The sequence below is a fragment of the Eublepharis macularius genome, chromosome 1, assembly GCF_028583425.1.
Source record: "Eublepharis macularius isolate TG4126 chromosome 1, MPM_Emac_v1.0, whole genome shotgun sequence".
NCBI classification, from domain to species: domain Eukaryota; kingdom Metazoa; phylum Chordata; class Lepidosauria; order Squamata; family Eublepharidae; genus Eublepharis; species Eublepharis macularius.
In genome coordinates, this window is record NC_072790.1 from 228529604 (window position 1) to 228590551 (window position 60948).

At 44.0% G+C, this 60948-nt stretch overlaps 2 protein-coding genes across 2 annotated transcripts; both read right to left on the reverse strand.

Moving 5' to 3' along the window:
• Window positions 1-26703: 26703 nt before the first annotated feature.
• On the reverse strand, window positions 26704-34063 carry LOC129325300 (cystatin-like). Its single transcript, XM_054972971.1, has 3 exons — window positions 33827-34063; window positions 31237-31365; window positions 26704-27272 (listed from the first exon to the last, which is right to left on the reverse strand). The coding sequence occupies exons 1-3, from the start codon at window positions 34061-34063 to the stop codon at window positions 27183-27185; spliced, it is 456 nt and encodes a 151-aa protein (XP_054828946.1). The 3' UTR covers window positions 26704-27182.
• A 2355-nt stretch (window positions 34064-36418) lies between these two features.
• Window positions 36419-57459, reverse strand: LOC129343517 (cystatin-like). The gene is made up of 3 exons (XM_054999772.1): window positions 57177-57459; window positions 53871-53999; window positions 36419-38047 (listed from the first exon to the last, which is right to left on the reverse strand). Exons 1-3 carry the CDS (start codon window positions 57414-57416, stop codon window positions 37958-37960), a joined length of 459 nt encoding a protein of 152 aa, XP_054855747.1. The 5' UTR covers window positions 57417-57459; the 3' UTR covers window positions 36419-37957.
• Window positions 57460-60948: the final 3489 nt, after the last annotated feature.

Sequence of the window (60948 nt, forward strand, 5' to 3'; positions counted from 1 at the left end):
AATAGAAAAATAGGTAAATACAGAGATAAAACCCACGGAGCTCCGGGTTACGCGTCTGGACTGGTCGCCATCTTCCTCCATTCAAAACGCCCCAATGTCACTTTTGGCAGCCTCGTGGGTTTCAAGCAGAGACTATTTCTCTGGGTTCCGTAGGAGGGGATCACTCTCCCTCCCTGTGGAATGTGCTCAAAGTTACATTCAGCACCCATTCCTCTGCTTTGTGGTTTCCTTTCAACCTTGAAAGGTTCTTCTGATCTAATTAACTCGCGGCTAGATTTTCCTCTCTCAGCAACAGTTTCTTCTCCCATTCTCTCTGTTGCTATATTTTGCATAAGCAGCTCTACAAAGAGGTTTCTGTATCAAGTCATACAACAAGTGTCTGGCAGGTACACTCTACCTTATAGCGAGCCTTACATTGATTCAGGGTTTTTTTCTGGGAAAAGAGGTGGCGGAACTCTCAAGAGGGAAATGAGGAAGAAACACATGGAATTCTTTGAAATAATATTATTTTCATGCTCTATTGCAGAGTATTTTCAAGAGGTGCCGGAACTCCGTTCCACCACGTTCCTGCTGAAAAAAAGCCCTGTGTTGATTAATCTCAACTCTCACAGTGATTAACATGTATAACATACACTCTTCTTTGGTCTTTTGTTTCAAGTCTCATCTTCTTGCAAGTTGCGTTACAACCACTACATTAACTCCTGAGAATAGTAGTAATGCATAACAGCAGTGAAAGGCACATAAAGGTACATAAAATCTCCTTCATTAAATCTACTCTCTACAAAGGTACAGCAGTTAGTTATTGCACAAATGAGGATGTCCATATTTTCATTTCTGAAATGTCAGAAGGTATACAAAACAGGTTCTGGCTGTCTCATTGCTGCTGATTTGAGAGTGCCTTTCTTCCCTGGTATCTTTCCTGAAATCTCTCACTGGGAAAGAGCAAATGACCCCAGACCATTCTGAGAAGAGGCTGCAGGAGGTTTGGCCTTAGGGTTGCCATCTTCCACGTGGGGCCAGGAATTCTCCTAGAATTACAACTGCTCTCCGGAGTACAGAGATCAGTTCCCCTGGAAGAAATGGCAGCTTTAGAGAATAGACTCTATGGCATCGTACTCCTATTGAACTCCCTCCTCATCCCCACCCCTTGTCGTCCCCAAGCTCCACTCCCAAATCTCCAGGAATTCCCCAAGCTGGAGTTAGCCACCCTGTACAGCCTGCCAGTCATTTTCATCTTCAGCTGTTCACTAGAAGCAATAGATTTTGTCTTGAAATTCACTAGGAGCAATAGTAAAGAGTCCAGTAGAACCTTTAAGACTAACCAACTTTATTGTAGCATAAGCTTTTGAGAACCACAGCTCTCTTCATCAGAAGCATGGAGGGTATGAAGAAACTGGCCAGGGACATATGGGTGGTGGGGGGAGGGGGGGAGGGTGCAGGGAGTGAGAACCATGTAAATGCAATGTTTCTAAACATCTGTCACCACCAGTGGCCAAACAGGAATCTTGAGACCTTGACTTCTATGGTCCTCCCATGAGACATTAGAGTGCAGTCTTGTATTATGAAAAGGCATATTTTCACATCTGTGCCTGGCTTTGTTGTCTCTTTCTTCTATTTTAACTGAATATATTTATTTTGCATTACCAAGATGTAAGGGGGAAGAGTAACAGAAGTCTCCAGATTCCTTGAAAGAGGCTTAGAGGAAGAGGGGTGAAGAATCCCCCTAATCCATTTCCATATGAACACTTTTCTTCTCCTTGCCTTCTTTGCCGCAGCAGTGTTTTCGGGAGCGTGCCCATGCTGTCATCCTCTGTTTATCTATGTACTCCCCCCACTTTGTTGCCATCTTTTCCCAAACTGTTTTTGGTGTAATCTTTTTGGCAAGGTCGCAGTTACAGTGCCGTTGGATGCCACGTATACCGTGAAGTGTTCATTTCTGCCGGTCCGCCTACATTGGCACCATTTTCCTTGCCTGAGCCCTCACAGATGCCAACCCTCCCCCCTCCCTCACATGCTGAAGGGCTTTTTATCATTTTCTGTTTAAAACCAGGAATTGCTAGATTGCTATAGTGCTATAACGTGATAGCTATTTATTGCTATGATCTACTAGTCCCCATCGTTCATTTTTTAAAAATGTACATTCTCTAGCCCTTTTTGTTGCAGAATTATAGCTTTTCTGGCCCATCTTCCCAAACCTCCAAATGGTAGTTAACTCCAAAGATCTTGCTATTTTAAATAACCATGAAGCCCACATTTCGCCTTAATATTGAATTTACTGAGGTGGATCCAATTAGCCTTTCTATTGAAAAAAATGGGGAGGAAGGATACCTTATGAATAAGGACCTAATAAATATTATGCAGGGGATCATGAGACCTATATGGACAAAAGTAATGTCAGAGTGGGGTTGTAGTAAGGAAGGGAGCTGAGTGAGATTGAATAGAAATTTGGGTGGATCCGTCCCACTAACAGGAGCAAAATTGGTGATAGTGAAAAATAGCCGTATTTCACAATTATGTGTGTATTTGAATAATTCTGTGCCATCTTTCTTTACTTTCTTTAAAGAGAAAACAGATCAGAAAGGAAGGGGGAAACTTAGAGCCAAGCTACGAATGACACTTGAACGGCAAGTGAACAGATTCACGTGTATTCCTCCCTGTTCACTTGCGCTCCACTTGAACAGTGCTGTGTGACATCATGCAGCAAGCAGGCCCCATTGGTGCGGTGGGCGGCTGGGATGGCGTGTGGAGGCTGCCCGCACTCCCAGTCGGGTGTGGCAGGTGGCTGGGGAGGTGCATGGGTCCCAGCCCTCCCGCTCCTTTGTTGCGCATGCCACCCTGGACACCTGCCATGCCTGGCCTGTGGGTGCTGTGCTCGGACGGGGGCGTGTGTTGGCAGCGGCGGTGGCAGCGTGGGTGGGAGGGCTGGCAGGCTGCAGCAGCTGCGGGCCAGGCATGGCAGCTGGCTGGGGCAGCATGTGAGTGGCTTCCCTTTCCTCCTGCTCAGCTGCCAGCACTGCTGCTGCCAGCTCTGCAGTATGCACTCCCACCCTCGGCACCCCTGCACTCGAGGCAAGGGCCGGACCTGCCTCAATGGGTGCGCCGGCCCTGACTGTTAGTAGGACAGACAGTGAAACCATTCAGATTAATCCAAATTGTTTACAGCAAAGTCTGGTAACTCTGAGGGCTTTTCCTGCATTTTGGAAACACAATAGTAGTTCGGGCTGCAACAGGCCTGGAAAAAAATGTCCTGCCCCTTTATAGAGGCTTAAATGGGTAGGTAAAGCTTTTTGTAGACTGGAGGTAAATTGTATCACTGGGTATTTGCTGTCGATCGAACTGATATTAAGATTCTGTTAAAGGAACAGGATCTTTTCCTCCAGATTTACTGGCAACCTTAGTTTTGGCATCAGTACCTGCTTCTGAATTAACCAGTTCTTGATTTTGTTCTCTCATTTTCTTTCTGGTCTTTGATATAAAATTGTGCAAGCTTGTGTTTTTAAGTTTTTCATCCTGTCTTTGTTTAATAATAATAATTTTATTTATGTCATTTATAGTCCGCCTTTCTCATTGAGATTCAAAGCAGATTACACGGTGTGAGATTAATACAGTTAATATCAGGAACATTTCCATAAACAATGCCACAGGGTAAATAGATATAAGCTGGGCTTTTTTTCTGGGAAAAGAAGTGGTGGAACTCAGTGGGTTGCCAGCACAGAGGGCAACTCTTGGTGGGAGGTAGTGCCCCTGGTACCACATGTGTGTGCGCAAAGTGCGTGCATGCTCCCAGGACCACACAATGACGTCACTTTGGGTCAGCTGGAACAGGGGGGGGAGTGTTTTAAAGTTTAAATCACGCTAGGTGAAAATGGTCACATGGCTGGTGGCCCCATCCCTGATCTCCAGACAGAGGGGAGTTTAGATTGCCCTCCGTTCCACCATGTTCCAGATGAAAAAAAGCCTTGGATATAAGTTCACAAAGACATAGCATTAGGAGGAATTCAATACAACATAGTGGTGAGGTCTATGGTTCCTAACTCATTAGAAGATCATCTGAGATCCCCTCCCTACAGTACACCCCTCCTATCTGAATAAATAAATAAATGATAATAATAATAATAAGGATGATGCTTGAGCAAGTTAATTTTATTTTTCTATTTCAAAGCAAGTAGATGTGACTAAGAGAAATAGGATGGCTAAGAAATCAGCAGGAGCTTGTGGGATATTTCCAGTGGGATATCAAACAGATGTGCCTCTAACAAATTGTGTCAAACGGTGCAATCCTAAGAAGAGTTGCTCCAGTCTAAGCCCATTGAAATCAATGGGCTTAGACTGGAGTAACTCTCCTTAGGATTGCTCAGAAAGTGGTAAAAGGAAGGGGGCAAACCAAGACGATGCTTTTCTAACCCCGCTTCCCCCCACCCACTTTGCCATCAGGCTCAATAGAAGCTGCTGTGTCTTCGATGTATCTTCTTACCCAGACGTAGTAGCCGGCAACGTTCATAGGTGATAACAGGGTTGTGCTGCCTCCTCACATCCGCAAAGATCGTGAACTTGCATTTCTGTATCTAAGATAGGGAGGGGGCAGGGGTAAAGGACAAAAGAAACAAAGAAGGTTGTGTGAGTTGTGTGAGAAGCTGCTGGGGTTTGCTAAGGACCAAGCTGTCCTCATTCTTTGGAGGGAACGGGGTTCTGACTGCATTACAGCATATTCTACGACTACGTTGAGTGAGCACAGCAGCTGAGTGATGCAGAAAATATCAGTTTTCATCATCCGAGAGCCAAAGTTGTCTCCTAAATTTGCAAATGATCATGGTTTGAAAGATTAAAGCAACCCCTGCCAACGAAGCCAGATTTTCCAGCAGACCAGGGGAATGATAGGTGTTTACGGCTGGGAAAAAAAGAAGAAGGAAAGTGGTCCTAGTACCAAGAAAGGGAACCCACAGGCCAGGCCTCCACAGAACTTTTAAAAAAAGAAATAGTTATTGTTGTATATGATGCATATTTTTTATTGTTGTATTTTTGTGAAGTGTCTTTCATGCATTCAAATGGATGGGTTTGCCTGGGCTATATTAGCAATGCTTGTTTTTTCTGTAGGTGATTCTTTGGAGGTTTAGCCTGTGAGTTTCTTCTTAACCCTAGGGCTGGCCCATCCACTAGAGGTGCAGAGGCGCCAAGCATCGTGTCCCGCTTCCAACCTGCTCAAAGGCAGGGTCTACCTGGAAAACACCAGCCCCGGGAGGCACCCCAGTAGCCAGGCATAAGAAGCCTGCTTATTCTCTCTCACCTACACCTCCCTCAGCCCCGCCTTGCAAGGGGGCAAGGAAGATGAGCCCGATTTCCAGCTCCCCCTCACTTCCTCACCTCCATGCAGGGGGAGCAAGGATGGCAGGCAGTGGCTTCCTCATGATATAGCAGGCCTTGCCTCACCACAGCCTCTTGCCTGGCCTCACCATCACGCATTGCCTCACTGCCTCATTTTGGTAGGGGCTGGGCTGGTAGAGGAGATGGGCAGCAGCTTTTTGCCCGGCCTCAATGCAAGGGAAGGGTGAAAAGTCGGGAGGAGGCAAACCTTTGCTGCCTAGGGCTCCCAGAAGTCCTCAGAGCATGATCCAGGTCCAGTCGCACCTTAAAGACCAACTAGATTCCCAAGCTATGAGCTTTCAAGAGTCAAAGCTCCCTTTGCCAGATACTCTTGAACTGGGCTTTTTTTCTGAGAAAAGAGGCTGTGGAACTCAGTGGGTTGCCCTCGGAGAAAATGGTCACGTGGCTGGTGGCCCCGCCCCCTGATCTCCAGGCAGAGGGGAGTTTAGATTGCCCTCCACGCCGCCAAGCGGTGTGGAGGGCAATCTCAACACTTCTGTCTGGAGATCAGGGGGCGGGGCCACCAGCCATGTGACCATTTTCAAGAGGTTCTGGAACTCTGTTCCACTGCGTTCCTGCTGAAAAAAAGCCCTGCTCCTGAATGCTTATACCTTGGAAACCTAGTTGGCCTTTAAGGTGTTTCTGGACCCAGATCTTCAACTGCAGACCAGCATAGCTACTCACTTGAAAAAAGTCGTCAGCTGGTTTAAACCTCTAAACAATGAGTTGCAAAATTGTTTTGGAGGGAGGGGTAAATATTTTCTGTAAGTTTCCAATAGATAGCCATGTTGGTCTGCAGTAGAAGAGCAAGATTTGGGTCCAGTAGGACCATAAAAACCAACTAGATTTGCAGGGCAAGAGCTTTCAAGAGTTAAAACGCCCTTCTTCAGAGACACAAGAATCTGAAGATGTATCTAAGAAAGGCGGCTTTGAGTTTCGAAAACTCATACCCTGGAAATCTAGTTGGTTCTTAAGGTACTACTGGACCCAAAACTTGTGCTTCCATTTTCTGTAAAACTGTGATTGGAGAAGACTTGGCTAAAGATCAAATTACAAGATACTTGAGAGATTTGTTATCGGAGTTGCTGCAGGAAGAAGTAGGAGGCTTTGTATTGGGGGTCTGAGAGGCTAGGACTACTTTTGCCTGCTCAATTTCCTTCCCAAACAGCCCACACACACTATTAATTACAGTATGGAAGAAGGACAAGTGTAATATGGGCACTGAAGTCCCCCTGCTTACATGTTTTGTAACAGGAAATATCAGGGGAGGTGAGACAAGCCTGGTTAGTGTAGTGGTTAAGGGTGGCAGGATTCTAATCTGGGGAACCAGGTTTGATTCCCCACTCCTCCGCTTGAAGCCAGCTGGGTGACTTTGGGTCAGTCAGCTCTTCCGGAGCTCTCTCAGCCCCACCCACCTCACAGGGTGTTTGTTGTGGAGATAATAATAACATACTTTGTAAACCGCTCTGAGTAGGTGTTAAATTGCCCTGAAAGGTGGTATATAAATCAAATGTTGTTGTTGTTGTTTGTGTGTTTGTGTGAGTATGTGAAATAAAGCAGGGGGAAATGATGGCTGACAAAGCAAAATGCACAGAAAACTGCCGTGTGGAAGCTGTGTGTGTGTGTTATGTGCCATCAAGTTGCTTCTGACGTATGGCAACCCTATGAATGAAAGACCTCCAAAACGTCCTATCATTAACTCAGGGCCAAGCTATAAGTGACAAATGACACTTGAACAGCAAATGTATTCCTCCCTGTTCACTTGCCCTCCACTCAATCCACTTGCTGTTCAAGTGTCATTCGTCACTTGTAGCTTGGCCCTGAGTTGCTCAGAATTTGCAAACTGGAGGATGTGGCTTCTTTTATTGAGTCAAGCCATCTCGTTTTAGGTCTTCCTCTTTTCCTACTGCTTTCCACTCTTCCTAGCATTATTGACTTTTCCAGAGGGTCTTGTCTTATCATAATGTGACCGAAGTAGGACAGCCTCAGTTTTGTCATTTTAGCTTCCAAGAAGAATTCAGGGTTGATTTGATCTAGGATCCACTTATTTGTCTTTTTGGCCATCTATGGTATTCCAGCTATATGACCAGTATGAATGGCTCTGTATTTGCTGCAGCAGCGGATACAAAACAGAGAACCCCTGCCGTGAGAATGCAGCCAAAGACATCAATTGTCTATTAAAAGAAAAACTGGGAGTTCCTCACCCGGGGACCGACTGCCCATTCCCAGTGGGTCATTGCCCTGGAAGGCTGCTGGAGCAAACAGAGCCAAGCCCTAGTACTTAGTGCTTAGTGCTGTAGGGGCTGCACAGCCTGGCTTGCTCCAGAGCCATTTTAACTCCCCAGGCCATGCATGTTCTCACCTCTGCTTCAGAACTGCTCAGTGGTTCACATTTTCTTGGATATCTATCAGCTCGATACAGGTGGTAAAAATAATGGAGGTCATCCTTCTCCTTTGCCTGTGGGTCATTGGAACAATTGGTTTTCACCAACGTCATTGTGAGGTATATCATTGTCCCGGTTGCTTTCTGGAAACAAAGAACAAGAGAGATTTTCAACTTGGGCTGCTGGCCATAGCCGATTGAGTCCTCCATGTCTTGTCCCCCCTTTCCCCGCTCTGCTCCTGCAGCCATTTTATGTTGTTCTCCATGAATCTTTCTCAAAATTTCAGGAGTGCCCACTGGCTCAAAGGTTATCAAAGGTTAACAGGCACATACAAGAAAGGGGGCAGAGGGAGAAAGACTTGAGAGGAAAATGGCCTCTAAAGTCCTGGCTTCCCTCAAAAATCATACTGGCATCGTCTTAGCAGAAAAATATGTTTTTCTAAGCCATTCTAAGGACTAAAACCAGGGGTGTTTGTTTAAGTAAATATTTTGTAGGAATCAGGGAGTAGGGGAGTTTTCAAAAGGTTAAGAAGCAGAATAAATCTGTACTGACCCACTATCCCTTCTTTTTAAGAGTCAGGGTAATTAGAACAAGAGGTACCATGATGGTGTGAGGGCCAAGTTGAGAAATGCCACTGGAGGCTACAAGGTTCCTAAATGGGATACGTCTTACCCAGGACTTTCACAGCATCTGCTTCCCTTACCTCGACCCTTAGGTTTGCGTTCTCAAATGGCCTGAAGTATACGTCACTGTTCTTATGATGGTGTTCCAGGGCAATTTGCTGAAGATGTTGTGGCCAATGAGTCCAAGGTAAGGACACCTCTTTCTTTCTCCATTCTCTTTCTGATGCTTCATTTTTTTCCAGTCTTTCATCTGATGTCAGCTCCCACTCTTCTGGCACTGACACTGGCTCTTCTGGTGCTGGTTCCAACTCTGTTGGCTCTGGTTCTTCTGGCACTGGCTCCTCTGGTTCTTCTGGCCCTGGCTGCTCCGGCTCTTCTGGCACTGACACCGGCTCTTCTGGTGCTGGTTCCAACTCTGTTGGCTCTGGTTCTTCTGGCACTGGCTCCTCTGGTTCTTCTGGCCCTGGCTGCTCCGGCTCTTCTGGCACTGACACCGGCTCTTCTGGTGCTGGTTCCAACTCTGTTGGCTCTGGTTCTTCTGGCACTGGCTCCTCTGGTTCTTCTGGCCCTGGCACTGGCTCCTCTGGTTCTTCTAAAGAAGGTAGCTCTGCAGCATCTGAGTCTCCGAAGACTGGCTGGCTCAGTAGCAGAGCCCACCCAAGGAGCAGCTGCCAGCACACCCGGGAACCCAGCATAGTGGCAGGGAAAGGGATTATGGCCCGGCTGGAGGTAGAACAACTGCTGATATAGGACCCCAGAGGCCACGCCCCCAGGTGACTTCCCTCACCTGCTGGAAGAATCCCAGCTCTTTCAAGACACTCCCACCTGGCAGTGACATCAGGAAGGAAGTCAAGTTCTGCAACCCAGCATGCGCTTGTGACTTGGAAGACAATCATTGTATGCTCCATTGCAATAAATACCTTTCCTATGGCCCAGATTTCTTTCAGCTAGGCATGTCCACAGCTTTCTGTGGACATACAGTCTTCAAAGATCTGGCACTCCAATCCCCTGTTATTCATCAAGATGGGGCTGAATCTAGAAGCCAGGTATCTATTTTTGGAAAGGAACGGAGCAAAAAAAAATCCCTGCCCTCTCCTGCTTAACACTGCTAGGAGTTTTATTCTCATCCTTCCTTAAGAGGAAAGGATTTGCCATCTCTCTCTTGCTTCAGCCTCCCACATTTAGGGTTGCCAGGTGGCCGGTTTTCCCCCAGACCGTCTGTTTTTTATTGTACTGTCCAGGGGAAATGCAGTTAAAATACAGGACATATAAACATCTGGTATTTTTGTATGAGAGGGAGGAGAGGCTGGCTACTGGCATGCAGGAGCTGGGAGCTGGTGGCAGTACCAGAAGACCTTCCTGTGCTGCCTCTGCCTCCTCCTCTCTGTTTCCAACCTTCCCAGCCACCTGTGCACTTGGGGAAGTGGCCAACCAGCCAGCCTGCTCATGCAGCTGCCTGCCCGCCAGCGATGACATCACTTGCAGAAGTGATGTCATTGTGCTGGAGTCGGGAGCGCATGCGCGAAGGCAAAGAGTGAGTGCAGGGGCCCCATTCATTTTGTGGGGAGGGCATCTGGCAACTCTACCAGCTTTTGGGACACCCTCTAAGGCCTGACTTAAAACTGATGCTGGTGGGACAAAATCACTTATTGCCCATACCCAGCCAAAACTGTCTTGCAGCCTCTGCAGCCCATGCAGCCTCTGCAGCCCAGGCATCATAAACAGGACAGCGATCTGTGGCTTGTGCTGGCATGCTCATGGAGCATGCAAAGCTGCTTTGCACAGGTTGCAGCCCAATTTAAATGAAATTCTGGGGCTGTGTAAAGACGGACAGGTTAGTTACATTCTTGTAGCCTTGACATGTCATGTCATTCAAATCAGACCCTGAGACCCAGTCTGCACATGCAGGTTGAGAGGGAAGTGAGTAGAGAGAATGGACTGTACCACTTCAGACTGCAAATGAGGACCGCCTGTTTGTTAACATTCTCACATATGAAAAATTCTGCAAGCAGAAAGCTAGCACGTTAGGGGCTGTAACTTTTACCCATCTTGTGATAAATTTGTACGTGCAAAGAGGATGTGCAAGATGCTAACTCCTACCTACAACATGAATTGGTATAGTTCTACTCTTTCCACCTCGGCATGCTCCAGAGTTTAGCTGTTCTGCCCACCCACAGCCAGGAGCTTTGACTTTTGAAAGCATATACCCTGAAAATCTTGATCTCTAAGGTGCCACTGGACTCAACCCCCAACCCACTGCAAGGTGCCAGTACTCAGTATCAGAGAGCACCGTCACAAAAAAAAAAGCCTTGGTTCTTGCTGTGAACATCACTTGGACCGGATTAAGACCTCCTGAGGCCCTAAGCAATGTCAAGTTTAAAATGTTGTATCATTACTACACAAAAAAGGCAAGTTCGTAATCTTTAGTATTTTATTTTTCTGTTTAGAGGTGTCATGTAATTTGAGGGCCTAATCTGTAGTTTACTTAGCTTGTGCATAAATCAAGCTCTGAACAGCCTCTTCTGTCCCTGGGCTTTAGGTGACCTCCCTCCCAAAGTAGCTGCAAAGGCCCTCAAGATAAGAGATTATAAATGACATGGGATATTAAACACTATCAAAAAAACAACAACCAAGGACAACAGAAGCCCTTATCTGCAGCTCGTCCAAGTGCAAAATATATCAACCACCTCCACGTAGTTTCAAGATGCTTTTAAACAGTGAACAAGAAGTTCCGATTCTGAAGAGGGCGATTCATGAGGGTTTTCATTGGCAAGAGCTGATGTGGGCGCATTGTTCAAGCATAGATCAGCACCACCCGGTTTACAAACATCCCTAGAGCCAAGCAAAAGTTCAGGTGATCTCAAAAGAGGGACCAGCTTTGGTTTATGCCCTAACAAACTGCGCCTTGTCATCTTTTGCTGTGGCGTGAGTCGTTGTAAAGGTTACCGAATCTGAAAGATAAAGAAACATCTCTTTTCAATTTTAAATCTTTGAGCTAGTCCTTCTCTTTCAACATTCATATTATTTCATCTCACTAGTGTGGGGAAGGTTCAATTTAATTTAAATATTCTTTCTGCAATTAGAACAAGTCAGTTTTTTTAAAATGGTTTTGGCTAAGCCAAATAAATGATTTCCACTTCCCTTTGGAGGAAGGGGGAGTAGTTTGAAGTGCGTTTTGGAAATCTTTTTTTGTGAGGTGTCAATAAATTCATTCTTATGAATAATGGTTGTTAAAACATATTCCAGGGATGCTTCCACGTGGAGGTTTTTGCTGCATTTGGAGTGTCTAACTACAGTCATTTTCGTCAAAGTTTCTATATTACATTGGCTGTTCTTCTGTGGTTTCCCTATCCTGACTTGAAATTGCGCTTGATATGTTCTTTTCTGCCAGAACACTTTACTTTTAAGTGTATTGCAGCACCATGGATGGAAATACACGCTACCAAGTACCTAGGGACGCTCAAGTGAACCTCATTTCACGTGTCTCCCCTCCAACTTTTCATGCACTTTGCTTACACAGTCACACTTCAATTTGCTCTGCGTGAATATGTCCTATATCAGTTCCTCTTCAACAGCTAAAAGTATCCCCGTTTCCCCCACATCCATTCATTGAAATGCAGATCTTGACACTTTTTCACACCTAAAAGAAATGCAAATTGGCAAGTCAAAGAAGCCTGCAGTACTTGGTGCTGAATTGGTGCTTTGTCCTCTGGATACACTTGCAGATGCAATCACACAAAGAGAGGTCCATGCAGCACGCACATGTGCCAAGCAAGAACAGCCTGCACATGAATTGAGAACTACACATAAAATCCTGCACTTGAGCATCCACAACGTGTATTTCCACTCCATGTGGAAGGCTCTGTGTGCGTAAAATTATTTCCTGCTCACTTTTGTCCCACTTGTGGGTGCCGTTTTCCTTGTGTGCCCAAGGGTGCCACTGAAGAATCATTTTTTAAAATTCGGCTACAGCAATATAGTGGCATAAAAAGATGGTGCCATTTTTAAAATACTATTACTTGGTGCAAATCTCTGCTTTTCTCTTTCCATTTTGAGAGCAGGACGATACAAGGCTACTAGCATTCAGAGTAAGGCTACTAGCATTCATAGGGTCTTCTGGAGGGAACAGGACACTCTGAATCTGTTTGCAATACGGGGGGAGCAAAATGTGCAGGATGGTCTATAGAGCTCCCATCAAAACACTGATGACTTTGAAAAGATCTTGAAGCCAATGCCTAGCTGTACACACAACCGGTCAGCAGTATACCAAAGTGAAAGCTGGAATATAAGTGGGTGGTTGCCCACAAGTTCCTCTACATTCTCTGTGGGGACGCCAGCGTCAAGCCAAAGCGGGTGGCATGCACTCTCCAATTCCGGAACAGTCTGCTGCCATCCAAGTACAGTACGAGAGAGAATCGTCCCAGGTGAGAACTTTTTTCTCTTTAACCTCAAAGGAGTCACTGGGGCAATTTCCTCTATATCCTGTTCAAAGAGAGGTGGAAAAAAGTTGAGCAACAGTTGTGGCTTTTCCATGCAGATTATTTGCCCTTAGGTTCTGTGCTCTTGGGAAGCAGTTTTTTTCACACTTCCCCACAGTGTTGTGGTGGGTTTCTCTCTGCTTTTGTCTAATCTTTCCCATACCTGTTTGGCGGCAATGTTTTGGGAATGAACACAGCAAAGCTGGGATGGCTGCAGGGCGGCCATTTTTCTTTCCCCAGTCCTCACAGTGGCCGTTCCTCAACATGCGCCACTGGGGCAGGGGGAACTTTTAATTTTTTTTAAATAGTAACTGACATGTTGATGAACTAATGTAATGGTATCTCAATGTGTTAATTGCAAATTTAAAAAATCCTCAAAAATGACCACAGCAGAGTCCTGGTAAGAGAAAATAAGGGGAAGCTGGCCAGGAAAACTGGTGTACTGTATCAGCAGCTGCAGCAACACGGGAAAGTATCAGCGTGTGGAAAAGGCCTCTCTGCAGGTAAAAGGTTTGGGGGGGGTACTTTTTGCTTGCTGGTCTAGGCTTGCTCTTGTTCCATTGCACCACAAGACTAGAGGCTCTTGAGCTGGAAAGAAAACAGCAAGATAACGACAAATATCTGTTGAGCTGAAATCTTTATTAATGATTACTGAATCAGTATTATTGGCTAGGGAGTATTATCACTAGCAGGGCCGGCGCCAGTGTTTCTGGCGCCTGAGGCCAGGGGGCAGCTTCAGATCTGTTCCTGCCCACATGTGCGTGCACCCGGACTGCAGGGCGGTGGGCGGCTGGGTGGAACACTGCCGCCGCTGGTGTGCACTCCCAGCCAGGCACAGTGGGTGGCTGAGGAGGCACGCGTGCGTCCTCCCAGCCCTCCTGCTCCGTTACCCTGTGTGCCACCCTGGACGCCTGTCGTGCCTGGCCTGCGGCTGCTGCTCCCAGCCGGGGGTGCATGCTGGCAGCGGCGGCAGCGTGGGAGGGCTGGGAGGCTGCAGTAGCTGCAGGCAACAAAAGACAAAATGGGCTCACTGGGTGAGGACAAGGAAATACACAACCAAAAAAACCCAAGTGACAAGAAAGTCTGGAATTAACAAACGTATCTAGTGAAATTTACTTAATGAGTAACCTGCAAAATAGCTTCAAATAATTTCAAATAATTTCAAATAATATGCAAGTAAACAGGGCTCATAAATGAGAAATATAATGTGAAGAACAAGAGCCAACAATAGTACATGTGCACAATGGCAGGGTCAAAATAAAGTCTATTGCACAATAAATCCAAGTGGTGGTTGTATGTTCCAGTGGTAATGAAGGGCAGGGTTCTTCCACAACCACATAAGGGCTGGGTCTCCTCCTCTGCACTACGGGTTTCAGCCAGCAGGATTTCCAATACCCGTTTTGTTGGTCACCTCATCAGGCTAATATTCCAACTGGATAGTCATCACACAGTTCATTTTCCTACTTGACCCAAATCTTCATCAAACAATCAATCAACAATGTAGTAAAGGGCATGGCAGGCGGCCGGGGCGGCGCATGGGTGGCTTCTCATCCCTCCTGCTCAGCCGCCCGTGCACTGCTGCCGCCAGCTTTGCAGCATGCACACTCGCCCCCTTCGCCCCCTGGAGGCAGTTGCCAGACCAGCCTCAATGGAGGCGCCAGCCCTGATCACTAGGGAGATGAGAGTGCTGCAAAAAATGCAGCCTGGAAGATGGCTTCATACCTAGATATGGCCGACCTGGCCACCTGGATCCATGGTAACATCAAAACTTAACTATTGTAATGTACTATACATTGGTCACCCATCTAAGTTAACTAGGAGGCTCCAATTGGTGCAAAATGCTGCAGCTCGACTGTTAGCAGGAGCTGTGGGACTACCTCCCTCCCTATGTCCCTCCACGGCAGTTTCGCTCATCTGAACAGGGTCTCTTACAGGAGCCAGCCTGCACATGGGCAAAAGCAACAGCAGCCCATACATGGGCTTTCTCTCTGGTGGCCCCTACCCTGTGGAATGGCCTGCCTGAATTGGTCAGGAGAGCACCCATTCTCTTGGCTTTTCACAAACAATGCAAAACCAAATTATTCAAAAAGACTTTTTACTCAAATAGGAGGGAAGTATTGTAGGGAGGGGGTCTCAGATGCTTTGCTAATAAGTTAAGGAGGGGCCATAGACTTCACCGTTATGTTGTCTTGCATATTATCTGTTGCTTAGAATATGTACTCCTATATATTACCTGTGCTTCATGTTATCTAATGTCAGTCCTAGAATCGATTATGTTATTTTTCAGCAATTCTTCAACTTTGTATTGGATCATTGCTAATGCTATATCTTTGTAAAATCCTACGATATTGTTTATGGAAATGTCTTGTTCCACCTAGACTGGCTCCCAATTTGCTTCCAGGCCCAGTTCGAGGTGCTGGTATTGGCCTTTAAAGCCCTTTATGGCTTGGGCCAGCATACCTTAAGGACCACCACCTACTCCCATAAAACATATGCATCTGCTCAGCTCATCTTCAGAGGCCCTGCTTTGGTTGCCTCCACCATTTGAGGTTAGACAGGAGGCAACCTGAGAAAGGGCCGTCTGGATTGTGGTGCTGAAAGTTTGGAACGCCATCCAAGAATGATTCATCTGTCTCCCTCTGTCATTGTCTTCTGTAAGTAAATGAAGACTTTTCTGTTTTGTTTGCATGCTCCCAGTAAACTCTCATTGGCCCTTCTCCCTGTTTGTATCTGTATGTCTGTATGTTTTTATTTCACTGTTTATATATAGGAGCAATCATATATTATATATATGAACCACCCTTCTGGACATCACACAATGGTATTGGTCCCCAGCAGCCACCCTACAAGAATTGTGAAGCCATACTTGCATCATGAGACTTTGGGGTTGGGTGTTGATTAGGGTTGCCAGCCTCCAGGTAGTGCCTGGAGATCTTCTGGAATTACAGCTGGTCTCCAGCCCACAGAGATCAGTTCACCTGGAGAAAATGTCTACTTTTGGGGGTGGACTCTATGGAATTATGCCATGTCAAGGTCCTTTCCTTCCCCAAACCCCACTTTCTCTAGGTTTCTCCAGGTTTTACCCCCGCCCCCCCCCCCGCCCCCCAGATCTCCAGGATTTCCCAACTTGGAGCTGACAACCCTACATGGCTCCTGCCAATGTGTTTTTTGGTGTCCGCTCTTTCCTTCCCGTTCTCCAAAGCAAAGAAGCAATCCTGGATTGCCTCTGCCTCCTTGCTGTAGGAGATGCTTCAGAAGAGCTCAGAACAAGGCCTCACCTTTACGTCTCCAAGGAGCACCAGAAACAGTTATTTCTGTTAGAGGAGGGGCTGCAGTTGGAACCCTTCTGTGTTTTGTGATTGAACCCTATTTCCATGGCACCCATTACCTGCGCCCCAAACTCCAGATGTGCCACAGGTTCAACAGGATTTTGGACCTCCTGGTCAAGGAAAGAGACATCTGCCTATATACTCAGAGATTCTGCCTGGGGGAGGGAGGTGAATCTTTAAGGACTGCAATGCTGATAACTGACATAAATACTTTAACATGGTATATTGTGTCTTCCTCCCAGGCAAAAGCTGGGACAAAATGAAAGCAGTGATATTCTAAGGGCAGAAATCAGAAAAGATAGCCTGGCTGTGATAAACAGGGACAGCTGGAACACATGGTTTTGTACTACAGAATAGACCCAAATGCCCAGTTATTACCCATGCCCCCCCAAAACTCTAAATAGCAGTTTTCTTCAGAAATTTTAGGTTTTTTAAACATATAAACCAAATCTGCATTGTTCTTTGATATCTGTGGTACTTATAGTAGCAAAAATGGTGACTGTGATTTATATTGGTTTATTGATTTGAATTCTTGCGCACCACCATTCTTTACTTCACAGTAAAAACAGATTAGAAAGAATGAATACACTCTATACAGAGTTATCCCAGCCCATTGAAACCAATGGATTTAGACTGCAGTAACTCTCCCTAGAATTGCACTGTTCCACAGGGCAGAAAGCAAAACCATTCAAATTAAGTTAAAGGATAAGCCTGCAGACAGCAAAGTTTGATAACTCCAGATAGGTTTTGATTGTATTTTGGAAAGACAGTGGTGGCATCAATGTCCATTTCCCAATAATCTGAACCTTGATCTTGTTCTCTCATCATTTTTCATCCTGTCTTTGATACAAAGTTGTGCAAGCTTGTAGTTTTAATTTTCTGTCTTTTAAAAATAATAATAATATAAAAGATGATGCTTAAGCAAACTAATTTTATTTTTCTATTTCAAAGAAAGTAGATGTCACTCAAGAAATGAGATAGGTAAGAAATCAGCGATTCAGCAGATTTTGGGATGAGGAGTGGGACATGGTAGAAGGAAGGGGGCAAATGAAGCAGATGTTTTTCTACTCTGCTCCCCCCTCCCTAACCATTGGACATCATGATCTGAAGATGAAGCAGGGTCTTCAGTAGCTCTTCTTATCCAAATGAAGTGGTTTGCATTTTTCATCGATAGGCATCATCGGAGGCCACTGTCTACTCCTTTCATCATCAAACATTGTGAAGCTGCATTCCTGTATTTGAAAAGCAAGGGGTGAGGACAAGAAGGACAAACAAAACATGGTGTGAGACTGTGATCCTGCGGTGCTGCTGGGTTTTGCTAAGGATAAGCTGCCTATATGCTTATAGGCAGGGCTTTTTTTTTCTGGGAAAAGAGGTGGTGGAACTCAGAGCCAAGCTACAAGTGACGCCTGACACAGGTTGGACACTTGTCAGCTTCCCTCAAGTTTTGATGGGAAATGTAGGCATCCTGGTCTTGTAGCTATAATGGAGAGCCAAGCTGTAAAACCAGCGTGCCTACATTTCCCATCAGTTAGGACAGCCTCTTCTTGTGATTGTAACTCCTGGGCATGAATGTTTTAAATTTAAATAGATAGCACTCATACAGCCAGTTTGATGTAATGATTGGGCTCGTTTGGAGCAGACAGTCCTTGGGTTGAATCCCCTCTTTGACTGTAAATAGGGTTGCCAGCCCCCAGGTAGTGGCTGGAGATCTCCTGGAATTACATCTGGTCTCCAGGCCACAGAGATTAGTTCACCTAGAGAAAATGGCTACTTTGGGGAGTGGACTATGGAATTATGCCATGCCAAGGTCCTTTCCCTCCCCAAACCCCACTTTCTCCAGGTTTCACCCCACCAGATCTCCAGGAATTTCCCAACATGGAGCTGGCAACCCTAGCTGTAAAGCTCAGTGGATAACCTGGAGCTAGCTGCTTTCTCTCAGGGCCAAACTAGATGTTACTTTTTTGCACAGGTATGCATGGGTTTTCTCATGTTCCCTGCAGCGACACAGTGTCCAACCTGTGTCAGGTGTCACTTGTAGCTTGTTATTGGGAAGGGTATACATGATTTCTGTGCCAAAGTACTTGGTTCAATCTTCTACATTTCCAATTAATAGCATATTTAAATAGCATTAGATGAACCTGTATCTCCTAAAGCTCCTGATGCTTGTGTGTGTGTGTGTTAAGGTATGCAGGTCAGCATCATAACATAAGAAAACCATAGAGGGCCTGTTACACAATGGCTAATTGGCAGAACGTACACTTGGACTGCTCACTGGCTGACAAAGACATCTATCATCTATTAAAAGCAATGCCGGGAGCTTCTCACCTGTTCAGAATTCTTCAGGGTCTCACAGTTTTTTTGAAATTGTCTATAATGATATCTGTGTAACATATAAATGTCGGGATACATCAGTTCGGGATGCATCTGTTCTAGCTCTGGGTCCTTCGTGCAGTTGGTTTTCTCCAACACCATCTTGAGGTATATCATTGACCCAATTGCTTTCTGGAAACAAAGAACAAGAGATTTTTCCAACTTGGGCTGGTTGCCTCAGCCATTTATGCCCTGGAGGTAGAGTAGTGGTGTGTGGGGGGGTGAGGTTTTGCCTTAATCCTGGCCTTAATCTGAGCTCTGCTGCATAGTCCCAGTAAGGGTTCAAGCCTTGAGCAAGCAAATGTCTCTAAGCACATGGAGTGTGCCTTCTTTCCAACTGAAGAGGAACTACACTCAGACATTAAACACCCAGCGAGTGGATTCCCATGTTTCACCCCCATCTGTTCCCTTTAGAAGTCAAACATTGCCTTTACTTTGTTGGCCACCCTGGACTTCCCCTTGCTCTATGAGGACCAAGCTACAAGTGACGAATGACACTTGAATGGCAAGTGAACAGACTGTGTATTCCTCCCTGTTCACTTGCCATTCATTTGCTCTCCACTGTGGAGCGCAAGTGAATGGCAAGTGAACAGGGAGGAATACATGTGAGTCTGTTCACTTGCCAGGCAAGTGTCATTCGTCACTTGTAGCTTGGCCCTCAGACTCTTGGCTTTCTGAGATTTCTCCTTCCATACAGAGGGGGAAGCAAGAGTTCTATTCTCCAGAATTGCGCAATCAGAAAACCAGACTCAAATGGTGTAAAACTATGTAAAACTTCTTCTTTAAAATGCATTTGGGGTTTGAGCCTGCAAAGCAGCATGCAGGGCATCAAAAGTAATGGGCACATACAAGAAACGGGGTAGGAGATGCATAGAAGGAAACTGGGGGGCAGTCGCCTATGCCATACCTACAACACCTGCTCTCCCCAGAGATCGCACTGGCATAACAACACTTTGCCATTATGAGGACTAAACACCTTTTAAAAAAGACTTTGCGGGACTCTGGATGTAGGAGTTATTTTCAGGATGATATGGATCAGGTTAAAAAAAAACCTGTATGGACTGGTTATCACTTCTTTTTCAAGGGTCAGGGTAAACAGCCATGATCGTGTAAAGGGCAAGCTGAGAATGGCCAATGAATGCCACCATTTCCTAAATAGGAAACAGCTCCTGATCTGGGGCTCTTACAGCACCAGCTTCCCTTACCTTGGTTTTTAGTTTTGAATTCCCATATAGCTTGAAGTACTCGTTTCTTTTCTTATTATAGTGGCCCACGGCAATTTGCTGTAAATATTGTAACCAAGGGCTACAGGGCCTCTCCTTCTCATGCTCTAACCATTCTCTTTCTGCTCGCTCCATTTCCTCCAGTTCTTCCTCTGGTGGGGGCTCCTTCTCCAGCTCTTCAGGCACTGACACTGTTTCTTCTGACGATGACATTGGCTCCTCCGTCTCTTCTGGCTCTATCTTCTCTGTCTCTTCTGGCACCAACTCCTCCGGCTCTTCTGGCCCTGTCTTCTCTGGCTCTTCTGGTACTGACTCCTCCGTCTCTTCCGGCACCAGCTTCTCTGGGTCTTCTAAAGAAGGCTGCTCGGCAGCATCCGAGTCTCCAAAGACTGGCTGGCCCAGAAGCAGAGCCCACCCAAGGAGCAGCTGCCAGCACACCCGGGAACTCAGCATGGTGGCAAGGGAAGGGACTCCAAGATTGCCTGACTGGAGGTAGAACACCTGGGGATATAGGTCCGAAGAAGCCCTGCCCCCTGGGGCCTCCACCCCCTCGCCAGGAGAATCCTGCTTCCTGCAAAACATGCCCACATGGCAGTGATCCAACACCACAGCATGCGCTTATAACTTGGAAGATAATCTTTTATGCTTCCTCAAATACCTCTTGCATCCCTCAGATCACTTTCAGCTTGGCGTGTTGGGAATTGCGTCACCTTTTGCAATTCCCCCACATTTTCTCTTTGACAGCAGCTGCTCGTAATTAATGTGGCATCCACCTAAGGGTAGATCTTTCCATTAACCCAAACACATGAAGCTGCTTTATGTGTCATCCTACTCAGACTGGCAGCATCTCTCCGGGGTCCCAGGTGGAGGTCTTTCACACAATCCTTTTAACTACAGATACGAGAGATTGAACCTGGGGCTTTCTGCCTGCAAAGTGCCCCCCTGGCAGGACTGTTGCTGAGATCCCAAATCTCAAAAGATTTATGTTACCAAACTATTAAAAATTGAAAGTTTACATAATGTACATTATTCTGATGAGGAAAACCTGAAGCTGCTTTGGGCTGAATCAGACCATTGGTCCATCAAGGTCATTATTGTCTACTCTGACTGGCAGCTGCTCTCTAAGGTCTCAGGTAGATATCTATCACATCAGCATCTACCCAAGTGTAGTTTGGTAATAACTTTTTCCAACATTTTCTTTCTTTTGTACAGAATGCATTGAAGGAGAACCCAGGCTCTTCTTGGTAACCCTGAGGAACACAGGTGAGGAGGTAGGGTTGCCAGCCCTACGATGGGAAATTTCTGGAGATTTGGGGAGTGGAGCATGGAGAGGGTGGGGTTTGGGGAGGGGAGGGACCTCGGTGCGGCATAAAGTCCACCCTCCAGAGCTGCCATTTTCTCCAAGGGAACTGGTCTCTGTGGCCTGAAGATCAGTTGGAATTCTGGGAGATCTCCAGCTACCACCTGGAGGCTGAAAACCCAAGGAGGAGGGGCATTACACACACACACACAAATTTTCCTTGGGTCATCATCACACTGCAAATGAGCTGCACATCTATAGTTTTGGCCCCTGGTTGAATAAAAACATTTGTACCTGTAGATTTTCCCCAACTGGGCCAAAAGCAGCTTTGAAGGAACAGTGATTTTCAGCTAGAAAAAAGTAGCTCTTTTATTTATTTACTTCTTTGGTCACCTGAGGCCCTGTCTGCTCATGCAGAGTGAAGTGGAAATAAGTTGATAGAATGGACTGTAGCACTTCAGACTGCAAGTGAGGATCACATTTGTGAATGTTCTCCTGCATTAAAAATGCTTGTTTGTTTGTTTGTTTAAGCATCTCTGGCCTGCTTCCCCCCTTCCCAGGACTCAGTTTATACAGAAGCACAAATATGTATTGCAAACAACAAAAATATGCAGTAGTGCCCTAACATCCTAGTCTGCCCATTCAATGCTGAGATCTGTCATATCACCTCTTACACAGCTAAAGAGCCAAGACTGTGCCCACACCCAGGCTTAAACACCCATAGAAGGAAGGGAGAGAGATGCTAAGAGCATCTGGCAGACATGTTCCCATGATGCCCCTTTCCACTATGCAAGCAGAAAGCTAGCACATCAAGGGCTAAAACATTCCTCCCTCTTTTTATAGATATTTAGCTGCAGATCCAGAGGAGTTAGCCGTGTTAGTCTGTAGTAGCAAAATCAAAAAGAGTCCAGTAGCACCTTAAAGACTAACTGATTTTATTGTAGCATAAGCTTTCGAGAATCACGTTCTCTTCGTCAGATGCATGGAGGGCAGAAGGAAACTGGCCAAATATAGAGGAGGAGAGAGGGGGGAAGGGGGGAAGGAGGAGAGGGGGGGATGTAAATAACGCCTTTGATATGGAGATGCATAAAGCTCCTTTTGGTGTGGAGATCAGTTTGCTTGTGTAAAGGTTCAAAGGAGTTTGCCGTGTTAGTCTGTAGTAGCAAAATCAAAGAGTTCAGCAGCACTGCAGCACAAGCCCTCGATAACCACAGTCCTCCCCGCCAGATGCAGAGAAATTTTTTTTTACATGGGAAGGCATTCTAAAAATAATAAATATATATATACACACACATTAAAGAAGAATATGAATTTGGGATTTTCCCACCTCATTCTGCTCTGTATGTAGACCAGGCTGAAATTAGGTGCTCAACCCTCCCACACCCTGTCCTCTGTTGGAGGCTGGTCATTGCTGCCAACAGCACACAGCTTCTTCTGTCCTGGGCCTGAGGTGACCTCCCTTCCAAGGTAGCTCCAAAGGCCCTCAAGATAAGAGATTATGAATGACATGGGATGTTAAGCACTATTTAAAAAAACAACAACCAAGGACAACAGAAACCCTCATCTGCAGCTCATCCAAGTGCAAATTACATCAAGATACTTTTAAACAATGAACAAGAAGTTCCGATTCTGAAGAGGGCGATTCATGAGGGTTTTCATTGGCAAGAGCTGATGAGGGCGCATTGTTCAAGCATAGCAGCAGCACCTGGTTTACAAACATCCCAAGAGCCAAGCAAAAGTTCAGGTGATCTCAAAAGAGGGACCAGCTTTGGTTTATGCCCTAACAAACTGCGCCTTGTCATCTTTTGGTGCGGTGTGAGCCGTTGTAAAGGTCACCAAATCTGAGAGGTGATTAAGTTTGGATGGTTTGGCAAATGGGGGTACTTTGGAACACTGTGTTAGGAGGTATCAATAAATCCATCATGGGTAATAATTTTTTAAACATAGGGGTCGAATCCACATTCACCCATTACCCGCATGTTTCTCAGATATCTTCCGTTTGCCTCCAATCTGCAATTTTTTCCTCTTCGTTCACATTCCTGCTTCCAATCCGTCTTTCTAGCGCGTCCGTCCGGTCACACGGCCGCTCGAAAACCGCTTTTTTGGGCAGGACCTTTTTTCCCCGTGCATTTTTTTTATTTTTTTGAGCGCACTTTTCTGTTATTTCGATCTTGCCTTATAAAGAAACATCATTGAAGATAATGATGCCTCTCTTTCCCCCACTGACAGCACTGATGGCTCTCTCCCGTTTCTTTTTTGGAAATTTGGAAGCATGTGGGAAGCTTTCGTGGGCATTTCCTATGCAGGACAGTTCAGTGCCTGAATTTTACTGAAGTTTCACTTCCTTGGAGTGTCATTATTTCAATATTTCATAATTTCGATATTACAGTAATATAAAATAAAAAAAATAAAAAGCAGTTAAAAAGGAAGTTTCACGAGTCCGTTCTGAGGATGAATTCACCCCAAAACGATTTTTCAAACTACCAGATTTGATTCAGAAACAGCATAATCAATAAATCCAATGCTATGAAGTCAAAAACAGTCTTTTGCAGACTACGGAGCACTTGCAAGTTGAATCAGCCAGTAGGAACTCTCGGAACGGCCGGAGAGACAGGAAGGGGGGTGGTTTTTAAAAAAACCGCGTAAATTGCGCATTGGCCCGTTCACGGCCACCGTGAAACTCCCGTTGAAAACCTGTGACCACATATTCAGGAGAAATGCGAATGAAATGTGTCTGTTTAATGAGGTAATGTGACCGGCACTCGGGATTGCGTGGGGAATGCGGGGAACATGCGACTTAGAATGAGAGCAGAACCACAAGTGACAAAAGGCACAGATTGGACACTTGCCAGCTTCCCTCAAGTTTTGATGGGAAATGTAGGCATCCTGGTCTCGCAGCTTCGCTCTCTGACTGCTGTCCAATGGACTTTTCAACTGTCACTTGTCCAACATTTCGCCAAGCTGCCTACATTTCCCATCAAAACTTGAGGGAAGCTGGCAAGTGTCCAATCTGTGCCTTTTGTCACTTGTGGTTCTGCTCTGAGTAATGTGGATTTGACCTTAGAATGAGTAATGTGGATTTGACCAGGGTCACCAACCTCCAGGTGGGGCATTGAGATTTCTTAGAATAACAAGTGATTCCCAGACAACCGAGATCAGTTTCTCTGGAGAAAATGGCTGTTTCGAAGAATGCGTCCACCGAACTCTCTCCCCTCCCCAGACCTGGCCCTCATGACCCCCCCCCAATCATTATATTTCTTCTTAAAAAACCGATTATATATATCAGGCCGAACATTCTCCTAATGCAACAGACTTCCTAGAAAAATGGTCCCCCTTTTTTGAGTAATTACAATTAATAACATTCAACCACCTTTAAGCTCCTATCAATCATTTAGAAGTTTATAAGGTATTCTAGAAAACAAATTAATATTATAGTGGATAGCATGACTAGAGAAAGTAGACATTATGAACAGTAATATTGTAAATAGTTGTAAGTTGTTTTGTGTGTTTTAAAAATTTGAAAATTTGTAAAAAATATTCTGTATCTTGTATCTTATAATTTTTTTTAAAAAAATGATCCACCCCCAAAACTCCAGGAATTCCCCAACCCGGAGTTGGCAACTCTAATATACATCCCAGTTTCTGGGGTATCTTGTATCATTAGATTTAATATGGCAGGTGGGGGTGGGGAATGGGGAAGATCCTGTTGACTTGCTGGTAGCAAACCAGGCCTATCCGGACTGCTGTTTTTTCCTCCTCCCCCTGCAGATATTTAGCCTGGGTGGGGCCAGAGGCGTGGGGCCTCGGTTGCTAAAGGATGCTTTGGCCCTTTGGCTCTTAATATGTGTCCAGGCACCTGTAAGAGTCAGCTTGGCAGACTGGGCAAGTCCAGACTTGTTTTACTTTCTTTGCTTTATTAAAATTTGGAATTTTCTTGTTTTCTGTGAGCCTCTTTGGCCTTCAGGGAGGAACGTGACTTAAAATGCATGCATACTTAAATAAAGCTAGATGGGAATAATATAGAACCACACCAAATCAATGAAAAATCTGTTTATAGTTTTGTCAACCTCCGGGGGGGGGGCGGGGCTGGAGTTCTCCCAAAATTATAACTGATCTCCAGGCTACAGAGATCAATTTCTCTGGTTCAAATCTCCACTGTGTCATGGAGCTCACTGGGTGACTTTGGGCCAGTCATTCAGCCCAGCCTACCTCACAGGGTTGTAGACTAGGGTTCATGATGCTTGCTGAGAGCAAAAAAAGGTGCACCTTTAAATAATTTATTCCAGCTGAAAGTGAAAGTCCCCCCCCCCCCCGCTGGGGGTTTGGGGGGTTGCCCAGCACCCTTCCAACTCCAACCAAGAGCCCCTTTTAGGTCACCATCCCCTCTGATAATCACTTCCAGTTCTGCTAGCAATCCTCCTGGAATCTCATCTAAGTCATTTGAGGGCTTGCGCTGTTTTCAGTAATTGTACCTTTGACAGGAACGTGTCTTTTCTTCAGCTTCATAAAACAGAGAGGCAAGATAAGAGCAGCGGTTAGAGCATCAGGTCTCAAACTGCGGGTTGCAGGTTGTGTGGGAGGCCAGGAAGGAGAAGGTGGGGCAGAACCAGCAGGGAAGAGGCAGCTCTGGGAGGCTCAATGACAGATGTGCCCAACAATGCTATATATTTATAAATACTAAACATGCAAAATAATATATACACTTGTTCAGCATTAACCAATGTGAGATTCTTGCATTTTGTGTTGTGTGTGGGAGGAAGTGACAAAGTTATTTCGCAAACAGGCTCTGAATTCGAGAGGTGGACTTGGACTGCGGAGAACTGAGTTTGCAACCCAACCACCCCCTCACTTGCTGAGTGAGCGTGAGTCAATCGGACAGAGACAGCCTCATCAGCTACAGGAGATTTTTAGCAGGATAAAATGGGATTACTCCCATGAGCTCTGTGAAGGAATATCACCCTTTAAGGCCCAAACTAGATGTAAAAAGAGAAAAGCTGCTAAAAAGGCTATTTATGAAAATCGTATTACTGCTGCAGCATGAAGGATTTACCCCACGCCCCTTATTCTAAAGCAACCAGTCTAAGCTGTGATTAGACCTGGAAAAGGAAAAAAAGCACACTCTCCATGCTAGCCTCCCCCCCCAAACCAGTGTATGTGGGGTTCAGCTTATTCAAAATCATGCAGTGAAGATAGTTTACAATCTCCCCACTGATGCTCACCTTCTAGTCCAACACAATAATTTCCTTTATTTAATAACATCTACATAAGAGTCACTGACACACTTCCTTGTGTCACATTTAAGTTTTGTCCTAAATAAAGAGAATAACATACCCCATAAAAACTCAGATCTGTTAACAACATAGGAAGCAATTTTTGGAAATACAATTTGGGCACCCTTGAGCATGTACATAGTTTTTTTCTGCAAGTGGCATGAGAGAGAAGGAGGCAGTTAATTGATTCAATATGCATGCATATTCCTCTCTATAGTGATAGGCACCGATAAACCCCACACACCCACTGATTCTCTCTTTGAACAGGGAGCAAACCAGGGCACCCCTCTCCCCCCAGATATAGGAATAGGAAGAAAATATGTATGTCCTTTACTAACACTGCACAGATAGTATACAGAAAGTACTGGGCTATTTTGTTGTGAACAATAAAACAGCACCCTTGCACATTTTATTCCACGTTTGACCGTATTGAATTACACACTGTAATCTGCCTTGAGTCTCAGTGAGAAAGGCAAACTATAAATAATGTAAATGAATAAATAAACATTCAAGGTTCTGGTGGGTACACAAAGAGGAGCAGTTGCAGAATTAACCTCTTGACAGATGTGAGGAAGATAAAGCCACAATCTGTTTTTGCATCTCGAGCCGTGGTCCACGAAAGCTTATGCTGGAAGTAAATTGTGTTGGTGGCACCTTAAAGACTACGAGAGGAACATCATGTTTGGCTTCCGTGTGATCAACTAGCAGGCAAAACTCCAGACCCTGTCTTCTCATCTCCGCCAGGTGAATTCTGGAGGCAGTAACGGAGGGCAGGCAGCTTGGCCTAACTGCCAAGAATTCAGTGGCACAGGCTCTTCTCACTAGCAGTCAGGTGTGCGACTCAAGAATGAGTGGGTTCGCAGCTCATATGTGTCAAACGGGTGTCACTTAGCCAAGAACGAGTCCAGATCTGAAATTTGCAGATTTCTTTCTAGAAAAGAGGGAGAAAAATGATCCACATTTTTAAGAGGCAGAGGAAAGAACTCCACCCTGATTACATTAACTGGAAAGACTGGCATGTACCTTACCAGTTTCTATAAAATCTCCTCAAATAAATTTGGAGAAGTGGTATGCAAACATTATATATCCATCTTAATTATATAGTTATTTCAAATTCATGGATGGCATTTGACCTCCATCCCACACCCCACCCACGATTTCAAGAATTCTCCTGTCTATTCAAAGCTCAAACATAGCTTCACTATCTTCTTGTCTTAGCAGTTCCTTACCCATCTTCTTCTGCCCCCTTAATGTCTGTACAGAGCCAAGCTACAAGTGACACCTTATACAGGTTGGACACTTGTCAGTTTACCTCATGTTTTGATGGGAAATGTAGGCATCCTGGTTTTATAGTTTGGCTCCTATTTACAGCTGTAAGACCAGGATACCTACATTTCCCATCAAAACATGAGGGAAGCTGACAAGTGTCCAACCTTGTCAGACATCACTTGTAGCTTGGCTCCCAATCCAGGCTCTGGGCAAATCTCCAGGTCACATAGGTAGGCCTGTCACCAACCCAGCTTCTGTTCCTGCCAATAGCACACGTTCCTTTCTGTTTGCAGGCCACCTGTGACCTCTTACAAGATGATAATACATCATGTTCTACCAAAAAGAATGACCCAGGTCAACAGAGGACATCAAGTGCAGCTCATCTGGTTATTATCCACACTCTGGCCACTATTGGGTTAGAGTACTACAACACGCTCTGTGTGGGGCTGTCTTGGAAGGCTGTTTGGAAACCTAAAGTTCTTCAAAAGGTTACAAGTGAGGCTGCCAGCAGCTATGGATTATAAACAGCATATCACTCCTTAAAAGTCTGCGATGGCCGCTTTTTTGTTTCCAATCCCAATTTAAGATGCTGGCTCGTATCTATAAAGCCCATAATGGTTTGGGATCTGTTGGGAGTTTTTGAAGAGATAGTTGAGCCTGTATGAACCTAACCAAATATTAAGATCTTATTTGGAGGCTCTGTTTTGTTATATCACACCCTTTCGGAGAGAGGTGGCCATGAAAGATAGGCTTATCTGCTGCACTGGCCCTTTATGAAACTCCTGCCCCCTACAGTTCTACCCGAGGTCTCATCTATTGGTCTTTTTACACCAAGCCAAAGCCTTTTTCATAAACCCAGGTATGTGGAACCTAATTCTTCTGGGCGGCATCCTAGGTTTTGTATGCTGTTTTAGTCACCAATGGTTTTATGATTCAGTTTTAGTGTCATGCCTTTTTATGCTGTGTAGTGTTAATTTTTCATTTGTTTTGTAGCTTTTTGTAAACTTTCTGATCATGAATCACTTCTGACAGGTTTTGTTTTCCCGAGATGAAGGTCGCCTTTATCAGTAGCATCAAAAAACCAGCAGAATCAAGCTTTCTACACAGGTAGGATAAACTTTGCAAGAACCGAGCTTTAAAAACCTCCTTCCCACATTCAATGGAGGGAAGGGTTTCCTTTCCTTTAGTGATGCATCTCTTGAAAATTCAGAGTTGGGTGGGTCATTTAACCTGCCAGCCCTCATCAAATGCTTGTCTTGGCTCATTCATACACATTCAAACTATTACTGGTTGCCTTGGGCCACCTAGAGGAAACACTGGGGATTGAAACTTGCAGTTTCTGTATGCAGAACCTGTGCTCGACCATTTATACATTTATTTTGTCATCAAGTTGCAGCCAACTTAAAGCACAACCCGTTTTCAAGGCAAGAGATATTCAGAGGTGGTTTACCATTATCTTCTGCTGTGTAGCAACTCTGGATTTCCTTGGTGGTCTCCCATCCCAGTACTAACTGGGACTAACCCTGCTGTGCTTCTGATGAGATCAGGCTAGCTGAGGCTATCCAGATCAGGGGTAAAGTATGCCATCAAGTCACAACTAATGGTGACCCATCGTAGGGTTTTCAAGGCACGAGATGAACAGAAGTGGCTTGCCATTACCTTCCTCTGCATAGTGACCCTGGTCTTCCTTGATGGTCTCCAATCCAAGTACTAACCATAGCCAACCCTGTTTAGCTTCTGAGCTCTGAAAAGACCAGGCTAGTCTGGGCTACTTAAGCTGCTTACCATTGAACCATGGCTCATTCAGCTATCTTATGCTGAATCAGAACATTAGTCCATTCAGTTGGGTTCATTTAGGGAAAGAAAATTCTTTCCTAACACTGCCAGACAAAACCGTTTCCTTGGCTAATCAGGTGACTAAACCTGGGGCCTTCCGCATGCAAAGCACATGACCCATCACATACAAGAGGAACATGTCCAGCTGATGATGCAACTGCCAAGCTGTTACATCTTAGCATTCTTGATAATTAATCAAGTAAGCACTTTACAGGATAAACATCAGATGCCAGGAATACTGGGTTGTAGCCTACTACTTTGTTCAGCTAAGCCAAAGGAAGAAATTTAGCTGTGCAGAATAGTATACAATCTAGTATCATTAAAATAGGTTATCTGACAGCTGAAATAGGTATAAATTTGTTCGTACTTTAGATGATAGAAATAATGGCAGTTTTGGCTATGACAGAAACCAGGTTCATTGTCCCCATATAAGGCCCTGAAATATGGTGAGTGGAGAGCTTCCATCTCTCTGCTTGGTATCAGAAGATACCATAAAATGGGATTATGTATTACAAGAACTCATCAGTACGGCAGACACCCATCTGTTAAAAACAGAAAACTTTGATACTTACATTTAGCTCTTAAAAAAATAGACTAACAGGTGCATCATAGCACCATGAACTGGAAAAGAACAAATGTTACTGTTTACTCAGGCTTTTCATTAAGGGTTGATATTTTAACACTATTTTATAGTGTGCATTTGGTCTGAAAGCTGTCTAGATATCCTGGATTATCCTGAGCTCACTGGTGTTTAGGTGCTAAGTAGGGTTGGCTACAGTTAGTCCTTGGATGGGAGACCACCAAGGAAGACTTGGGTTCCTATGTGGAGAAAGGGAATGGCAAATCACCTCTTGCCTGCAATGCCCTGTGATAGGGGCTGCCCGGAGCCAGTTGGCAACTTGACAGCACGTTCTTCTTCTCATCATCTTTTTCTTCAGTCTGAAAACTCTCTAAATTCAGTTTAAGCTGTCCAGTGATCTGTGTTTTTATGCTCTGCCTCAGTTTTTAATGCTGGTTTTAATTAACAACTTTTGATGTTTCATTATGTCTTATTTTGTCAGCTGCCTCAGGCATAAAAATTCTATAAATAAATACAGAAACAGCAGCTCACTGTTATCAGAACTGCTGATCGTCAGCAAAGGACTGCTGAATAACCCATTTTAGAAAGCAGGTCAGGATCTAAACCAAGCCTGTGAATTCCTGGGAATTAAGTTCTGAACACAAAATTCTCAGAGCATGTCTAGTCAGCAGGATGGAGACACATGCAGGGGACGCGAGGACTTTGTAGTGTATAGTTATGCCCCCAGAACCCAATTCCCAAGGCAAATCTGAACCTAGCGTCACCCTGGATTCTCACTCACCTTCCCAAAGCCAATATGTATGCAGGCATTTTAAATGGGCCACGGTCACAGAGCACTAATTTCAGGAAGTCTTGCACTTTTGGTAGAGATAAAATATTTCGGTAGCCAGAATGAATACAGGCTGGGGGGAGGCATGATTCAAGATCTCAGGATGGTAGCCAAAAACATTTGATGACTTCTCATTAAGATATGCCTGCCCTGCAAATTTAAATCAGGCACCCCCAAGGCACCCTGAGAATGGCAGGGTCTAGGGATCTCTAACAGAAAGGGACATGTTTGCCTGGGTCCTTTCCACGGAAGAAAAGGAAGGGCGGCAGAGCCATAGCTGGAGAGTCAAGGGCTTTCCAGACAGGAGAAAGATCTGATTGTCACTGAGCAAAGCCAGTCCTCTAAATGAGAAAGGCTCCCGTCCAATTGTCACCTTCTCACCTGCTGCTCTGCCTTTGGGGGCAATGGGCATCGCTCCAGGTCCGCTGGCATCAGTTGTGCCCTCTCATTCTTTTCACACGTTGTGTTCACCAGCTCGATTGTCAGATAATACAAACTACCTGCCACCATCTGGAAAGAAGAAATATATTATTTCTCACTGTGCTTTCATATATAGCATCACCACTATATTTGGCATTCTGCAGACTAACACAGGCATAAAGACACGCAAGTCCTAGTCCTGAGGTCCTTACAAAAGGAAGGGGGCAGAGAAAGGGGGGCAGTGTCACTTGCAAGAATTGCATATGGATGCATTCCAAAGGCACCGCATGGCTGCTTAGCGAGCCAGTGTGGTGTAGCAGTTAACTAGGACCTGAGAGACCCAGGTTTGAATCCCATGGAGACCCTCCAGGTGACCTTGGCCAGTCAATCACACACACTCAGCCTAACTTACTTCACAGTGTTGGTGTGGGGATAAAATGAAGGTGAGGAGAACAATATAAGCCGGGTATAAAGGATGCAGGTAGGCAGATGTTTAACTCAATACTTCACTGCAGACATTAATGAACCCCATATTTCTTACCTGGTCTCACAACTGGTCTATTCCCAGACATCCCCTTCTTGCTATAGGGTTTCTGTTGAGACAGCAGCTTGGTATTAAGTTAACACTTTGACAACCAGAAGGATTTTAACAAAATTTCCCGGGCTACAGCTACTTTGGTCCTCCAGGGCATGAACTGCTGGCTTTTCCCAAGAGACTCACCATGCCTTCTTATTTATTTACTTACTTACTTATATACTTTCGATTTCTATTCCGCCCTCCCCGACTAGCAGGATCAGGGCGGATTACACTCTGCAAAACAACACACTAAAACCTTACATTTTACAATTTTAAAACAACCATATAAAACAGTGCAATATAAATATTTTAAAAGGTACAAAAAAGCAATGCCTATAAACAGGTTCTTACTAAGGTGCTATCTAGCTGGCATGACTACTAGCTATGAATTTACCACGATTAAATACTTTGCTAAGTTCATTACATTCTCTCTCTCTCTCTCTCTCTCTCTCTCTCTCTCTCTCTCTCACACACACACACACACACACACACACACACGTCCACCCTCCCAAATTTCAGCGACACTGTCAATTCCAGTTTTTGTCTATTAATTTTTTCCCATTCCTCCTCCAAAAAGTTTGGGGTGGCATTCAAGGATCTCCTCACCTTGCTGTATCCCCCCTCCAACATTCTGAGATAGGTGAGGCTGAGAGAAAGACTAACTAGTCAAAGATCACCCAGTGAACTTCATGGCAGAGTAGGGATTAGGGTTGCAAAGTAGTGATTAGGGTCCCACCAGGTGTCCCTTTAATATCAATTTGATCAGCAAGCAATTGCAAGGTGATGTTATTTAACATCATGCCATGAAACGCCTCAGTGTCCCATTTCCACTCATTCAGTGTCTATTAAAGGGACTTCTCCCCCATCCAGATGGCAACCTTAGTAGGGATTTGAACTCAGGTCTCCTAGCTCCTTTTATCTACAAGACCCCCTTTTCCGCTATACCCCATCACAACAACTGCACTCATCTGATCAGGGCCTTCTGCAGGTGCTACCCTGCAAACAGCAAGCTCAGTAACTGCCCCTACGTGCATTTTTTTTGAGGTGGCCCCACTTTGTGGACAGCCTGCCGGAGGAGGTCAGGAAGGTTCCCACATTAGTCATCTGAATTGGAGTCCAGTGGCTCCTTAGAGACCAACCTCAGAGACCAACAAGATTTTTCAGCATATGAGCTTTCAAGAGTCAGAGCTCCCTTCTTTCTGACTCTTGAAAGATTATATGGTGAAAATCTTGTTGGTCTCTAATAGGGTTGCCAACACCAGGGTGGGAAATTCCTGGAGATTTGGGGGGGGTGGAGCCTGGAGAGGGCAGGGTTTGGGGAGGGGAGAGACCTCAACATGGTATAATACCATAGAGTCCACCCTCCAAAGCAGCCATTTTCTCCAGAGGAACTGATCTCTGTAGCCTGGAGATGAACTGTAATTCTGGGAGACCTCCAGCAATCACCTGGTGGCTGGCAACTCTAGTCGCTAAAGGGCCCCTGGACTCAAATCTTGCTGTTCTACTGCAGACCAACATGGCTACCCATCTACGCTTGTCATCTCCCTCCAAATTTCTTCCCACACAGTGCTGTGTGTGCGCCACAGGCACTGCCCTCACATTTACTTATTCATACCCAAAAGTAATTCTGGACTGCATGGAACATGACTCGAGCCGCACCCTCAAGCACATGCAGAGTGCATTTCCTTCCCCACTGAGAAATAACAGCGCCATCTCCACCAACACCAGGCAGTCCTGAGAAGGCTCCCCCGGCTAAGCTGCTTTCGACGAGTTCACACTGATGCCTGAACCCTCCTGCACCTGTTTGCTAGAAATTAAGCCCCGCCGCATCTGGGGGGCAGCAGTGGGGTTCGGAAATGCCTTGCAAGGGGGCTCTGTGGAAGCCCGCAAGAGCCTGAAAACGACTTCGAGACGGACCCCGGAGGCAGGACCTGCCCACCCCCTTTTCCCGTCTCCCCCTGCCCGAACTCCCACCTGGTGAGACGCCAACAGCACCCGCAGCGCCCGGCTGTAAAAGGACTTGGCGCTGGCCTCGTTGTAAGCCTTCACAGCGAACGCCACCGCAACCTGCACGTCTGGAGCGGAGACGGGAAGGCGCACCAGCCGCCCGGGTACGTCTCTCGCCTGGCCCGTGGCCGCCAGCAGCAGCAGCAGCGAGAGGGCAAGGAGGCGCGCCCCGCGCTCGGAGGAGCCCCGCAACGCGACCGCCATGGCTGAGAACGGGCGAGGGAGGACCCCCGCCCAGCCCGGGGCCAGGCCACGCCCAGAGACTGCCGTGACGCGGGAAAGCGTGAACCGGGCAGAGAACGTGGCTCGCTTTTGCTCGCTACGGTCTGAGATGGTATTTTAAACAATGTTGTAACCCGCCCTGAGCCCGTTGCGGGAACGGCGGGTTAGAAATCATTTAATAAATTAAATAAGCTGAATCCTGCTGCCTGATCTTTTAATTAACATTTGCTAAGCGAACCTATTACTAGTGATTTACTGATGAGTTGGAGAGCTGTTGATACATAGTGGTTGGGTTGTGAATCAGCGTTCTGCTGGTTCAAATATCACTATTGCCATGAGCTTAGCAGGTGGCCTTGGGTAAGCCTCCGCCCCAGCTGACCTATTATATTAGCTCTTAACAACGATTTACGGATTTGTATCATTAGCTTTGATCATTACATCCAGAGGAGTTAGCCGTGTTAGTCTATAGTAACAAAATAGAAAAGAGTCCAGTAGTACCTTTAAAACTAATCAACTTTACTGTAGCATAAGCTTTTGAGAACCACATCTGACGGAGAACTGTGGTTCTCGAAAGCTTATGCTACAGTAAAGTTGGTTAGTCTTAAAGGTGCTACTGGACTTTTTTCTATTTTGATAATTACAACAGCCCGTCATGGTAGGCCAGTAATATTTTACTATTTTGCCCTGGAGCGTGGCTTGCACTGATGAGATTTGAACCAGGGACTTTCCAGATCATAGCTTATGCTCTTAGCCACAATGCTGTGTTGCTGCAATTCTAGTGATCTTTAAGTACCATTTCTGAGACACACTTTTTTGTCATTTAATCTTTGCCAATGGCTAGCTACTACTCTAAAATTTGTATTTGTGGAAGGATGCGAGATTGTTTACTGTCGTTAGTTTTATATTGTTATGCTTTGCTCCCTCCCCTTTCTTTGCAGACTTGAGCTTTAGTAGAGAACAGACATATTTGAAATAGAAGAACAGCTGTCAATCAGAGAACAAACAGCAGTGGGTAACAAACAGCAGTAGCAGCATCTTTCCTGCTGCTGCCAGAATTATCCTCTGCCAGCTGGCAGGAGGTGGAGAACAGCCCAACCTCTGCCATTTGGAATACTGTGTACTGTGTGCAAGTTCTGGTCACCATACCTTGAAAAGGACATTGCAGAGCTGGGTAAAGTACAGAAATGGGCCACCAAGATGATAAACGGGTGGGAACACCTTTCCTATGAGAAAAGTCTGAAAAGTCTGGGGCTTTTCAGTTTATAAAAGAGTCTACTAAGGGGGAGCATGCTAGAGGTTTATAAAATTATCCATGGGACAAACCATTTGGACAGAGAGGCCTTTCCTCCCTCTCTGAAAATACTAAAACTTGAGGGCATCCAATAAAGTTGATGGACAGTCGATTCTTGACAAAAGGGAATTCTTCTTTACATAAGTGATTAAAATACGGAATTTGCAGCCAGAGGATGTAGTGATAGCCATAAGCCCAGATGACTTTAAAAGGGGATAAGCCATGGTTGGTAGCCATGGTGCCTAAAAAAAATCTCCACATTTAGCGGCAGGAAACTTCTGAATACCAGAGCCAGGAGACAATTATCAGAGGTCGGCTTCGGCCTCTAGGCCCTCCTGTTGGCTCTCTGGTGTAACTGGTTGGCTACCGTATGAGGCAGGATGCTGGACTAGATGGACCACTGGTCTGATCCAGCAAGGCTCTTAATGTTTTATGTTCACTGGCCAGATGTCTACAGGCCATGAAGAGATTGACCCCTCTCTCTTACACAGAGAGACCAGCCTAGCCAGACCAGTTTGGCCTCAATAACGTGGACTTTGTCAGAAAGAATACTAATAATGAGTAGTAGTGGCAATAATACTTGTTTAAAGAAAATGGATCCCTTCTAACAGTGAAAAGATAGTGAGTACACTGTTGTAAAACTAATTCTACTAACAGGCAACGGAAGAGCCATCTTTCAGCAAACAGGACAGTGTTTACCATCCTGGGCATTAATAAAATATTAATTTTGTTGTCAGTTATTAAACAAAGCCTTAAATCACACAAAAAGCAGTAGGAGCCACCCCCACCCCCATTTCAGGCAACACATCTTTGGGCTAATGCCGATGGGTGTCATTCTGTGTCTCCTTTTAAAACCGTGTTTTTCAAATAACTAAGAAGCTGTGATTAATCCTGCAGAGGATTTCTGCTGATGGAAGAGGGGAAGATTTTCACTGATTCCAGATGCAGAGCAACACTAGGGTGTGTGTGGGGGTAAGTTTTGGGGCTGCAGTGAGGAGGAGGCAAGGAAGTCCTGCTCTGTTGACAGGAGACCCAAAAGCATGTAGTAAATGAAACAGTTGCATTTAATATTTTTCATATTTCAAACATTTTCACAGATATTTTCCAAGTAATCCATACAACACCTCTGTAAGGTAGAAATCCCTGTATTGCATGAGAGGCCTGAGCCTGGGAAAGCACAAATAGTGCGTTCTCAGCAAGTTGAGATTTGAACCAGGTACTTTGTGGCTCATAGCTCATAACTGCTACACTGTGAGGGAAGAATGCCCAATTTTAAATGAGAAAAATATTAATAAGACTAATGGTCACATGAGGATGCCTGCTTTCAGGTAAGACCATTGAACTGTCAAGGAAAATATTGTCTCCTCTAACTGGCAGCAACTCTCTAGAGTCTCCTGTTGTAGCTGAAGACGATGAGTATTGAACCTGTGACCTTTCATATGCAGGGCAGATGCTTAATCTCTAAGCCACAGCCCAACCTCAATACTAGCTTGGTGCATGAAGTGCTTAAGTGGTACTCCTACTCTTCCCTACATCTCTGTGAATTAAAGTAATTATTGACCAGATTTTGCAGACAAAGAACACAAATGCTGAACGATAACCGATTTACTTGAAAGGAAGAGAGCAAGTCCCACTTGAGCCAAGAGCACTCAGTTCAAATCCCAGAATGCACATTGGATAGCTGTATCTGAGGTTGCCATCTCTGTTTCTGGAAAAGCACCTTTGTCCTCAATAGTTATTCAACAGGATTCTGAGGGATTTACATTTTCCAAAGTGTTTTAAAGGGCTCCACTTTCCACAATTCTCATTATCACATTCTTGTTGAGTGAGTACTGTTTTCCCCCGGTGACTTCATTTTACAGATGTGAAGCTGCAACTGGGACACACCTCTCCCTGCCCTGGACAGTGCCAACCTGAATCAGAGCCCCCAGGCAGCTGTCATTTAGTTTAGAACACACAGGGAAGATCAGATGGCTGATCTCTTGGTATTTCATCTGTTTTGACTCTTTGAAATCCAGTTGAAGAATCAGGCATAGCACACATACAGAGCATCACTGAGCAAGTACTAACACCAGCTGCAAAATCAGTAATTGGCAAAAGATTTCTACAACCCAAAGATAAACCAGCACCTGCCCAAGAGCCTCTGTCTTTGAAAAGGGGCATCCCTTCTCACTCCAGATCCAAGATTAGGGAAAAGATCATTAGGCCCTTCTCTAATTAATACTCTGCAAACAGTACACAAAAAGCACTGGGCTATTCTGTTGTGAGGACAGAACAGGAGGACCCTTCTGTATTTTATTCTAAGTTCAAGATTCCAGCAGGTATACAAGGGGTGGGTGGGTGAGAGAAATAAGCAGTTCCATCATTACATTCTTGACAGACAAGAACAAGATGCCACACAATCTATCTTCTTGAGTTTCCATGTGAGACTCCAAACTCCTGCTTCTCAACTCTGCGTGGGGAATCCTGGAGGCAATTAAGGCAGCTTGGCCTAATTAACAATAATTATACTGGTCTGAATGCATTTTGTAGTGGCCACAGGCAAGTTGCGTTGCACTCTTCCTGCAGGCTCCCAGGCAAGAGACTCAGGAACTAGCTGGTCCGCAGCTCATGTCTGACAAACGTGTGTCATTCAGCCAAGGACGGCTCCAGATGTAGAATTTGCATATTTGTTTCTGGAAATCGGAGAAAATAGAAACATGATTAGCATTGTTCGAGTTAGAAAACATTCCCTTGCCTTGCATTAATTGGGAGAACAGGTGTGTATGTTTGTTAACACAAGACCTCCAATCAAAGATCTAGCTTGACTAATGCACTTTTAAGGAGTATCATGTATCATTCTGGGGAAACTGCCTTGAACAAACTTGGAGAAAAGATGCACATATTTTAAAAAATAAATATCTATTTCAAATCCATGAAGCATCCAGCCTCCACCCTATTTCTTTGGACTTTCTGAGCCCCTATGACCTATCGCTCAAGTTCTGGGCCTACTTCCAATCCCTGTTGATAGGTCAGCCAGAAATCCCAACTGCTGTTCCTGCCAATACTATACAGTCCCTGTCTCTAGGTCCACCATGACCTCTCAACACAAGGTTGTTGGAAGTCCAAGCCAGTTACAAGATGATAAAGTAAACAAGACATAAATCCCAGTTTAAACAACCAAAAAGCAGCAAGCATCAAAAACAACGCATCCCAGTGTAATAACAGCAGTGTTGTTTTAAAACACTTTAAAACAACAACGGAGAAGCTACAATGTTATTGGTCAAGGTCTAGCAGGAGTGAACTATTCAAAACAGCCAGTGTGGGGTAGTGGTTAGCGTGCCTAGGTTCAAATCCTCACTCAGCCACGGACACTTGCAGAGTAATTTTGTGCCATTTGTTCTTACTCAGCCTAATTTTTCACAGGGCTGCTGTTGTGAGGGTGAAATGGAAGAAGGGAGAATGATATAAGCTGTTTTGGGTCCCTGCTAGGGAAAAAGGCATATAAATATCTAAATAAATAAGTGTATCAATGGTACACAATTTAAAGACATCCCATAGGGCAAATAAAATTCTCAGGACACTTTTTGTTTTTGTTTTATGCCCTGATAGGTTGGGCATTACCATCAAATTACAATTAGATGTGAACCACTCTAAAAGATTGCTGCCATAGTATTACCAGCCTCCTTTCCTTCCTTTGTATCTGTACTCTTAACAAGGCTTTTAAAACATCAGCCCTCATAATTAACCTGATTTTGTCTCACTGCAGGAAGAACAGTCCATTGATTTCATTGCCCTTTATGTAACTCCTCCAATTAAGAACCATGCTTTGGTGGAATTTTCTGACTGTGTCAGTTATCTGGTATAAATGTCTTAAGATTTGTTGTGATAGAGGTGCTTAAATGTCATGCTCATATTAACTCCCTCCTATTAACTCACTGACCCCAAGAATTGCTTCCCTTCAGCTCTATGGCTGCTTCCCTGTGATGTTTTCTTCCCTCTCCACCATAGCTTCCAAATGAGAGCACATAGTTCTGGAGCATCTACATACTTTCTATGCTCTAATAATCCTCCTTCCAGACCCCCTCCCCATTCCTCAATATGCTTTCCCTCAAACCTGCTTTACTTGGATCTTTTTGGAAAGAATGCAGTCCAAGTGCAGCAGCATGTTTTGCATGGAAGGAATGGTGCTCATTTTCTTGCTGCAAAGGCCGCCCCCCCCCGTTAGTCCCTCATAGGCTCTATATACCTAACATTTTGCTTTCTTGCTGTTCTACCACAAGACATAGCAATCATCATTTATCTACTTATATTTAAATATTCAGTTCCTCTGAATTCCCAGTTCTCTTTCTTTTTTTAAAAGAGACATCTCCAGCTCTTGGGCTATCAAGCCTCTCCAATTTAACTAGCAGATATACACGACAATTAATATAGCCCTGTATTCTCCTTAAATACCTGGCAACGCCTATCCACACAGGCAAACCCCAACTATTATTTATTTTTAAAAGTTATATCCTGCATGCTCTAAAGTTTTCTTTCCAGCTTCTGTTTACTGGAAAGCAAGTCCAGCTCAGCAAAAGTTCCACTTCTTCCTGCATCTATCTAGCCCTTTAAATTTTATTTTGTTTTTGTTCCACAGCTACTCTCTTAAGAACATTGTTATAGCCCTCCCAGTTCAGATGGAGATTCATCTAGTCCAGCAACCTGATCCTCTCAGTAGCCAGATGCTCCGCCAGATACTCCAGGAAGCCCCACGACAAGCAATTGCCATTTGAAGCTATACTACCTCTGATCATGGAGGTTCCATTTTAACCACTGATGAACCTAGGGTTGCCAGCCTCCAGGTAATGGCTGGAGACCCCCTGGAATTACAACTGGTCTCCAGGCCACAGAGATTAGTTCACCTGGGGAAAATGGCTACTTTGGGGGGTAGATTCTATGGAATTATGCCATGCCAAGGTCCTTTCCATCCCCAAACCCCACTTTCTCCAGGTTTCACCCCCCAGATTTCCAGGAATTTCCCATCTTGGAGCTGGCAACCCTAGATGAGCCCATCCTCCATGAATCTTTTTAACCAGCTTTTCAAGCCATCTAAGGTGGTGGCAGTCACAAATCCCTTAGCAGCATTCTATAATTCTAGGTCATGCTAATTCCTTCTCCATGCTTTAATTAAATCTTTCCTGTTCACTTGTGGGGCATTGCTGAATGGCTCAATTAGTTTCTTTTCCAGAGACAAAAAGGGGTCCTTTCAGTACAGTTTTCTATTTTCCGTGAAACGTATTATTCATTAATTTTCCTCTCATGATTATGAGGAGAAAGGTAGTATTTAAAGCCCCTCCCCCAACGGAACAAAGACAGAGTAAAGATTCATTTAGTTGAGATTCGTTTAGGGAAGCTGCAGCTGGCCATTGAAGAAACAGAAGCTGTTTTTGAACAAGAGGGGAAGGAAGAAAATGCCAATAGCCCTGCCAAATCTGAACACTCATTTATATCCTGTATATCAAGGGGACTCAAAATAGCTTACATCAAGTGATAATGTTTGTCAAGTCCGTACATGAAAAGCAAGCATTTTAAGTGAATAACATTGGCATAAATAAGGTATGTGGGGAAAAGGCCACAAAAAACTGGAAGTATTAGAAAGTCACCCTCCCTTGCTTGTGGGAGCAGGGGTAACCTAGCAACTGCCACAGGAAGACCAGATGCTATCAAGATGCCATTCTGCCGTCTCCTGTGCTGATCTGAACATGTGGAAGTGTTTTACAGCCTTTGTGAGATCCTTCATCTGCCAAGGTCAGTATTGTCTACTCTGACTCAACCACTGTCTCTCCTTTGTGAGGCATCAAACTGTTTCATGTGCAATTCAATATTTTTATGTTAGCCACTTGAGAAGGTATTTTACTAAGAACAGCAGGGTATCAATCCATTAAATAAATAAAACAAATGTATTGATAATAATGTTGACTAGGTATTCTTCAAAAACCAAAGGAATCAATGGCCAGTGTGGAAACAAACCTGGTTAGTGAGTGTTGCATTCCCACTCAAGATTCCTGGCATTTCTATCTCATTATGTTATAACACCCTGGCAGGAAACAATTAAGAGGCTGCTTTGTACAGAATGGTGTTTAACATTACAACATTAAGTTGACCCGTTGCCAGCGTGTCCTTCCTGCAAGTGACTCCTTTTGGGTCACTGAAATGCCAGAAACTCTGTAGGACTTTACAGCTGAAGGCACTGCACAGACTTTTGCAAGAGACCTCACCCCCAACACAAATGTAGTTTTATATTTTAGGACGCGGATCAAAACATCAGCTATAGATCCAGTTTGGTGTAGCGGTTAAGAACAGCAGGACTTTAATCTGGAGAGCCAGGTTTGATTCCCCACTCCTCCGTTTGAAGCTGGGTGACTTTAGGTCGGTCACAGCTCTCTCAAAGCTTTCTCAGCCCCACCCACCTCACAGGGTGATTGTCATGAGGATAATATCAACACATTTTGTAAACTGCTCTGAGTGGGCCTTAAATTGTCCTGAAGGGGCAATTTATTATTATTAGAAAAGCATTAGGATTCTGTGATGCAGAGTCCTCTAAAAAAAGGGGTATTTCAGTCCAGTTCTCCAGAAGGAAGTCCTCTGGAATAAACCTGGCTGCGCTTTATTTATAACATTTATGTCTTAATCTCTGTCTTTGTTGATCTGTTCCCTGGTATGGTAAAAGGTCTTCATCTCTGTCTTTGTTGATCTTCCCTGGACTGCATGTGAATAAGCCTTTTTATGATGGACTGTGGAATGGACCAAGAAGTGAATGGCCATTGTCTTTTTGATTACACTTGATTTTACAAAATGTCACATCTTGTCCTTCTTGCATTTCATGGCCTTTTGACCCTCCTGTTGACAACTTTTATGCATAGCCAGAAGAAGAGAGGACAGAGGGGAGTTAAAAGGCTCAGGTGACAGGTGATGTGAAAGATCTCAACCTAAGACCCTGAAGGCCTGCTACCAATCAGAATAGAGAACACTGAGCCTGATAAACCAGCAATGCCAGTGTAAGGCAGCTTCATGAGTTCATACTGAAGGGCTGTCCCATTGAAGAGAGCAAAAACTTAAAAACTTATTCTCTGTCTCTCCAGAGAGCAAGACTAGATGTAATGGGCTTACATAGGAGGGCAGATTTTGGTTGAACATGAGGGTGGTTTTGACAATGAAGCCAATTTCCTAGGGGTGAAGAATGGACTCTGCCTTCAAAGTCTTCAGGCAGAGGAAGGATTGCCATCTATCAGAGGCTCCTGCTGTGGTATTTCTGCATTGGGCAGGGAGTAAGATAGCCTACAAGGCCCCTTACAGTTCTAGGATTCTCCGTCCATCAACTGAGTATTTACTACATACATCGAATGGAATGGACTCTAGACCACAAACGTTTGTGCTAGAACATACACTTATTAGTCTTTAAGGGCCAGGAGACTCTTTTTGTTTGTTTTTACTCCCACAGTACTTTCATTTCTGCAAAATGTGCAAACCCAGAAATGTTCAGGTGGCTACTCTTGTAATGTTATTAGAACTGTAAATAGAACATTCCAGACAGACGCCTTTATAGGGGAATAGGTCAGTACTCCATCTGGTCTCATTTATTTATTTCAAATTTCTATTCCGCCCTCCCCGCAAGGAGGCTCAGGGCAAATAACATATTAAAATACAATAAAAATCCGTACACATTTAAAACAGGATGGTGGACAGCCTTCACGGGGAGGGTTGAAATTGTATACACCCCCCTTTTAATTATTTTTTATAAAAAGGGGGTGTATAAAGAATTATGTATTATATATTTTATTAATTAATTTTTATTAAAATAGATATTGCCTGGCTTTTACTGCATTGTCTTCTGCCGTTGTAATCTCACCTTCTGCATTGCTTGCACAACACCTTACCTGGCTGGTGACCTTGTTGCTCACATAGTCATTAATTTTGTATTCCTACTGCATTGTTGATTGGATGTCTTATGCTGTGCGATTACATTTTACTCTGAAATCCACCATGAGAAAGGTGGATTATAAATAAGCTACCCATCTGGAGACAGTTCATAACAATCTTCAAAAAAATCCTAGAAACCCTGCAGGCAACATTTCCAAGCCAAGCGAAAACTGTTTTGCGGCGCATACACCAAGACACCAAGTATCTCTGGCCACGTCATGCTTTCTTCCAAATATTTAAAACTATGAGAAAAAGAAGGAGGAACAAGTCTATGCAAATCAAAGAGTCTGCATTTCCAAAATGCAAACAGACAGGCCTCATTGGAAATCTAGCTCTATTCTCCTATAAATGTTTATCCCTTCAGGCTGGCTGATGTTACTCTGTGGTGAGGCAAAGACACTCTGCACATGCTCAGAGGTTGTCATACATTTTCTCCTTATGGTTTAAGGATGAGCTCTATCCATGCTCTAAGGCCAAGACTCAGAACTAAGTGCCAGGTGTCCAGTTTTCACCCAAACAGCCCAGTATTTTCTTGGACCATCTGGGGGAAATGAAAATACCAGACATATAAATGTCCGGTATTTTTGTGCATGCTTCCCATTTTACTTTCTTCATGTTTTTATTGTTTTACACGTGTTCTTAAAAGGTTGAGGTTTTTCATTTTTTTTTTTTTGAAAAATTTTTATTGGGTTAGAATCCATTATTTCCACATTTACATTCAATTTTCCCCAATTTTTTCATCTCTAACCCCCTCCCTTTCCCCCCCCTTTTTGTTGACTTCCAACAGCTTTCCAACCCTTTGTCCCCTTTCCCTTACTTTTATTAGCTTCCTCTATCTAAAACAAATATATATTCTCCATTATTCTAAGCAGTACATCCTTAACTATTTTTAACATTATATGCCCAAACTGTAAGCCTTTGTTTCCATCTTAGATAAACAATTTATCCCAATTTTTCAATTTCAGGTATTTCTATATATCATAAACCATATAGATCATACATTCGTTTATATCAAACAATTTGACTTATTCTCTATATATATTACTCATTCTATCTTTTTATAATAGTTCTATATATCTCTCCTCACGTAGTCAATCAATTTGACCCATCTATATCTTCAGACATTCAGTTTGGTACAAAACTTGTCAGAAAAAAAAGAAAATATTGTTAGTTAATCGCTCCTTATAATTAGTCCTTATAATTAATTATTTTCTCTATGTTCTGTTTGTTAACCTATATATATCTATATATATGTCAATCTATTAATCTGACTGCTTATTAATTCACATTTATCTCTTCTCCCCCCGGTAAAGTCTCCCCCCTCTACTTCAATACTTCAGTAGTTCTCAAACTGCCACAGTTTTCCTCCCACCTCCCATTTCTTCTCCAGGTATTGTTTCAGCTTCTCCCAGTCTGTGTTGAACTGCCCTGAGTCCAGATCTCTCAATTTTCTTGTCATCTTGTCCATTTCAGCCATATACAGCAATTTGTAAGTCCAATCTTCAATAGTTGGCACTTCTTGTACTTTCCATTTTTGCGCATACAAAAGTCTAGCTGCTGCTGTCATATAAAATATCAACGTCCTGTGTTGGGCTGGAATTCCCTCCATTCCCAAGTTCAGTAGCAGGAGTTCTGGGTTCTTATTAATTTGAAATTGTAAAATTTCACTCATTTCTCTTATTATTTCACCCCAGTACTGCCTGGCTACCTCACACGACCACCACATATGATAGAGGGAGCCCTCATGCTTCTTACATTTCCAGCATTTATTAGAAGTATTCAAATTCCCTAGCGCAATCTTCTTTGGTGTCATGTACCAACGATAGATCATTTTATAAATGTTCTCTTTGATATTAATACATGTCGTTGTCTTCATTGTAGTTTTCCACAAGTATTCCCATGCCTCCATTGTTATTTCTTTATTAAAGTTTATAGCCCATTTCACCATTTGTGTTTTAACTATCTCATCCTCGGTATACCACTTCAACAGTACTTGGTATACCTTGGATATTCTTTTCTTATCTTCTTTAAGAAGGGTCTGCTCTAGTTCCGAATTCTCTATTCGTATACCTCCCTTTACAGAGTCCGAGTTATATAAGTCTCTGATCTGTCTATACTGGAACCAATCGTAGTTAGGTGATAGTTCCTCTTGTGTCTTTATTCTAAGTTTGGATGCTTCAGTTTTAGTTATTTCTTTATACGTTAAACATTGTTGTTCATTATCAACAGCTCTCGGGTCTATCACCTCATATGGAACCACCCACAAAGGGGTTCCTTCTTGTAGATAAATTCTGTACTTCTTCCAGATTATGTATAAACTTCTCCGAACAAAGTGATGCAGGAACATCGAGTTGACCTTTACTTTGTCATGCCATAAATATGCGTGCCATCCAAATATTTTTTTATATCCCTCTAGGGCTAATAGTTTCTTGTTCTTTAATGTCATCCATTCTTTCAACCAAACTAGGCAGATTGCATCATGATAAAGTCTCAGATTGGGCAGTTGCATTCCGCCTCTTTCCTTTGCATCTTGTAAAACTTTCACTTTCACTCGAGGCTTCTTGCCTGCCCAAACAAAATCTGATATTTTCCTCTGCCATTTTTCAAATTGTTTGGAGTCTCTGATGATTGGTATTGTCTGTAGCAAAAACATTACTCTTGGTAACACATTCATCTTAACTGCTGCAATCCTGCCCAACCATGACAAATTCAATCTATTCCATTTAATCAAGTCTCTCTCTATCTGAGTCCATAGTTTTTCATAATTGTTTTTGAATAGATCTATGTTCTTTGCAGTTAATTCGACTCCCAAATATTTCACTTTACTTGTTACTTCACAATCCGTTGTTTCCATTAACAATTGTTGTTTCTGCTTAGTCATATTTTTGCATAATATCTTTGACTTCTTTTTGTTAATGAAGAAACCTGCCAAGTCTCCAAACTCCTTGATCTTATCTATCACTCTTGGCATGTTCTCCAATGGGTCCTCTACAATTAACATTATGTCATCCGCAAATGCTCTGACCTTGTATGAATAGTCCTTTATTTTTATTCCACGAATTTCATCATCTTGACGTATTTGTATCATCAGAATCTCCAATACTAAAATGAACAACAATGGAGATAACGGGCAACCTTGTCTTGTTCCTTTACTTATCGTCAATTTCTTGGTCAATTCATCATTCACCACAATTGCTGCAGTCTGGTCTCTATAAATTTCCTTAATTGCTCTGATGAATCTTTCTCCCAATTGTAGCTTTTCCATAGTGGCAAACATAAAGTCCCAGTTTAAATTGTCAAACGCTTTTTCAGCGTCAACAAAGAAGAAACCAACCTCTTTGTCACAACGCTTGTCATAATATTCAATAGCATTGATCACTGTCCTTAAGTTGTCTCTTATTTGTCTGTCTGGCAAAAAGCCTGCTTGTTCCTCCTCTATGACTTCCGAGAGCCACCCCTTCAATCTCTCCGCCAATATCTTTGCAAAAATTTTATAGTCATTGTTGAGTAGCGATATAGGTCTATAATTTTTCACATTAGTCAGGTCTTGGCCCTCTTTTGGGATCAATGATATATTCGCTTCACTCCAAGTTTCTGGAGTCCTTTGATCCCTTAAAACCCCATTCATCACCTCTTTTAGGAATGGTGCCAGTTCATTAGCCATTGTCTTATAGAATTTAGCCGTAAGTCCATCTGGCCCTGGCGCCTTTCCTAGATTTGCAGATTGTATTGCCTTACTTATTTCCTCGTCAGTTACTTCACTATTCAACTTATTTCTCCAAGCTTCCGAGATTTCTGGAAGTTTGGTTTTCTCCAAATATGACGCTATTGATTCTTTGTTTACTTCTTTTTTATTATACAGCTTAGCGTAAAATTTATAAAAGGCTCTACTAATGGTAGCCTGCTCCAAATACGTTTTGTTATCTTCGCAAATTTTATTTATTATCTTCTTTTCCCTTTTCTTCTTCAATTGCCATGCCAGGTACTTCCCAGGTTTATTAGCACCCTCAAACGCTTTTTGATTCAGTCTTTTGAGATTCCACTCCAATTCTTTATTGCTCATTGCTGTTAGCTGTTCTTGAAGTATTTTAATTTCCTGGTATACCTTCTTTTTCCCTGGTCTCTTTTTTAGCTGTATTTCTTTGGCTTTTATTTTCTCCTCAATCTCTTGTCTTTTCTCCTCTTTCTTCTTTCTTGCTCTACCATTTAAGTCCATTAGTATGCCCCTTACAACCGCCTTGTAAGCATCCCAAACTTTATTGGTTGGTACTTCTTTATTCACGTTGTATTGTATAAAAAACTTTGTCTCTCTTCTCAGTATTTCCATATTCTCTCTTTCCTGTAACAAGTCCTCATTTATTCTCCATGCTTTCCTTTTTCTCTTTTTTCCAAATTTCCACATAATTGGGTTATGATCTGAGCCTACCATAGGCATTATTTCTACCTCCTTAGTCCATAATGCTAAGTCTTTTGAGGCCCAGATCATATCAATTCTTGATAATGTAGAATGCCTTGCAGAATAAAAAGTAAACTGTCTGCTTTTAGGATATTCTCTCCTCCATACATCTTCAAGAGTCTCTTGTTGAATCAACTCAAAAAAAAGCTTTGGTAATAGTCCTCTTTTCTTTTGTGCCGTTGTAGTCTTTTTGTCTAGTTCCAAGTCTGTCACTCCATTGAAGTCTCCAGCAAGAATTATCTGGTCGTATACAAGATCGTCTAAATGCTTCCTTAAATCCTCAAAGAAGCTTTCTTTTGCACCGTTAGGTGCATAAAGTCCGACTACCAACACTCTCTTTAAATTCCAAATACATTCCACTGCTACAAATCTAGCTTCCACATCTCTCATAACAAATTTTGGCTGTAGCTCCTCTTTTATGTACAACACCACTCCTCTTTTTTTCTTGTTGGAGGCCGCTACATATTCTTTGCCCAATTTTCCAGATTTTAAATATTTTACATCCTGCTTTCTGATATGGGTCTCTTGCAAACAAACAATGTCACATTTTTGTTTTAGTAGCCAGTGAAAAGTATTTTTCCTCTTATTCGGTGAGTTTAGTCCATTTACATTCCAAGATAATACTTTACACTCCATACTCATGATCTTGTTGGTAAGTCTTTTTCATTGTCCTTAATAAATCGCTCCATCTCTCGCTCAGATCTGATGCGTTTTTTGGCCCCTCCAAACTCAAAGGACACTCCTTCCGGTAACTCCCATCTGTACCTGATTTTCATGTCCTTCAAAATCTGAATTAGCACTTTATATTTTTTCCGGTCCAGTAACACTGATCTGGGCAGTTCCTTCATTATAATAATCGTCTTGCCATCAATCTCCAATGGATCTTGAAACTGTTTTGTCACAATCCTCTCTTTCATATTTCGTGTTGTAAACTGCACAATCACATCTCTTGGTAGTTTCCTCTGGGTTGCTATTCTCGAATTCACACGGTATGCCACATCTAGGATAGCCACAACTTCCTCCTCCTCCTTCCCCAGGTACTCAGCCAACACCTCAGTCATCTGTTCTTGCGCTGACTTTCCTTCCACTTCTGGCAAGCCACGAAAACGTAGCTGCTTCTCCATATGTTTAGTTTCTGCAACTGACATTCTCCCCTTCACCAATCTCATCTCTGTTTGTTGCGTGTCTGCTAAATTCTCCATCGCGTCTTCTACTGTTTTAACTCTCTGCTGCGTTCCTTGTAATTCACTTCGTATTGTTTCCATACCTTTTTTCACTTCTGACAGCTCCGATTTTACTGTCTGTGTAACCTCTTTAACCTCTTTTATCAGCTCCAATTTCGTGTCCTTAAGTTCTTTAATCATATCTAAAAGTTTTTTGTCCAGGTTTTTATCCAGGTTTTCTATTGCCGATTGCCACTCTTTTTTTGACATCGTGGGGCTTGCTTTAGCTCGCTCCCACGAATCCGCTCTCTTCCTTAACTCCGTGGCGTAAAATTTAACGTTTTTCTATTTTAAATGTCCCAGTCTTCTTATAGAAATTAAATTTTAAAGAGTCCAAAATGTCGGGCGTCTTTTCTCTATGGTTTCTCTATGATTTTGTAATCCAAGATGGCCTACTTCCTCTTCCGCTGAAGCCGCGACCCTTCCCCTTTCAAAAATGGCGATTCCCTACTTCCTGCCCTCCAGCAAGGGCCGCTTCTCTCCAGCCACTCTATTGTTATTACGCACTTCCTGTCTCCCGTCTTCCCACAGCAGATCTCGCGATGGTGTCTTTTTCTCACAGCTCCAAAGCCACAGGTATTCAAAACAATAGTCCCATTTCTTTAATAACTTCTTTAAACTTAGTCTCTTTTTAAATTCGATTCCTGCCGAGTCTTCCCCTCCTTTTCACTAGTCTGTTGCAGTTTAAAAATCTACTTTTTTTCCTCTCTGTTTTTATCAACCTGTCCCGTCTCAGAAGATAATGATCTTTACCTTCTCTTCACTTTTCTCGGGTTGTAATCGCTGTTTCGATTTTAAGTTCTCCTCTCAGCTTCTTCCCCCAATCGATGCTTGGGTATGTAGGTCTTATGCCAGCCGAATTGGCCCCAAAACTGCCGCAGAGATTATAGCCGACCCGTCGCAAGGTGGGACCTCAAGGATCGGGGGGAGACTCGTTGTGTAGAGCCCCCCCTCGTCCGAGATCTAGCTCACCCTAGGGTCTTGAGCGTTCTTTGCCTGCTCCCCGCCTGAGAGCAGTCGGCCGCGGGCTATTTTCACCCCGCTGGCCGGTTAAAACGGCAGTCCGGTCAGCTCCGCAAGTGGAGCTGCGTTAGACCTCCATGGATCCCAAACAGGAAGTCCCAGAGTCAAAAAGGTTGAGGTTTTTCACATTACCTGCTACCCTATCCTTTCAACGGAAGGTGCCCAGGATCAAATTTGGCATCTTCTGCATGCAAAGCAGCTGCCCGACTACTAAGCCATGGCCCCTACCACTCTACTTTAGACTATTTTCTTATTTTACACCCCACCTTTCTCCCCAATGATGACCCAAGCTGGTTTACATAATTCTCCTGTCATTCATTTCATCCTCACAACAACCCTGGGAGGTAAGAGTGTGCATGACTGGACCAAGGTCACTCAATGAGCTTCCACGGCAAAACTGAGGTTCAAACCTAGTTCTCCCAGATTCTAGTCTGACACGGCAACTTCTGCACCAAATTGGTTCTAAGGAACCCCCCACCCCCCACACACACCATGATACTTGAAGTATTAACACATTGTGTATAAGTATCTGCACAACTGGAAACAGCCAAATCTGAGCACATGCCGAATAACCTTTACCTATGCAATCCTGTTCATATATATCTAGAGCACTGCTTCACTTGCAGTTTTTTCTCTTCGGTTGTCCGTTGAAATAAAAAAAAATGCAATAGTGGAAACGGTTGAGAAACATCCTGGCCCTAGCTGGCGTTGCATCCTTCCCAAAAGTTTGCAAACCAGAGGTTTTCGTGGGGAAGGGCGGGAGAATTGCAACAGCCCTTCTCTGTTCTTCTATTTCTTTCCCAAACTCTTTGGTTCCTATCTCTCTTTAGCACAGAGACAGAGCCAAAATGTCCAAACCCAACTTTGCTCAACCCGCTTGAAAGCACAAGTTATTCTGAATTTCGCTGAACGTAGCAACATCTTTTAAAACTGACCCAAAGATTATTAAGCTAATTACAAAACACATTTCAGTGACTGCAGGACGATGCAGCACATTTTTAAACACCTGCAATTAATCATAACTTTTAAGGTGGGCATTCCCAGACAATAACCTTGTCCACAGAGGACGGCTTGCATTCCTGCCTGAGAGGCTTACATGGCAGGCAGCTGGGTCCTTCTGTGAAGGTCCCACTGGAAGAGTACCACCATGCTTTTTTGCAAGTTCCTATTCACTCCCATCAGGATTGCTCAGGAAAGCACACCACATTGTGCCCTTATGTAAATCAGTAGCATAGGGGTGCCATCTGGGCACCAAAATATCTGCAGTGCATACCAATGCCAAGAGCTTCCACACAACCAGTAATTAATGTATGGAATTCCCCCACTGTTTTAAGATAGTTTTTATGAAAGAGACTTACAGTGCAATCCTAAGCAGAGCTACTCCAGTCCAAACTTACTGATTCCAATGGGCTTAGATTGGAGTAACTCTTCTTGGGAAAGCACAGTTAGACTATTAGGTTCCGTTAAGGCAGAGTCCTCTCTCTTCCTATGGATTCCTATCACCCTGGTGGCGGAGTGACTGTCAATAGAAAGACTCCAAGATATTACTGCTATCGATTAAAGCAATTCTCATTTTTATCTTCGAGAGGAAGGGAAGCATCTCTTTGTTATCTTTAATGCACTGATTTTTATGTACGATTTTATATGTGGACTGCTTTGTTCAATATATCAGGGAAAGTGGGCTAAGTCATTTCAGTAACTAAATATACAAATTATAGAAAATTTAGTCAAATTACTTCCTACCAAGGAGCAGGCTAGGAAGCCATGAAGAGAAATCCACAGTGATTTTGTTAAAAAGATTTGGTGTGCTTCTAAATGAAGATGGAAGGCCAGTTGACGGGAAAGGTGGAAAGTATTTCTGGTCACAATGCCATGAAGTGACGTGGCCTATTTTAATGATTTAGAGGAACACACCAAGATGGTGACGCAACAATTAGGGCACAGGTTTTGACAAAGAGAACCTGCTGCTTAAAATCCTCTATGATGATTAATCATTAACAACAATAAGAACCTGCTGAGCAAACATCACATGCCAAGAATACAAATGTTTACCCCACCTTCTTTTTTGACAAGCTGCTACTACTGAACATCACTCCTTCCTGCTTTAAACAGAAAACAAAACATGCTCCACAGACTGGTGGGTTTTGGCTATTGGGGCAAGCCAGGTCCATAGACATCATGCACAATTCTTGCCGTAGAACAGCAGGATTTGAGTTCAGTGGCAGTTTAGGGACCAACAAAATTTTCAGGGTAAAACTTTTTGAGAGTTGAACTCCCTTCTTTAGATACCAGTAGAAGTGGAGATCCATGAGCTTTTATATCCCAGTCAGGAGGTGGGAGAAGTGAAGCAAAAAAAAAGGAATCATGATGTAAAGGTAGTGTTACAATGCAGCTTGATTAGAGCAGAAATTAATATCTGTAGTGAGATAGGAATCCTATGTATCTATTCAGTCCAGCGTGTGTGTGTTACGTTGTTCTGAATTTGTGAATAATCTCCCATTGTAATCTGCCCTTGATTATTATTTTTTTTTAGGTCAACAATGGAATGTCCTGGAAGATGAATATGTTCTCCCTCCGGGTTTTGAGTGTTGTGATTCTTTATGTCAGATTTATGTCCATTTATTCTGTTCCATAGGGACTGGCCTGTTTGTCCAATGAAGAGTGTGGAAGGACACTGCTGTTACTGAATAGCATGTATAACACTGGAAGATGAAAAACGAAGGAACCTGAGATGATATAACTCGTGAGTTCCAATGATTGTGTTGTTGGGAGTGAATACTGGGTCAGAGTTGGCAGCTTGGTTTATTACAGGCCCCGGACCAAGAGTCCATATTCATATTAGGAAGTACCAAATACATACATTTAGCAATGTAGCAATGGAAAGCTGCCCTCTTTCACCTTGATAAAAGGTAGTCTGAGCATAAAAGAAGACTGCATACTGGAAAGGAATTCTCCAGCAGGGTGCAGACCCTGCTCCACGAACCTGAAAAAGTCCCCAATACTTTGTAAAGAAAAATAAACACTGGGGTGCATCCCAGAACCATCATCTGGAGAAGAGCTCATTGCTTTCAGAAGTGTCAGTTTCTAAAAAAGGTCCATGAAAGGCTGCAGGGTGCCAAGGGACCTATTTTAGAAAAGTCTGGTGATAAAGGAGAAACCTCTGTGCACAGACCAGTACAATGCTCAATGAGGTCTAGGAACTTTAGTTGTGTGCCATAAAACACAGAAGTGTACCAACTAGAACATATGTAGAAACAAACAGGCATTTGGATGTAAATAAACGTAGAAGTTCTCCCCTCCCCCTTTTTAAAAAAGAAAAGCTGGATTCCAGAGTGTGCTGGGAAGGCAGCTTTAGTTCTCTATCCCAAAACAATTCCCAAAGGCATTCTTACTTGCCTTCCCAATGACAATGCACATGGTAAACAGTCCTTTGCTGAGCATTAACTTTAGGGAAGCTAGCAGTGCTACTGGAGATACAAAACTACTTAGAAAGCCCTAACAAATCTAAATCACAATGCAAAGGCCACGTAGACCAAGGACACATGGCCAAAAAACTCACCCCACAAAGTTAACTGAGTTTCAAATGTATCTCACTGTCACAAACCCCAACCAAGAAACCCTGAGAACTGTAGAGGTTAGGGATCTCTAACAAAAAATTGTCGGCATCTGCAGAAAGTGACAAATTTACCAGGATCCTATGCATGGAGGAAAGGGAAGGAGGGGAGCCACGGCAGTTCAAGGGCTTTTCGAGTGGGTGTAAGACCTGAGGTTTCCTGCCCTTTCTGAGCACTGCAGGGCAAACCCAGGGCCCTCAACAAGAATGGCTCCTGTCCGACTGCTGCCTTCAAATCTCACCTGCTGCTCTGCCTCTGGGGGCATCGTGCATCGTCCCAGATCCACGTGCGTCAATCCTCTCCGGGCAGTTTTTTCACACTGTGTGTTCACCAGCGATATCTTCAGATAGTACTTTATGCCTTCCACCACCTGGGAAAACAAAGCTGTTTCTCAATATGCTTACTCTGACAGCACTTGACATTTTGCAGAGCAATAAGCTAGGATCTTGCGGCAAGATGCTTCCAATCTACACTGTAAATTGAGGGGGAGAAGAGGGGAGGGGGATAAAGCCAGGGTAATTTAAAAGGATTACAGCTACTGTAATAAACTCCATTCTGTTCGCACAACCAATCTACCATCAGTTCCCTTCCTGTTCTGGGATTTGCTCTTGAGTGCTGTTATCCAAGAATTAAATTACCACTGGAAAAGGCCGAAGGACTTGGACAGATGTTTCTGTAGGAGTTGGTCCTCCTGGGCATAGACAACTGGCTAGAGTGGCTTTTCTAGAGGAAGAACTCTCCATTCTGCCTTACACAACAAAAAGCCACTGCTTTTTCCAACACAAGGAAAAGACATTACTTTTCTTCTTGCTATGAAGAAAAAAAGCTTTGAAAAGTGGTCAATTGACAAATCTAATACTGTTAATCAGTGACCTATCCTCCAATTGTGGTCAAATATTCCATAAGGCAAAGAATATTGTTTTGTAGCTGGCTGTTCACATCCCATTTTGTCATGGCATCTTTGGGTAGAAATGAGGGCTACTTCCACCACTACAGCCCGGCAATTTTCTTCCTGGCCAAATGCTACAATTATAGGCATCCCTAAAAAGGAAGAAAAGGGTAAGTATCCCATCTGTGGCTTACTACAGTATCTTTTATTTTTGTTGTTGTTCTAAATAATGTTAACCATTTCTAAGATGCTTTAAGAACATTTGCCCACTATCTGTCCAGTCAATTCACCCAACTTTTTTGTTTTACTTGTCAAATGCACAACCCCAAGACAAAGGATATAAATGCCACCCTACAACTACCTTGCAGTAATTAAAAACAATAGTTAAATAATTTACTGTTCAAGTTAATGCAGACAAACTTCCATTGCTTTGAGAAGATGGGTGTCAAGTTAGAGAGCAGTGTGGCGTAGTGGTTGAAGCGTAAGCCGAGGAGGACCCAGGAGGACAAAGTATCAGTCAAAGAGAGCTTGACTCTCGAAAGCTTATACCCTGGAAATCTTGTTGTTCTTTATGGTGTTACTGGATTTTGTGCTACTCTGACATGAAGTCCGTTGGTCCATAGGGTCCATTCTCTGTCTCACCTACCTCACAGAACTGTCTGAATAAAATGAGGAAGGGAGACCCCTGCACACTGCCCCAATCTTCTTGAAGAAAGGCTGAAATAAAAGGGCACTAGATACTAATTGCCTTTTGGGTACTCAGAAGGAATCTGAAGCTTAAGTTTGAGGATTTGTTTGTGACCCATATCTGAAATTCTCCAGCTCCCATTTCCCTGAGAAACAGAAACAGAACTTTGCTGAATATGGCCGAATGTCTAGTTTATCATTCTGGTTCCCAGAATAGCACCTGGAATATAAGGATATACTGCCTCTGAATATGGAGGTTTATTTCTTTTATTATTAAAACATTTTATGCTGCTTTTCCATCCAATTCAGGTTCCCCCAAGGCAGCAAGCAGTCAACATTAAAATGCACACACTCACTCACTCTATCTAGAAAATCAAACACAAACACATAAGAAGGGTCATCGAGGGAATACCAAGGGAAACAGAAAAGTCTTCACCTGCCAGGAAATAGACAGCAATAGAGGGGGAAGAAATTCTGCTGTTTTGGTGCCACAGCTGAGAAGGCCTGTTCTTGGGTTGCTACCCATCTAATCTCAGATGGTGGAGGCTCCTGAAGCAGAATGTCCAAAGTTGACCAGAGTGGTTGGGTAGGTTCATATGGAAGTAAGGCGATCCCAACCAGACAACATGGCTGCTAGCCATGAATTTACCTCAGCTATACACTTTTCTCCTGAACATCTCAAGACTCAAGGCTGCACTCCCAGACTCCCCACAAGTAGTTGAATACCTTTATTTTTTCAAGTATCCCTAAATCCACTTTCCACTTCAATTATCCCTTCACACTGCTAACTTATTGGAACCTACCTCCTTTCTCAGAAGAACCCAAGTTAACAGCACCCATTAGGGGTACCACTAAGGCAAGGCAAAACTAGGGCTGTTACTTCCCAGTCATTCACACCCTCGGGCATTAATTCTCAGAAGCACAAACATCTCTGCTCAGTCAGCTCACTGGTTCTGATTACTTCCCAACTGCAATAAAGAGAACAACGGCAGAGCATGAACTCACAGTGTGGCTAGTTTAATTCTCTTCTTCTAGACCATGAACTCATTAAGGGAGCTCAGGCAAGCCATTCAGCCCAACTACATTATGCGAGTAACAATACTGGCTTATCTTAAAAGGGCCACTGTAAGGCATACACGATAAGGGTTGCGAAACACTGAAAATGCAAGACAATAACAAAAACTTCCTAAGGATGCATGCCAATGGCTGGAATCCATTTCCTTCCCAGAATAAAACCCCAAAAGGTAAAGCACCTTTCTTTTTATTATACTTAGCGGAGATGTCTCGTCCTTCTTACCCTATGGACATTAAGCACTCCATTCTACCTGCTACACACTACACACTCAAGTCTCCTTCTCTGCTGTAGCATAGTGGTTGGACTGTGATTGGGAACTCTGCTCATTCAAATCCCACTGCTGCCATGAGCTCAGCAGGTGGCCCTGGGTAAGCCACTCCTCTCAACCTCCCAGCTGTATTGTGGGGATAATGACAACACTGACTTTGTTCACTGCTGAGCAGGGCACTAATCTGTTTAGAATATAAGCATATAAGCACAGTTGTTGTTGTTGCTGTTGTTACACTAAGACTTCAAAGCTCCCCTGGCCAAATCTCCCCCCCCCCCTCCAATTCCTCTTTCCCACCTTACCACCCAGCATTTGTGCTGTGGCTCAACACACATTCTCAATGCCTTCAGACTTCCCGAAATAAGACTAAAGTGCCTCTGATTAAGTGCAGAGTATATTTCCTCCCCCACCGAGTGATTACAAAGATCCACCAGGCATTGGCCAGAAGATATCCTCCAGTTTACATGGCTTTGCTTCTGAATAGACAGGAAGAACCCGGGCAGCTATTTTCTTTAAAAATTAAGCATTGTCCCATCTCTTTCCAGACCAACAGATGTCTTGAAAGGCTGGGGGACGTCGTGAAGCAATATAACGATTTAAAAAGTGATTGCGGGGGTCGGGGATCTACCTGACTCTGCGCTTTCAGGATCTCCTCCGCTCGGCAGTAGAAGAGGCTGTTGCTGGCTTTGTTGTAGGCATCCTCGGCGAAGGCAGCGGCCTTCTGCACGTCCGGATCAGAGGCCGAGCGGTCGCGCCACCCCCCAACCAGCATCCCGCGATCGGCCATAAACACAGGCAGTAGCGCCAGCAGACACAGCGAAAGGACGCGCAGCGCGCCTGACGGTAAACTAGACGACCAGGATGCCATGGCGGAGAATGAAGGGCTGCGAGCGCAGGGACGGCTAAGTAAGGAGAGGAGCCCCACCTACACCACGCCCAGAGATTGGAACGGCCAGGGAAAGCGTGAATGGACGGGTGAAGGGCGGAGCCTTCCTGGAAAGAGCCACGCCTCCTCTAGAACTCCAAGATCTTGTATTAGACCAACCGAAGCACGATGCAAGCTTCGAGGCTCTGCAGCGTTCTTCGTCAGGCTGGAGGTTAAGAGTGTGCGTCCTAGGTCATGATCTTGGTAACTGCAGTAAAGTGTTAACCCTTTCTTAACTAATTGGACAGGGTAATAATGGGCGGCACATTCTCGTTTCCCAGTAACGGCTGAGCTGTACGGTTTGGAAGCTGCCTGCTGGCTGCCTGGATAAACAGAATTCCTGTTACAATAGCTATTTATTGAGAGGGCACCTACCTGTTTCTGCAAGGAATCCATGCGGATCAGTCCTAAAGACAGTCACACCTGTCTGAGACCATTGAAGTCAATGGTCTAAGGGTGTAATTCAGAGGACTGCACTGTTGGTGTTGTTAGGTGTAATAGTAACACTATGCAAACAGTCTTCCATTGACTCTTTCTTTACCTTGTGCCCTAACTAGAATTAATCTCCAGTACAGTATATATGACTGCCACTTCTTTTTCTGCTCTCAGCCTTTTGTGTGTTCTGTTTGGTATTAGACATTTAATCAAACGCTAGTTCTTGTGTAGCAGCTTCCTTTATTTTGTTTCTTCATCCCAAGAAGTTCAAGGGTGCAATGTTAAAGTTGCACAACTGTACAGCTTTTTGTACAGGACACCAGAGCAGGATCTTTGGAGAGGCAGCATATACATTTTCTTCAATCAATCAGTTATGGCTTGAGGCGTCTCCCCCCCCCCCCCCGCCTGAACACGGGAGGCTGAGGCCGGCGGATCGCTTGAGGTCGGGAGTTCGGAACCGCAGTGGTGTAACGTCAGTAAACTTCATGAAGAGTTCTAGAGAACTCAGACATTTATAGTCTGTTTTGCGTTACTTTAATTGGTCCTAGGAATAGATATTACATGGCTTTTGAGACTGAGTGGTGAGAATTGCCTTGGAGGGCCAGCCCCAGAGCTCTCCCTCATTGGATATTGGCAAAGGCAGGAATGGTGGTGGAAAGTGCGAAGTTGCAGACACGTTATGGAGACCCCATAAGGTTTTCAAGGCAAGAAACATTCAGAGGTAGTTTGATATTGCCTGTCTCTGCATAGCAACCTTGGACTTCCTCGGGGATCTTTAATCTTCAATCAAACCAGGGGCAACCCATAGGATTACTAATTCCTCAGTGGGGATCCCTGCTCCCAGCCTCTGCCCCCCCACCTCTCACCTGGCCAGCGGGGGGGGGGGGATGCATGGGGAAGGGGCCCAGGAGCTCTGAAGCACACTGTCGCATGCTCCAGAGCACTTCTTTGTCATGCCCCCCCAGCCCCCTGGCAACTTTAATCCGACAAGATTGAGCTAGTTTGGGTCATCCAGGCTAGGGCAAAAAAACTGATCACAAAAAGCCTTGTGGCAAAAGCTGCTGTGAGCTGAACCCTGTTTTGTCAGATGCAAGCATAAAATATACAAAATAGTATCTTATGTTAAAACAGTATTTGAAGAAAACAGCTTTACCAGAAACTTTTGGAAATTCCATTCTAGCTCTTCCCACCAGTTGTCAATGCTTCTAAAATATTAAATACAGAACAAAATGAAAAGGGGAGAAACAGAGTGTCTTTTGTTTCAAAGTTTTATTTTTTTCCAGTTTTTGAATTAAAGCTGTTTTATTTCAAATATAGATATTATTTCTTTAAAAAACACATACAGAGAGAGCATCTTTCATTTAAGGCAGCAGAACATTATACAGTTTTTCAGTAAAAAGTGGTTTCCTTCTGATTGGGAATAAACATGGAATTTTGGAATTTCTCATTTCTGGTGAATTCAACCTTTTCTTAGCAGCAAATGCAAGCTATTAACATGGCTTGAATAAAGACAGATCAATATAATATTTTACAACGCATTCAGGACACATTATAAAGGCATACCTTGCAGAATTTCATCTAAACTTTAGTACATTCTCCCAACCCCGGTTGGTAACATCTGAAGATCTTTTCCTTCCTGGGAGAGGTGATGAATTTGACAGGCAGAAATTCAAAAGGCAGCTTTTTCTTAGCATATTGATGAAGTAAGGGGAAACTATTTCATCTGTTGAACTTCTTCCTGTCATGTGCATTTCTTAAAACATAAGGGCTCTACTGGGCGGGGAAGGGAATGACAACCCTTACAAAGGCAACTCATGCATAAATAACATGAATAGTTGTTCAGAATAGCAACTGGAATGCATTAAAAAAAAATTCAGCTTGCACCATGCCTAATGCAATAAATCCCAGCCCACAGCTCCATTCCCCCAGTGCATAACTATGTTTTGAAAATCAGTATAATATAAAGAACATGGGGAATGTGCAAGGAGATGCACCAAAGCAGCAGAATCTGTTACTTATAGAACTTTTGCAAAAAGCAGGTCCTTCGAGAGCAGTTGCTGGCTGCTATTCTTTGCCTGGTAGAGCAGTTGCTACTATTCTTTGCCTAGTACTTATCAGACATATGTGCCAGTACTTTCTAAAAGAAGGCAAATCAGTTCTAAACCCTGGGCTTTTTTTCTTGGAAAAGAGGTGGTGGAACTCAGTGGGTTGCCAGCACAGGGGGCAACTCTTGGCGGGAGGTGGTGCCCCTGGTACCACAAGTGCGCGTGCAAAGTGCACGCATGCTCCCAGGGCCAATGACGTCACTTTGGGTCAGCTGGAACAAGGGGGGTTAAAAGTTTAAATCGCCCTCAGCAAAAATGGTCACATGGCTAGTGGCCCCACCCCCTGATCTCCAGACAGAGGGGAGTTTAGATTGCCCTCCGCGCCACTCCAGCGGCACAGAAGGCAATCTAAACTCCCCTCTGTCTGGAGATCAGGGGGCGGGGCCACCGGCCATGTGACCATTTTCAAGAGGTTCCGGAACTCTGTTCCACCATGTTCCAGCTGAAAAAAAGCCCTGCCTCTAAACCCATTGTACCAAAGAGAAATACTGAGGCGACAGACAGACATTGGTCCAAGCTCACCATAAGGTCCAGGTTTTTCCTTCAAACTTGGATTTTTTTTGTCTCAAGTTTTAATTCCAGATCACTGATCTCCACTGATGGTTTTCCTCATGCCCACTGTCTTCTTAATTAAAGCCACAGTTCCCCAGAACAAAGACTCAGTCCTTGGCTTTCCTCCGTCATATTGGAGTACCCATTCAGAAATACCTGCCTCCCCCATCAGAAGATGCTTGGCTTGGAGCCTCTCACTGTTCTGTGACTGGCCCCAGCCTCCTAGCCATTGTGTGGTGGTGCCTGCTACATGTTCTGAAAATTCCAAAAGTTCCCACAGGCTTGAGAAGATTGGGGATGCCCGCTCTACATGTAGGATCCATTTAAAAACTGCATGCATTTAAATTAATGTTGAATCCAATTTCAATGCTACCTGATGTCAC

What these genes read in the sequence shown, in the direction of transcription:
- LOC129343517 (XM_054999772.1), bottom strand. Translation starts at nt 57,416, where the DNA reads ATGGCATCCTGGTCGTCTAGTTTACCGTCAGGCGCGCTGCGCGTCCTT. An exon ending in TCCTGAAAGCGCAGAGTCAG is followed by an intron (nt 54,000 to 57,176) that starts GTAGATCCCCGA and finishes TTGTTTTCCCAG; the next exon opens with GTGGTGGAAGGCATAAAGTA. An exon ending in CCCCAGAGGCAGAGCAGCAG is followed by an intron (nt 38,048 to 53,870) that starts GTGAGATTTGAA and finishes TCCGATTTCCAG; the next exon opens with AAACAAATATGCAAATTCTA.
- LOC129325300 (XM_054972971.1), bottom strand. Translation starts at nt 34,063, where the DNA reads ATGGCGGTCGCGTTGCGGGGCTCCTCCGAGCGCGGGGCGCGCCTCCTT. An exon ending in TGCTGTTGGCGTCTCACCAG is followed by an intron (nt 31,366 to 33,826) that starts GTGGGAGTTCGG and finishes TCTTCTTTCCAG; the next exon opens with ATGGTGGCAGGTAGTTTGTA. An exon ending in CCCCAAAGGCAGAGCAGCAG is followed by an intron (nt 27,273 to 31,236) that starts GTGAGAAGGTGA and finishes CCTCTTTTCTAG; the next exon opens with AAAGAAATCTGCAAATTTCA.